General features: G+C 38.8%; 1 protein-coding gene and 1 long non-coding RNA gene across 2 annotated transcripts in view; one reads left to right on the top strand and one right to left on the bottom strand.

Annotated features, from left to right (window-relative positions):
• Nucleotides 1–38,097: 38,097 nt before the first annotated feature.
• LOC131107452 (uncharacterized) lies at nt 38,098–41,745 on the bottom strand. The gene is made up of 3 exons (XR_009120258.1): nt 41,665–41,745; nt 41,421–41,590; nt 38,098–39,099 (listed from the first exon to the last, which is right to left on the bottom strand). It is a non-coding gene; the product is annotated as an uncharacterized LOC131107452 (long non-coding RNA).
• A 28,732-nt stretch (nt 41,746–70,477) lies between these two features.
• The window catches only part of cldn11a (claudin 11a), a 4,110-nt gene continuing 2,498 nt past the window's right edge, over nt 70,478–72,089 (top strand). The window contains exons 1-2 of the mRNA XM_058056571.1: nt 70,478–70,828; nt 72,046–72,089. The exon at nt 72,046–72,089 is cut by the window's right edge and continues 121 nt beyond it. Coding sequence (XP_057912554.1) covers nt 70,603–70,828; nt 72,046–72,089 — 270 coding nt within the window. The 5' untranslated portion in view covers nt 70,478–70,602. The remainder of the gene's footprint in view (nt 70,829–72,045) is intronic.

The following is a 72,089-nucleotide window of genomic DNA, read 5'->3' as shown; positions in this document are numbered from 1 at the left end:
GGCGTGTTTGTTTTCCTCCTCTGTCTCTCCCAAACAGGCCGGATGTGCATTTGTTCCAACACCTTGGCATTAGTCATTCCGTCTTTTTGTTCCAGGGGATGGAGGCGGGGCGGCTAGCTAGTGCGCCATAGACTGCTGCATATGCTTGTTATGTATTTGTGTATTTATGTGGAATATATGTATTATATGTATTCTTGAATCGAGGCATTGCAAGCAAGTAAACAAACGAGTAAGCTTCAGGGAGTACGTTTAGGGAGTTTATCTGGCTTACAGCCACGCCCATACAAGGAAATCCGCTCCTCTGTGACATCACAAATGGGCAGTTTTACCACGCCTTTTGAAATCGAGCGTTTTGAGCCATCACTGACTTCTGTCAGGGCTCGCTTACAAATGCGCAGACCTCACCATCTGAAACTTTGGCATCGCTTTTGATTCGGTGTACTCGCATTATGTCATCGTTTCATAAGGATGAAGCGTTTTTGTATCATTGTTAGAGGTTGTTCCTCTTCATCATTCAGCATGAACAAAGATTTTCATTTACAGCCCTAACCCTAACCCTAACCTTAACCCTAACCCTAACCCTAACCCTAACCCTAAACTTCTGCCTTCATTCAGCATGTACGATTGCTAGCAGCTAGCAATCGTACAACAGGAAACAGGCAGTCCTGCACAAAGGAGATTGACTGACAATGGTCTACAGCCAATCAGCACAGAGAACAAAATGGGACGGTTCTCCCTTAGCCAATCAGAACTGGGCTGGGATGAACTGGACTAATACCACAACTGCTCTAACACACCACAAGGATGTAGAAAACAATGTATGTTCGAAAAAAACATGCTAAATTCTGGAAAGCGCAAATCTTAACGATCAACGTTGATTGTTTACCGACAATCATTTGTAGGACAATTATCATCCAGCAAAATTGCTTCTGTCTTTCATGGTTCAATTCCCGACCAGGGCCCCTACATCCAGTGATTCGAGATGTCCGATTCCAAGCCTGAAAAAAAAAAAAAAATCTATCAACCAGGATTTTGTTGCACCGTTACCACAAACGAACCACTAATTAGCAAGCACACATTCTGTGATTAAAAAGTGGAATTGGCAGGCCTCATTAGGAATCCTCTTCTAAAAATGACGAGACGCCAGCTCTTAACAATCGAGAATCAGTCGTGAACCCGGCGGCACATTAAAACCGTGCGTTATCATTTTTTGTGAAAAAGAGCAGGTGGAGCCTAGAAGTAAATGATGCCATAAAAGAGTATTATAATTTCCTTGATATCCGTTCCCCCCTTTCGGATCAGTCGGTCAGCAAACAGTGGAGTTGAACGAGCGAAGAGCAAAGAAGCAAAGTGCTGACGGAACGAGAAAAAAGCCATCCCTGCAGCATTCCGGAGTCGTCGACTGGATTATTACCTTCACGCACAAGTGATGTGATCAAGACGTCGAGCGTTTATGCCGTGGAAATGAAGACGTCAACAGTCGACGAGGATAATGTCGCTGGCTTTTCAGGAGTATTAACTTAACAATATGTTTTTGTTTACTTACAGTATTTTCATATATTTGCTCAAAGATGAGGGAAATAATTGTAATAATTATCAACAATTTTTTTATTTTTTTAAAAATTTTTTATTGATTTTTAAAGTATTTGTATAGTCATTTTAGATTTTTTTTGCTCAGATTATTTAAAAAAAATTTGAACAATGAAGTAGTAAATGTTTTTTTGACCAAACCAACAGCACCCCTGCTGGTTGCAGCCAGTAATACACTACATTTGATAGTAGTATATTTGTAGTATATGTACTACATGACAATAAAAACAATAGCTGCACTCCTCCAGTCTCTGGCAGGCCATGGAATCCATGCAATCAATCAAAATAATTGTGGTCTTGCTACAAGAGCCATCTGCCAGATGGCTTTGAAGGTAACTTTACCAATTGAAAAAAAAATTTCTGCATTTCAAATCAATATTTGTTCCAGCTTGTGGCGACAAAGTTACCGTGCTTCAATCAAACTACGGTAGGGGCCAAGGGTCAAACAGGAGTAGTGTGCGTTAATCGCACGTCCAAAAATTTGCCATCATTAAAGGGAACTTTGACGGCCCGACTTAATAAATAACATTTTTCTTTCTGCTGTTGAAATATTTTAATTATTTATTTGAATAATATTATTTGATATATTTTGATAATATTATTTATTATATTATTTCAATATTATTTGAATAATAATAATATTTGAATAATATTTTTTTCAGAATATTGTGAGTTTGTTCTTGTAAAATTACTTTTTTAAACTTTTTTCATATTTTGACTTTATTATAATTATTATAATATATTCTGATTTATTCTGAGTCCGATTTTTCTATTTTCTATCTTTTTTTTGTCGATCTTCTTCCAAAACTTGATTGCCATTATATTCGATTACAACTCTACTTATTGTTTTGTTGGTTGTTCATAATTTTGTTTTCATTTTAATTTTTTGTGTTTGTGTTTAACTTTATGCTACTAACATATAATTATAAATTATTTCCTCATAATATTAGGGTGTTATTGTTGCATAATTATGACTTTTTCATTCTTTCTCTTGTTATTATTGTAAAATTACTGCTAAAATTTCCATTTTTTGTTTATATTTTTAAAATATGCCAATAAAAAAACAGCCACCGTCCGCAAATGGGGCCTGCACCGCACTTTGGACAACCCCCCCAGTCTAGGGACTTACCGCTGACTCAGTTGAATCAAACCACAAGATTGAGATTATTCATCTTATGAATCCTATTCATCCTCACTGGGGTCACGGGTATGCTGGAGCCTATCCCAGACGTCATTCCCACTCACATTCCTACCTATGGACCTACTTTATCTTTTTTTCCCAGATTAGCAAACGTCACTTGTTAAACACGGGAATTGCTGAGACATGTTAAAGTGTGTAGACATATGATGTACTTTGTGTACTTCATGTAACTTTGTGAAGCAAAACCATGACCATAATACAACGTATCCAACTGGTCGGTTTTGATGAAAGTAAGCGTCGCTGCGGCGAATCGTAGCATCTATTTCCTGTTAAGGTCAAACGGCGACATATTGTTGCATAACCCACTTGAGGTATTATTGCAAAGTATGACTGGGTCGGAAATTCCCAAAGTTTCCTTTGGCTGACTGCGATTCTCGCCTTTCATTTCTCAAGCCGCTTAATTTCATGTCATCATCTTCTCGTTTCATCATCGCATCCCCGCCTTTGATCAGCAATATTTGCCCTTTTGCATATCATATCATTTTTTTTTTTTTTTTTTTTGCTGCTTAAGATGAAGTTTAAAAAAAAAGTCTTATAGATGTAAATCAATATGATATGTAAAAATGACGAGTGGGGAAACATCTGCTTACGTGTTTTAATTTCATGCCTTGCGGTGCGTGGGCTAATAGCATTTATTGGTAATTTACAAGGGAAAAGATTAGCGCTGTGCACAAATATGTTTTCCCCGATCCTTCAAAAATATTCAGCAGACTGGATAAAAATCCCTGGACTGGTTGGGGGAAAATCCGCACAGGTTGGTGCGTGATAATCGGAATAGGAGCGGCGGCCATTCCCGGGAATTGTCATGTGCTGAGCTTGCACTGCGGATTAACATATATAATATATATATAATATAAGAGTGTATCGGGGGTAAAAGGGAACGAGAGCCTCGAACGGATGAGGAGCCGGCTTGCGAATTGAAGCAAATCTTTGTCTTCTTTGATGTATTCAAATCTAATCAGCCGTGTTTCCCCTTGTCGGCTATTTGTCCTTGCATTAACACGGCAGCCGCTAATAACGCTAATGACAGACAGACAGACTCCACCTCGTTATGCTCGTTAGCATACCTTGACATCAGTCCGCACATCTCGGAGCGTCGTGACCTCATCAAGCTTGCACTGCGGATTAACATATATAATATATATATAATATAAGAGTGTATCGGGGGTAAAAGGGAACGAGAGCCTCGAACGGATGAGGAGCCGGCTTGCGAATTGAAGCAAATCTTTGTCTTCTTTGATGTATTCAAATCTAATCAGCCGTGTTTCCCCTTGTCGGCTATTTGTCCTTGCATTAACACGGCAGCCGCTAATAACGCTAATGACAGACAGACAGACTCCACCTCGTTATGCTCGTTAGCATACCTTGACATCAGTCCGCACATCTCGGAGCGTCGTGACCTCATCAAGCTTGCACTGCGGATTAACATATATAATATATATATAATATAAGAGTGTATCGGGGGTAAAAGGGAACGAGAACCTCGAACGGATGAGGAGCCGGCTTGCGAATTGAAGCAAATCTTTGTCTTCTTTGATGTATTCAAATCTAATCAGCCGTGTTTCCCCTTGTCGGCTATTTGTCCTTGCATTAACACGGCAGCCGCTAATAACGCTAATGACAGACAGACAGACTCCACCTCGTTATGCTCGTTATCATACCTTGACATCAGTCCGCACATCTCGGAGCGTCGTGACCTCATCAAGCTTGCACTGCGGATTAACATATATAATATATATATAATATAAGAGTGTATCGGGGGTAAAAGGGAACGAGAACCTCGAACGGATGAGGAGCCGGCTTGCGAATTGAAGCAAATCTTTGTCTTCTTTGATGTATTCAAATCTAATCAGCCGTGTTTCCCCTTGTCGGCTATTTGTCCTTGCATTAACACGGCAGCCGCTAATAACGCTAATGACAGACAGACAGACTCCACCTTGTTATGCTCGTTAGCATACCTTGACATCAGTCCGCACATCTCGGAGCGTCGTGACCTCATCAAGCTTGCACTGCGGATTAACATATATAATATATATATAATATAAGAGTGTATCGGGGGTAAAAGGGAACGAGAGCCTCGAACGGATGAGGAGCCGGCTTGCGAATTGAAGCAAATCTTTGTCTTCTTTGATGTATTCAAATCTAATCAGCCGTGTTTCCCCTTGTCGGCTATTTGTCCTTGCATTAACACGGCAGCCGCTAATAACGCTAATGACAGACAGACAGACTCCACCTCGTTATGCTCGTTATCATACCTTGACATCAGTCCGCACATCTCGGAGCGTCGTGACCTCATCAAGCTTGCACTGCGGATTAACATATATAATATATATATAATATAAGAGTGTATCGGGGGTAAAAGGGAACGAGAACCTCGAACGGATGAGGAGCCGGCTTGCGAATTGAAGCAAATCTTTGTCTTCTTTGATGTATTCAAATCTAATCAGCCGTGTTTCCCCTTGTCGGCTATTTGTCCTTGCATTAACACGGCAGCCGCTAATAACGCTAATGACAGACAGACAGACTCCACCTTGTTATGCTCGTTAGCATACCTTGACATCAGTCCGCACATCTCGGAGCGTCGTGACCTCATCAAGCTTGCACTGCGGATTAACATATATAATATATATATAATATAAGAGTGTATCGGGGGTAAAAGGGAACGAGAGCCTCGAACGGATGAGGAGCCGGCTTGCGAATTGAAGCAAATCTTTGTCTTCTTTGATGTATTCAAATCTAATCAGCCGTGTTTCCCCTTGTCGGCTATTTGTCCTTGCATTAACACGGCAGCCGCTAATAACGCTAATGACAGACAGACAGACTCCACCTCGTTATGCTCGTTAGCATACCTTGACATCAGTCCGCACATCTCGGAGCGTCGTGACCTCATCACGTACATAGACGCCGACCGCCGTACGGAGCAATTTGCGCTGCCCGTCATCGGATACGCTTAAAAGTCTAATAACCGCTATTAGCCAAGCGTTTGCTGCTTACGGCGCGGCCGTAAATCAACGCAATGACTGTGATCCATGGCGGCCGAGGAAATTGCATTTGAAGGCAGTTTTACAGAAGACGAAGCTGGGATGCTGGACTCTACCGCTTCCGTGCCAAAGAAGCTCCCTGTGGTGTTTTTCCACACAGCGTGACTTTAGAAAGTTCATCATCATGTCATGGTCAGAGTCGACTCCTTTTTGACTGGTTGCCAGGGATGGAAAGGGCGGGTCATACCAAGGAGAGGCTGGAATACCGCTGGTACTGACGTACGGAACTTTACATGGCGTCATTACGGGGGTGCACACTAAAAAAAGATGCCTTAGAAACCCAACTTTCAGCCCAACGTTCCTTGTTTTGACCCAGCGTGCTGAGTTGGTTAACCCAATAGATGCCTTCAAACTATTTACCAATGTATACTCTACCAATGCTATTGTTATATGCTCTACCAATGTTATTGGATATATGATCTACCAATTCTATTGGTTATATACTCTACCAATGCTATTGGTTATGTACTCTACCAATGCTATTGGTTATGTACTCTACCAATGCTATTGGTTATATGCTCTACCAATGCTATTGGTTATATACTCTACCAATGCTATTGGTTATATGCTCTACCAATGCTATTGGTTATGGACTCTACCAATGCTATTGGTTATATACTCTACCAATGCTATTGGTTATATGCTCTACCAATGCTACTGGTTATATACTCTACCAATGCTATTGGTTATATGCTCTACCAATGCTATTGGTTATATACTCTACCAATGCTATTGGTTATGGACTCTACCAATGCTATTGGTTATATGCTCTACCAATGCTATTGGTTATATACGCTACCAATGTTGGCTTGTTTTAACTGCATATATTGGTTATATGCTCTACCAATGCTATTGGTTATATACTCTACCAATGCTATTGGTTATATGCTCTACCAATGCTACTGGTTATATACTCTACCAATGCTATTGGTTATATGCTCTACCAATGCTATTGGTTATATACTCTACCAATGCTATTGGTTATATGCTCTACCAATGCTATTGGTTATATACTCTACCAATGCTATTGGTTATATACTCTACCAATGCTATTGGTTATATACTCTACCAATGCTATTGGTTATATACTCTACCAATGCTATTGGTTATGTACTCTACCAATGCGCTCTACCAATGCTATTGGTTATATGCTCTAACAATGTTATTGGTTATGTACTCTACCAATGCGCTCTACCAATGCTATTGGTTATATACTCTACCAATGCTATTGGTTATATGCTCTACCAATGCTACTGGTTATATACTCTACCAATGCTATTGGTTATATGCTCTACCAATGCTATTGGTTATATACTCTACCAATGCTATTGGTTATATGCTCTACCAATGCTATTGGTTATATACTCTACCAATGCTATTGGTTATATACTCTACCAATGCTATTGGTTATATGCTCTACCAATGTTATTGGATATATGATCTACCAATTCTATTGGTTATATACTCTACCAATGCTATTGGTTATGTACTCTACCAATGCTATTGGTTATATGCTCTACCAATGCTATTGGTTATATACTCTACCAATGCTATTTGTTATATGCTCTACCAATGTTATTGGTTATATGCTCTACCAATGCTATTGGTTATATGATCTACCAATTCTATTGGTTATATACTCTACCAATGCTATTGGTTATATACTCTACCAATGCTATTGGTTATATACTCTACCAATGCTATTGGTTATATGCTCTACCAATGCTATTGGTTATGTACTCTACCAATGCTATTGGTTATATGCTCTACCAATGCTATTGGTTATATGATCTACCAATTCTATTGGTTATATACTCTACCAATGCTATTGGTATATTGGTATATATTTTTTTGGTGTTAAACTACGACTGTTTAACACATCCAGGTGTCGGGTCACATATTAAACGTGTCTTCTTTGCACAAAAAACGGTATTTATGAGGTTGTTGGTTGACCTGAGGAACCCAGATTGGATGGTCCATTCAGTCTCTCGGGTAAACAAAAAAGCGGGAAAGCGAAGAGAAAAAACGTGAATGAGGTGAGCGTGGTTGGACTGTAAATCCTCACCGGCTTCTACATTCCTTGGGTCCCGTCAACAAAGAAGAAAAACATTCAGTTGGCCGTCACCGACGTCTTTGTGCACATTTCCTTCCACGCCGACGTTCCCACCAAGGAAATTGATGCCTCAAATCTATATTGCGGGTTCACGCTTTTGTTTCTCTTTCTTACACTGGAATGACTCCACTTTTTGTGTCTTTTGTCGTGCGTAAATATTTTGCTTTTGCTTATCTTCAATTTCAGAGTCATATCTCAAGTGCCAGCTGTGTGAAAAACTACGTACTTTGGTAATTCACCTCACTACCTGGCTACTTTACAGCCTTGACTGTGTGGTAATTCCAAATCCTGCTGACTACAACGATGTGAAACACTACACTACTGATACTTTTTGCCATTTTGTTTTGTTTTTTCTTCACCAAAGGTTGTAGAAACATTCTTATAAGGAAGTCGTCTGTGTGAAAGGCAACTACGTGAATCACTACATTGGCCATTTTTTCTTTTATGGGATAATATTGAGATACAAGGCCAGCTATGTGGAACATTACACCTCACAATGTTGCGGATATGTTGGCCTTTTTTTTTGGCCCACGCCAACTAGCCAAAAAACTGGCTAACTGGCTATTTTTCCAAAGACAACACCTTCAGTACCGATCCATTTTAGACCATTTGACTGATCTTTAAAGGCACTTAGAATATTGTGTATTATTGTATTGTGTGTATTGTGAATATTGCTATATGCAGTAAACATGGAACTAATTGGAAATAAATATTACACTGCGGTCTTTCATCAGAAAAAAAAAGTTTGTTTCTACCTTTTTGCGTTCTTCAGTAATCAGAACATAGGTAAGTTTCAGGAAAATATCAGTTCCCAACTAAAAAAAAAAAAAACATTTCAAGCATAACTTTCACTTTGACACCAATATTTTTGTTTTTTATGACAGCTCAAACATCTAAACTACTATACCAACACCAAAAAAAACAACACAAAAATGACTTGTTTTACATAAAAATAATGTATTTACAAAAATAACAATAATAAACAATTAATAATAATAATACATTTTATTTGTATAGCGCTTTTGGAGTTGAATAAAAGCAAGTAAACAGAGTAAAAGATACGTAAAAATACAACATTCATTGGTTAATACACAGTTAAAACAATAAACAATACAAACAAACAACAATAAAAAATCTTTGGTATCGAACGAGTTAATCACCACTTTGGCACCACTTTCGTTTGACTGGAATAATCCAGAGAAACCGGGCCAGCTACGGGAAATATTCACGGCAAAATATTTCCAAATGGGAAATAATAGCCTAATAAGCACAACGGGAAGAAACGTTACGCCGTAAAGGAGGAAGTGAAATAAATAATGCACAAATATGGATTCAATGTAGCGATTCAGTCGTTATTGCGGAATAGGAACTTTATAAAAACTAAGAAAAAGCTAAGTGAATCACTACATTCACTACATATTTGACTTTCCCCTTTAAGGTGTAACATTTATTGTCGCTTAAGTCGACGTCCTGCTGGAGAAAGTCGGTGTTCCTGTCAGGAGTAAATGTCGGTCACGTCTTTGTTTGGCACATTTCCTTCCACGCCGACGTTCCCACATTAGTCACATTTTTTTTTTTTTTTTTGGTCTTTTGTCTTCTGGCACCCGAACTCACATTTGAACCTTTTCCCTCAATTTCTACTTTTTCACTTTTAATCCCCTTGTCCCCGTTCCTTTCATCCCGTCTTCCTTACGGAATCCCATTCATTTACTGCACTTAGCATCCCCGTCCTCCTGAAACTCGCTTCCTGGCTTTTCCGGCTTATTTGCTCCCATCGTCTTACTCATCCCTTTTGCTCCTCACCTTGGCCCCATTCCACCATCCATCCGGGTGTCATCCATCCTTGTCTCGTGCGCTCTTCCTTGCTTTTCCTCCTGTGATACTCTTCTTCTACATCAGGGGTGGGCAAACTACGGCCCGGGGGCCACATCCGGCCCGCCAAGTGTTTGAATACGGCCCGCCCAATCTTTCCAAAGTATTTAATTTAAAGTCAACATACAACCTGGCATCAATTTCGTTGTTTGACATGGTCTGTTGTTTACAAAGTGCTCCTGAAAAAAAGGGGCACAAGCACATAATAATAATAATTATTATTATTAGATTATTACAATTATTATTAGAACTATTATGATTATTATAATTATTATATTAATGCTAATTATTATATTAATTATATATATATTATTGTTATATTTGCATATTTTACATAATAATAATATAATAATTATTATTTTAATTTTATTGTAATTATTATAATATTTTATTATTTTTAAAATATTTAAATATAAATATAAAATAATAAATAATAATAGCAGATTGCATGACAATTTTACAGATACAATAACACCAGGTGGACTGTTACGTGTAAAATATATAGTCTGCCCCCCCCCGTAAATTTTGTCATATCAATGCGGCCCGCGAGTCAAAAAGTCTGCCCACCCCTGTTCTACATCTTTGCTTACCTTTTTCCTCAGCTTTCCGGCTTCTCTTTGTTCCTTCCACAGCACATCCATTACCCCCCCCCCCCCCCATCCCGTACATTTGTCAGTGTCTGTGGCCGCCTCTCCATCCATTCTGAGTGATGTCTCTATTGATCCTCTGTGTGATGATATTGCCCAAGGACGAGCGCGGGGCAGAAAGCTCCTCTTTAAAAGTACCACGGCGTCTTAGCGTGTACTCTGTGTTCATACGTGTTGTGTGTGGTGTCCCGTGTTCGTCTCGGTAGCTTCCGCATGCGATGAGTCGACTCCTGTGGGGCGAGCCCGGGAGAAGGTGAGGCTTCCATGCCATCTTTGAGAAGAAGTCTTTATTTGGTTCCTGGGCAAGACTCCCTGAAGAAAATGTTCACTCCTTTTCCAGACCATTTATTACTAAAGCTGGAGTCTATCCCAGATGAGTTAGGTGTACTGGCAGGCATGTCAGTGGCATGACAGAGCGTATCGCTTTGGTTTGGTTTGGTGTTCAAACTCCTGATCAGTTTCATTGCAGGAATTTCAAGCTTTCAGCCCCAAAATCCAACATAGTGGTTGGATCTTAAGGGATCTTAATGGGCCAAATGTGGCCCGCGGGACACTAGTTTGAGGCCCCCGCCTTGATATGAAAGTTTAATGTTAGTTAGATATGGATGCTGTATGGTATCATGTACCCAGAAAAAATATTATTACGTTTGATTCATGTTCATGTTAAAGGTTAAATAACTGTTAATAGTTATCCTCCCTATCCGTGTGGAAGTGGTAAGTTTTTGGCTATTTAAGTTGAAGGGAAATAACTTGAAGGCTACCGTTTAGGTGGCTAGCTCTCTAGTTTGCGAGTTAGCATGTGTCTCAAGACCCTGCGGTTGCGCAATATGTTGTAAATAAATGGAGCGTTCCAGATGATTTTAACCAGGGGTCTCAAACACGCGGCCCGCGGGCCAAATGTGGCCCGCAGGACACTACTTTGAGGCCCCCGCCTTGATATGAAAGTTTAATGTTATTTGATATGGATGCTGTATGGTATCATGTACCCAGAAAAAAAATATTACATTTGATTAATGTTCATGTTAAAGGTTAAATAACTGTTAATAGTTATCCTCCCTATCCATGTGGAAGTGGTAAGTTTTTGGCTATTTAAGTTGAAAGGAAATAACTCGAAGGCTACCGTTTAGGTGGCTAACTCTCTCGTTTGCGAGTTAGCATGTGTCTCGAGACCCTGCGGTTGCGCAATATGTTGTAAATAAACGGAGCGTTCCAGATGATTTTAACCAGGGGTCTCAAACACGCGGCCCGCGGGCCAAATGTGGCCCGCAGGACACTACTTTGAGGCCCCCGCCTTGATATGAAAGTTTAATGTTTAAGTTTGATATGGATGCTGTATGGTATCATGTACCCAGAAAAAAATATTACGTTTGATTCATGTTCATGTTAAAGGTTAAATAACTGTTAATAGTTATCCTCCCTATCTGTGTGGAAGTGGTAAGTTTTTGGCTATTTAAGTTGAAAGGAAATAACTTGAAGGCTACCGTTTAGGTGGCTAGCGCTCTAGTTTGCGAGTTAGCATGTGTCTCAAGACCCTGCGGTTGCGCAATATGTTGTAAATAAACGGAGCGTTCCAGATGATTTTAACCAGGGGTCTCAAACACGCGGCCCGCGGGCCAAATGTGGCCCGCAGGACACTAGTTTGAGGCCCCCGCCTTGATATGAAAGTTTAATGTTAGTTAGATATGGATGCTGTATGGTATCATGTACCCAGAAAAAATATTATTACGTTTGATTCATGTTCATGTTAAAGGTTAAATAACTGTTAATAGTTATCCTCCCTATCCGTGTGGAAGTGGTAAGTTTTTGGCTATTTAAGTTGAAGGGAAATAACTTGAAGGCTACCGTTTAGGTGGCTAGCGCTCTAGTTTGCGAGTTAGCATGTTTTTCAAATTGAGTTTGAGACCCCTGCTCTATGGTTTTCATCACACATTCCAACAACTAGCTTAACTTCAATTGTCCATATTGGTTGTTGGTCTATCTGTTCCCCGTGATTGGCTGGTGACGAGCCCCGGAAGTAGAGGACGGATGCCCCCAGAACCCCAGTGAGGACAAGCGGCCTATAAAATTGATGGATGGATCTTAAGGAGCACTTCAAAATGCAAAAAGGAGAAATGGGAGTGAGACAAAAAAAAATTGGAGTAGGCAATTTATTGCAAACAGCTATTAGGCGATTCATCAGCTGATCAATGATTTACGACTGAAGCTCCCCCACAAAAAAAAAACCCTTAAACAGAAAATAAAATGTTCCAAAAAAGTACTCAGTAATGAGTACTTTTTCCACTTTTCTGAGCTATCAATGTAATTAGAATGTCGTATTCTCGTGTTAAATGATGCCAAAGTTTCCGATAATGAGGTTTGCGCATTTGGAAGTGAGCCCTGGAAGTTTGGAATGACTCGTTTTTTTCTAACACTGGCTCTCTGTGACATCACAGTGAGTCATACTTCCTTATATGGGCATTCCCTGGCACAAGCTGTATAGAAGCTCTTAGCTTTACAAGCTAGCTGAGTAGGACCAATCACAGTGGAGTGACCGTTTTGGAAATTTTGGTGAAAAACAAGTGGCGATTTCTTTGCAGGTTATTGTGTGTCGCTGCTCTATAGGAGTCCACAACTCAATACAAAGGGCCCAAAATGAGCTCTGTTGTTCCATTGAATGATCACAAAGGGACCCCTTCACTGTGGGATCTTGTTGTCATGCCAACCTTCCAATAACTTTCTTCCACCTTTCAATGCCCCCATCAAATTCCAAATGGACAATTTTGTGTTGTTTCCTTCCAAAAAGCCAGGGGTCTCAAACTCAATTTACCTGGGGGCCACTGGAGCTAGGGTCTGGGCAAGGCTGGGCCACATCAGGTTTTCCAAAAAAAAAAAACAATGCAAACTTTTTCAGTGCTTTGGTTCCGATTTTCTACAATAAAAAATGAAAAATAAATAAATAAAATTAATAAAATAACAAAATAAATAAACATATTGCGCAACTGCAGGGTCTCGAGACACATGCTAACTCGCAAACTAGAGAGCTAGCCACCTAAACGGTAGCCTTCAAGTTATTTCCTTTCAACTTAAATAGCCAAAAACTTACCGCTTCCACACGGATAGGGAGGATAACTATTAACAGTTATTTAACCTTTAACATGAACATGAATCAAACGTAATATTTTTTTCTGGGTACATGATACCATACAGCATCCATATCAAATAACATTAAACTTTCATATCAAGGCGGGGGCCTCAAACTAGTGTCCTGCGGACCACATTTGGCCCGCGGGCCGCGTGTTTGAGACCCCTGCTAAAAGCCATCTCTGGCACATTCAATCCACGACCACGTCACCCTTTCCTACTACTTCCTAGTACCTGGATATTTTATTTACCTTCCTGTTGTGTTCCTACAGTATCTATTCACATACATATGCATATATTATTTTGCCGTTTTAATGTTTCATCATCGTAGCTCAAGTGCTCATTGAAGTATTATGAAGCTACTTGAATTGGGTGGCCTGGTTTGCCTGTTAAAGGGAAGCTCCTACCCAAAAACGGCATAAAATGCCAGTGTTTGAATTTGGTGATTTTTGACAAAAAACGTAAGGGGTTAGTATGTCGTTTTTTTTTTTTTTTTTTGCTTAGTTTTTTCAACTTGCTTCTAATGCACTTCTCTGGTCAAAAAAAGAGGGGAAACCTCACACACACTCAATAGGGACCCCAGAAGCACCCAAAAACGGCATAAAATGCCAGTGTTTGAATTTGGTGATTTTTGACAAAAAACGTAAGGGGTTAGTATGTCGTTTTTTTCAGGTATTTTCAACTTGCTTCTAATACACTTTTCTGGTTAAAAAAACAAGAGAAACCTCACACACACTCAATAGGGGCCCCAGAAGCACCCAAAAACGGCATAAAATGCCAATGTTTGAGGGTGGTGATTTTTGACAAAAAACGTAAGGGGTTAGTATGTCGTTTTTTTTTTTGGCTTAGTTTTTTCACCTTGCTTCTAATGCACTTCTCTGGTCAAAAAAAGGGGGGAAACCTCACACACACTCAAAAGGGGCCCAAGAAGCACCCCAAAACGGCATAAAATGCGGGTGTTTGAATTTGGCGATTTTTGACAAAAAACGTAAGGGGTTAGTATGTCGTTTTTTTCAGGTATTTTCAACTTGCTTTGAATGCACTTTTCTGGTTAAAAAAACAAGAGAAACCTCACACACACTCAATAGGGGCCCAAAAAGCACCCAAAAACGGCATAAAATGCCAATGTTTGAGGGTGGTGATTTTTGACAAAAAACGTAAGGGGTTAGTATGTCGTTTTTTTTTTGGCTTAGTTTTTTCAACTTGCTTCTAATGCACTTCTCTGGTCAAAAAAAGGGGGGAAACCTCACACACACTCAAAAGGGGCCCAAGAAGCACCCAAAAACCACATAAAATGCGGGTGTTTGAATTTGGTGATTTTTGACAAAAAACGTAAGGGGTTAGTATGTCGTTTTTTTCAGGTATTTTCAACTTGCTTTTAATGCACTTTTCTGGTTAAAAAAACAAGAGAAACCTCACACACACTCAATAGGGGCCCCAGAAGAACCCAAAAACGGCATAAAATTCCAGTGTTTGATTTTGGTGATTTTTGACAAAAAACGTAAGGGGTTAGTATGTCGTTTTTTTCATTTTTTTTCAACTTGCTTTTAATCCACTTTTTCGGGTGAAAAAACAAGGGAAACCTCACACATACTCAACAGGGGCCCCAGAAGAACCCAAAAACGGCATAAACTGCCAGAATTTGACGGCGGTGATTTTTGACAAAAAAACGTAAGGGGTTAGTATGTCGTTTTTTTTTTGCTTAGTTTTTTCAACTTGCTTCTAATGCACTTTTCTGGTCAAAAAAAGAGGGGAAACCTCACACACACTCAATAGGGGCCCCAGAAGAACCCAAAAACGGCATAAAATGCAGGAGTTTGAATTTGGTGATTTTTGACAAAAAACGTAAGGGGTTAGTATGTCGGGGTTTTTTTGCTTAGTTTTTTCAACTTGCTTCTAATGCACTTTTCTGGTCAAAAAAAGAGGGGAAACGTCTCACACACTCAACAGGGGCCCAAGAAGCACCCCTGCACACTAAATCTCCCAGCGTCCTTGTGGCCGCACATCTGAGGCCATCAGTCTGTTCCGGTGATAATTCCTCCCGTTCTCTCCGAGCTCTTGGAAAGACATGCGTGCTGCTGGCTTCCGCTAGCATATGAACGAATGGCAGCACGGATGCAGATGTCGCCTCGCGGAGCCAGACTTTGCAAGCTCAGCTCTCCTGCATTTGGGCTCACGTGTCATAAATATACACAAATACAAATGCAAACTAGATCTATCCGGGAAACAGGAAGAGGGAAAAAGTGGTTGACATTCAGTGCTGCACAAACTATTTATTCAAACGAGTGGAAGTAAGCCTGTAATGATGCAATGTTCCACGCCGCATGCCTCCATTGGACACGGGATAGCGACCGGGAAGCAATCGCTTTGGTTCCAGTGTGCTCCAACGTCTCCCACGGTTCACATGCGGACTCCATTTCATTCGGTGAAATAACCGAGCGTGGACTCGCTTAAAACGCTAACCAACGAGCTGGCGTGGGTCCAAATGAGCGGCACACTAAAAGCTAATGCTCAATTGTAAACACTGCATCCGATAAACGTGCAGGCGAATTAGGGACGCCCGCACAGTCGGTTAGCTTCACCGCGGAGGCAAAGTAATCAAACATAACCGTCGCAAATGGCAGCCACAATAATAAACATATCAGAAGTAGCGCAGGTGGAGCTAATGTAGCATAGCATCACCACATACATTAGCATGTTTGGAGACACTTGGCCGTTATAGTGAATGAAGGACTGGGTCCTAACTTTTGTTGATGACCTTCAAAATACGGGTTTTTAACCATTATTAGAGCCCTGTAGACACAAAATAGCATCCCTATAGTCACCTTTACCATATTATCCAATATTCAGTCATCATTCATTTTCTACCACTTGTCCTCAAGAGGGTCGGGGGTGCTGGAGCCTATCCCAGCTGTTTTGTGAGGTAACCCGAGTTCAATTCCCCGCCTCTCGCCCCAAGACAGCTGGGATAGGCTCCAGCACCCCCCGCAACCCTCGTGAGGATAAGGGGTAGAAAATGAATTATAGTGAATGACGGACGGGGTCCTAACTTTTGTTGATGACCTTCAAAATACGGGTTTTTAACCATTATTAGAGCCCTGTAGACACAAAATAGCATCCCTATAGTCACCTTTACCATATTATCCAATATTCATTAATTTGTTCATTTTATACTGCTTGTCCTCAAGAGGGTCGCGGGGGTGCTGGAGCCTATCCCAGCTGTTTTGTGAGGTAACCCGAGTTCAATTCCCCGCCTCTCGCCCCAAGACAGCTGGGATAGGCTCCAGCACCCCCGTGACCCTCGTGAGGATAAGCGGTAGAAAATGAATGAATGTTTAGAGACACTTGGCCATTATAATGAATGAGGGACTGGGTCCTAACTTTTGTTGATGACCTTCAAAATACGGGTTTTTAACCATTATTAGAGCCCTGTAGACACAAAATAGCATCCCTATAGTCACTTTTACCATATTATCCAATATTCAGTCATTCGTTCATTTTCTACCGCTTGTCCTCAAGAGGGTCGGGGGTGCTGGAGCCTATCCCAGCTGTTTTGTGAGGTAACCCGAGTTCAATTCCCCGCCTCTCGCCCCAAGACAGCTGGGATAGGCTCCAGCACCCCCCGCGACCCTCGTGAGGATAAGCGGTAGAAAATGAATGAATGTTTAGAGACACTTGGCCATTATAATGAATGAGGGACTGGGTCCTAACTTTTGTTGATGACCTTCAAAATACGGGTTTTTAACCATTATTAGAGCCCTGTAGACACAAAATAGCATCCCTATAGTCACTTTTACCATATTATCCAATATTCAGTCATTCGTTCATTTTCTACCGCTTGTCCTCAAGAGGGTCGTGGGGGTGCTGGAGCCTATCCCAGCTGTCTTTGGGCGAGAGGCGGAGCACACAGACCTCACAGCTAGGAGGACCAGGGTTCAATTCCCCCCTCGGCCATCTCTGTGTGGAGTTTGCATTTTTCTCCGGGTACTCCGGTATTCTGGGTATTCCAAAAACATGCTAGGTTAATTAGCCACTCCAAATTCTCCATAGGTATGAATGTGAGTGTGAATGGTTGTTTGTCTATAGGGTGGACCCTGCCTCTCGCCCCAAGACAGCTGGGATAGGCTCCAGCACCCCCCGCAACCCTCGTGAGGATAAGCGGTAGAAAATGAATGAATGTTTAGAGACACTTGGTCGTTATAGCGAATAAGGGACTGGGTCCTAACTTTTGTTGATGACCTTCAAAATACGGGTTTTTAACCATTATTAGAGCCCTGTAGACACAAAATAGCATCCCTATAGTCACCTTTACCATATTATCCAATATTCAGTCATCATTCATTTTCTACCGCTTGTCCTCAAGAGGGTTGCGGGGGTGCTGGAGCCTATCCCAGCTCTCTTGTGAGGCGCACAGGCCTCACAACTAGGAGACCCGAGTTCAATTCCCCCCTCATTTTTGCATTTTTCTCCGGGTACTCCGGTTTCCTCCCCTATTCCAAAAACATGCTAGGTTAATTAGCCGCTCCAAATTGTCCATAGGTATGAATGTGAGTGTGAATGGTTGTTTGTCTATATGTGCCCTGTGATTGGCTGGCCACCAGCCAATCCCCACCTCTTGCCACAAGACAGCTGGGATAGGCTCCAGCACCCCCGTGACCATAAGCGGTAGAAAATGAATGAATGAATATTGGATAATAATGTAAAAGTGACTATGGGGGTGTTATTTTGTGTCTACAGGGCTCTAATAACGGTAAAAACACGTATTTCGAAGGTCATCAACAGGTATTAATATTTAATCCAGACGGTGCAGGGGTGTAGAATGGCACCCATCGCATGTGCCCAAAAAGAGGTCCGGTTTTCCAATCAGCACTCGGCTTGAACGCGACGCTATTACACGGCATTTATCATCAACATGTGTTGGCTGTTGCTTCAATCCGCTTGACCCCCCCCCCCAACACGCTCCACTGATAAGACCGCCTGGGGGTCCGGTGCGTGGCGTAATTGCTCTGAACCGCAGGTGATGCCGTTCTATTTCTCCGATAAGATAAAGCGTGCATGTTGTAATGCAGGCGGCTGATAATAGACGAGGGAGAGCCGCATTGCCTTCTCCTTCGTCGGAAACATGCGAGCGCTGCCTGCTACTCAGAGACACGAACACAAACAGGAAGTACTAAAGCAATAATCCAAAGTGAGAGTGTGCATAAATTCTTGTCAGTGGTCGTCGCTCACCCTGTGAAGGTCAGCAGGCTGCTTTTTTAGCACGGCTGAAGCTTCGCCATCCACCTGCATGTGCACGTAGCGTCCTAATTGATTTTTGACAAAAAACGTAAGGGGTTAGTATGTCGTTTTTTTCAGGTATTTTCAACTTGCTTCTAATACACTTTTCTGGTTAAAAAAACAAGAGAAACCTCACACACACTCAACAGGGCCCAAAAAGCACCCAAAAACGGCATAAAATGCCAGTGTTTGATTTTGGTGATTTTTGACAAAAAACGTAAGGGGTTAGTATGGCGGTTTTTTTTTTTGCTTAGTTTTTTCAACTTGCTTCTAATACACTTTTTTGGTCAAAAAAGGGGGGAAACCTCACACACACTCAATAGGGGCCCAAGAAGCACCCCAAAACGGCATAAAATGCGGGTGTTTGAATTTGGTGATTTTTTACAAAAAACGTAAGGGGTTATTATGTCGTTTTTTTCAGGTATTTTCAACTTGCTTCTAATGCACTTTTCTGGTCAAAAAAAAGAGGGGAAACCTCACACACACTCAATAGGGGCCCCAGAACAACCCAAAAACAGCATAAAATGCCAGAATTTGACGGCGGTGATTTTTGACAAAAAACGTAAGGGGTTAGTATGTCGGTTTTTTTTTGTTTAGTTTTTTCAACTTGCTTCTAATGCACCTTTCTGGTCAAAAAAAGAGGGGAAACCTCTCACACACTCAATAGGGGCCCCAGAAGCACCCAAAAACGGCACAAAATGCCAGAATTTGACGGCGGTGATTTTTGACAAAAAACGTAAGGGGTTAGTATGTCGTTTTTTTTTTTGCTTAGTTTTTTCAACTTGCTTCTAATACACTTTTTTGGTCAAAAAAAGGGGGGAAACCTCTCACACACTCAATAGGGGCCCAAGAAGAACCCAAAAACGGCATAAAATGCGGGTGTTTGAATTTGGTGATTTTTGACAAAAAACGTAAGGGGTTAGTAGGTCGTTTTTTTCAGGTATTTTCAACTTGCTTTGAATGCACTTTTCTGGTTAAAAAAAACAAGAGAAACCTCACACACACTCAACAGGGCCCAAAAAGCACCCAAAAACGGCATAAAATGCCAGTGTTTGATTTTGGTGATTTTTGACAAAAAACGTAAGGGGTTAGTATGGCGTTTTTTTTTTTTTGCTTAGTTTTTTCAACTTGCTTCTAATACACTTTTTTGGTCAAAAAAAGGGGGGAAACCTCTCACACACTCAATAGGGGCCCAAGAAGCACCCCAAAACGGCATAAAATGCGGGTGTTTGAATTTGGTGATTTTTGACAAAAAACGTAAGGGGTTAGTATGTCGTTTTTTTCAGGTATTTTCAACTTGCTTTGAATGCACTTTTCTGGTTAAAAAAAACAAGAGAAACCTCACACACACTCAATAGGGGCCCAAGAAGAACCCAAAAACGGCATAAGATGTGGGTGTTTGTATTTGGTGATTTTTGACAAAAAACGAAAGGGGTTAGTATGTCGTTTTTTTCAGGTATTTTCAACTTGCTTTGAATGCACTTTTCTGGTTAAAAAAAGAGGGGAAACCTCACACACACTCAATAGGGGCCCCAGAAGAACCCAAAAACGGCATAAAATGCCAGTGTTTGAGGGCGGTGATTTTTGACAAAAAACGTAAGGGTAAGGTAAGGTATGTCGTTTTTTTTTTTTGGCTTAGTTTTTTCAACTTGCTTCTAATGCACTTCTCTGGTCAAAAAAAGGGGGGAAACCTCACACACACTTAAAAGGGGCCCAAGAAGCACCCAAAAACCGCATAAAATGCGGGTGTTTGAATTTGGTGATTTTTGACAAAAAACGTAAGGGGTTAGTATGTCGTTTTTTTTTTTTGCTTAGTTTTTTCAACTTGCTTCTAATGCACTTCTCTGGTCAAAAAAAGACGGGAAACCTCACACACACTCAACAGGGGCCCCAGAAGCACCCAAAAACGGCATAAATTGTAAGTGTTTGAATTTGGTGATTTTTGACAAAAAACGTAAGGGGTTAGTATGTCGTTTTTTTTTTTTTTTTGCTTACTTTTCTCAACGTGCTTCTAATGCACTTTTCTGGTGAAAAAAGGGGGGAAACCTCACCTACACTCAAAAGGGGCCCAAGAAGCACCCAAAAACCACATAAAATGCGGGTGTTTGAATTTGGTGATTTTTGACAAAAAACGTAAGGGGTTAGTATGTCGTTTTTTTCAGGTATTTTCAACTTGCTTCTAATGCACTTTTCTGGTTAAAAAAACAAGAGAAACCTCACACACACTCAATAGGGGCCCCAGAAGAACCCAAAAACGGCATAAAATTCCAGTGTTTGATTTTGGTGATTTTTGACAAAAAACGTAAGGGGTTAGTATGTCGTTTTTTCATTTTTTTTCAACTTGCTTCTAATGCACTTTTCTGGTCAAACAAACAAGAGAAACCTCACACACACTCAACGGGGGCCTCAGAAGCACCCAAAAACGGCATAAACTGCCAGAATTTGACGGCGGTGATTTTTGACAAAAAACGTAAGGGGTTAGGATGTCGTTTTTTTTGCTTAGTTTTTTCAACTTGCTTCTAATGCACTTTTCTGGTCAAAAAAAGAGGGGAAACCTCACACACACTCAATAGGGGCCCCAGAAGCACCCAAAAACGGCATAAAATGCCAGTGTTTGAATTTGGTGATTTTTGACAAAAAACGTAAGGGGTTAGTATGTCGTTTTTTAAATTTTTTTTCAACTTGCTTCTAATCCCCTTTTTCGGGTGAAAAAACAAGGGAAACCTCACACATACTCAACAGGGGCCCCAGAAGAACCCAAAAACGGCATAAAATGCCAGTGTTTGAATTTGGTGATTTTTGACAAAAAACGTAAGGGGTTAGTATGTCGTTTTTTCATTTTTTTTCAACTTGCTTCTAATGCACTTTTCTGGTCAAACAAACAAGAGAAACCTCACACACACTCAACAGGGGCCCCAGAAGCACCCAAAAACGGCATAAAATGTGGGTGTTTGTATTTGGTGATTTTTGACAAAAAACGTAAGGGGTTAGTATGTCGTTTTTTTCAGGTATTTTCAACTTGCTTTGAATGCACTTTTCTGGTTAAAAAAACAAGAGAAACCTCACACACACTCAATAGGGGCCCAAAAAGCACCCAAAAACGGCATAAAATGCCAATGTTTGAGGGTGGTGATTTTTGACAAAAAACGTAAGGGGTTAGTATGTCGGGTTTTTTTTTTTGGCTTAGTTTTTTCACCTTGCTTCTAATGCACTTCTCTGGTCAAAAAGAGGGGGGAAACCTCACACACACTCAAAAGGGGCCCAAGAAGCACCCCAAAACGGCATAAAATGCGGGTGTTTGAATTTGGCGATTTTTGACAAAAAACGTAAGGGGTTAGTATGTCGTTTTTTTCAGGTATTTTCAACTTGCTTTGAATGCACTTTTGTGGTTAAAAAAACAAGAGAAACCTCACACACACTCAATAGGGGCCCCAGAAGCACCCAAAAATGGCATAAAATGCCAGAGTTTGAGGGCGGTGATTTTTGACAAAAAACGTAAGGGGTTAGTATGTCGTTTTTTTTTTTTTGGCTTAGTTTTTTCAACTTGCTTCTAATGCACTTCTCTGGTCAAAAAAAAGGGGGGAAACCTCCCACACACTCAAAAGGGGCCCAAGAAGCACCCAAAAACCACATAAAATGCGGGTGTTTGAATTTGGTGATTTTTGACAAAAAACGTAAGGGGTTAGTATGTCGTTTTTTTCAGGTATTTTCAACTTGCTTCTAATGCACTTTTCTGGTTAAAAAAACAAGAGAAACCTCACACACACTCAATAGGGGCCCCAGAAGAACCCAAAAACGGCATAAAATTCCAGTGTTTGATTTTGGTGATTTTTGACAAAAAACGTAAGGGGTTAGTATGTCGTTTTTTAAATTTTTTTTCAACTTGCTTCTAATCCCCTTTTTCGGGTGAAAAAACAAGGGAAACCTCACACATACTCAACAGGGGCCCCAGAAGAACCCAAAAACGGCATAAAATGCCAGTGTTTGAATTTGGTGATTTTTGACAAAAAACGTAAGGGGTTAGTATGTCGTTTTTTCATTTTTTTTCAACTTGCTTCTAATGCACTTTTCTGGTCAAACAAACAAGAGAAACCTCACACACACTCAACGGGGGCCCCAGAAGCACCCAAAAACGGCATAAACTGCCAGAATTTGACGGCGGTGATTTTTGACAAAAAACGTAAGGGGTTAGGATGTCGTTTTTTTTGCTTAGTTTTTTCAACTTGCTTCTAATGCACTTTTCTGGTCAAAAAAAGAGGGGAAACCTCACACACACTCAATAGGGGCCCCAGAAGCACCCAAAAACGGCATAAAATTCCAGTGTTTGAATTTGGTGATTTTTGACAAAAAACGTAAGGGGTTAGTATGTCGTTTTTTAAATTTTTTTTCAACTTGCTTCTAATGCACTTTTCTGGTCAAACAAACAAGAGAAACCTCACACACACTCAACGGGGGCCCCAGAAGCACCCAAAAACGGCATAAACTGCCAGAATTTGACGGCGGTGATTTTTGACAAAAAACGTAAGGGGTTAGGATGTCGTTTTTTTTGCTTTGTTTTTTCAACTTGCTTCTAATGCACTTTTCTGGTCAAAAAAAGAGGGGAAACCTCACACACACTCAATAGGGGCCCCAGAAGCACCCAAAAACGGCATAAAATGCCAGTGTTTGAATTTGGTGATTTTTGACAAAAAACGTAAGGGGTTAGTATGTCGTTTTTTAAATTTTTTTTCAACTTACTTCTAATCCCCTTTTTCGGGTGAAAAAACAAGGGAAACCTCACACACACTCAACAGGGGCCCCAGAAGTACCCAAAAACGGCATAAAATGCAGGTGTTTGAATTTGGTGATTTTTGACAAAAAACGTAAGGGGTTAGTATGTCGTTTTTTTCAGGTATTTTCAACTTGCTTCTAATGCACTTTTCTGGTTAAAAGAACAAGAGAAACCTCACACACACTCAACAGGGGCCCCAGAAGCACCCAAAAATGGCATAAACTGCCAGAATTTGACGGCGGTGATTTTTGACAAAAAACGTAAGGGGTTAGTATGTCGTTTTTTTTTGCTTAGTTTTTTCAACTTGCTTCTAATACACTTTTCTGGTCAAAAAAAGGGGGGAAACCTCACACACACTCAATAGGGGCCCAAGAAGAACCCAAAAACGGCATAAAATGCCAGTTTTTGAATTTGGTGATTTTTGACAAAAAACGTAAGGGGTTAGTATGTTGTTTTTTTCATTTTTTTTCAACTTGCTTCTAATCCCCTTTTTCGGGTGAAAAAACAAGAGAAACCTCACACACACTCAACAGGGGCCCCAGAAGCACCCAAAAACGGCATAAACTGCCAGAATTTGACGGCGGTGATTTTTGACAAAAAAACGTAAGGGGTTAGTATGTCGTTTTTTTTTTGCTTAGTTTTTTCAACTTGCTTCTAATGCACTTTTCTGGTCAAAAAAAGAGGGGAAACCTCACACACACTCAATAGGGGCCCAAGAAGCACCCAAAAACGGCATAAAATGCAGGAGTTTGAATTTGGTGATTTTTGACAAAAAACGTAAGGGGTTAGTCTGTCGGGGTTTTTTTGCTTAGTTTTTTCAACTTGCTTCTAATGCACTTTTCTGGTCAAAAAAAGAGGGGAAACGTCTCACACACTCAACAGGGGCCCAAGAAGCACCCCTGCACACTAAATCTCCCAGCGTCCTTGTGGCCGCACATCTGAGGCCATCAGTCTGTTCCGGTGATAATTCCTCCCGTTCTCTCCGAGCTCTTGGAAAGACATGCGTGCTGCTGGCTTCCGCTAGCATATGAACGAATGGCAGCACGGATGCAGATGTCGCCTCGCGGAGCCAGACTTTGCAAGCTCAGCTCTCCTGCATTTGGGCTCACGTGTCATAAATATACACAAATACAAATGCAAACTAGATCTATCCGGGAAACAGGAAGAGGGAAAAAGTGGTTGACATTCAGTGCTGCACAAACTATTTATTCAAACGAGTGGAAGTAAGCCTGTAATGATGCAATGTTCCACGCCGCATGCCTCCATTGGACACGGGATAGCGACCGGGAAGCAATCGCTTTGGTTCCAGTGTGCTCCAACGTCTCCCACGGTTCACATGCGGACTCCATTTCATTCGGTGAAATAACCGAGCGTGGACTCGCTTAAAACGCTAACCAACGAGCTGGCGTGGGTCCAAATGAGCGGCACACTAAAAGCTAATGCTCAATTGTAAACACTGCATCCGATAAACGTGCAGGCGAATTAGGGACGCCCGCACAGTCGGTTAGCTTCACCGCGGAGGCAAAGTAATCAAACATAACCGTCGCAAATGGCAGCCACAATAATAAACATATCAGAAGTAGCGCAGGTGGAGCTAATGTAGCATAGCATCACCACATACATTAGCATGTTTGGAGACACTTGGCCATTATAATGAATGAGGGACTGGGTCCTAACTTTTGTTGATGACCTTCAAAATACGGGTTTTTAACCATTATTAGAGCCCTGTAGACACAAAATAGCATCCCTATAGTCACCTTTACCATATTATCCAATATTCATTCATTTGTTCATTTTATACTGCTTGTCCTCAAGAGGGTCGTGGGGGTGGTGGAGCCTATCCCAGCTGTCTTGTTAGGTAACCCGAGTTCAATTCCCCGCCTCTCCCCCCAAGACAGCTGGGATAGGCTCCAGCACCCCCGTGACCCTCGTGAGGATAAGCGGTAGAAAATGAATGAATGTTTAGAGACACTTGGCCATTATAATGAATGAGGGACTGGGTCCTAACTTTTGTTGATGACCTTCAAAATACGGGTTTTTACCCATTATTAGAGCCCTGTAGACACAAAATAGCATCCCTATAGTCACCTTTACCATATTATCCAATATTCAGTCATTCGTTCATTTTCTACCGCTTGTCCTCAAGAGGGTCGGGGGTGCTGGAGCCTATCCCAGCTGTTTTGTGAGGTAACCCGAGTTCAATTCCCCGCCTCTCGCCCCAAGACAGCTGGGATAGGCTCCAGCACCCCCCGCAACCCTCGTGAGGATAAGGGGTAGAAAATGAATTATAGTGAATGACGGACTGGGTCCTAACTTTTGTTGATGACCTTCAAAATACGGGTTTTTAACCATTATTAGAGCCCTGTAGACACAAAATAGCATCCCTATAGTCACCTTTACCATATTATCCAATATTCATTAATTTGTTCATTTTATACCGCTTGTCCTCAAGAGGGTCGTGGGGGTGCTGGAGCCTATCCCAGCTGTCTTTGGGTGAGAGGCGGAGCACACAGACCTCACAGCTAGGAGGACCAGGGTTCAATTCCCCCCTCGGCCATCTCTGTGTGGAGTTTGCATTTTTCTCCGGGTACTCCGGTATTCTGGGTATTCCAAAAACATGCTAGGTTAATTAGCCACTCCAAATTCTCCATAGGTATGAATGTGAGTGTGAATGGTTGTTTGTCTATAGGGTGGACCCTGCCTCTCGCCCCAAGACAGCTGGGATAGGCTCCAGCACCCCCGCGACCCTCGTGAGGATAAGCGGTAGAAAATGAATGAATGTTTAGAGACACTTGGCCATTATAATGAATGAGGGACTGGCTCCTAACTTTTGTTGATGACCTTCAAAATATGTGTTTTTACCCATTATTAGAGCCCTGTAGACACAAAATAGCATCCCTATAGTCACCTTTACCATATTATCCAATATTCAGTCATTCGTTCATTTTTTACCGCTTGTCCTCAAGAGGGTCGGGGGTGCTGGAGCCTATCCCAGCTGTCTTGTTAGGTAACCCGAGTTCAATTCCCCGCCTCTCGCCCCAAGACAGCTGGGATAGGCTCCAGCACCCCTGTGACCCTTGTGAGGATAAGCGGTAGAAAATGAATAAATGTTTGGAGACACTTGGCCGTTATAGTGAATGAGGGACTGGGTCCTAACTTTTGTTGATGACCTTCAAAATGCGGGTTTTTAACCATTATTAGAGCCCTGTAGACACAAAATAGCATCCCTATAGTCACCTTTACCATTCATTCATTCATTCATTTTCTACCGCTTTTCCTCACGAGGGTCGTGCGGGTGCTGGAGCCTATCCCAGCTGTCTTTGGGCGAGAGGCGGAGCACACAGACCTCACAGCTAGGAGGACCAGGGTTCAATTCCCCCCTCGGCCATCTCTGTGTGGAGTTTGCATTTTTCTCCGGGTACTCCGGTATTCTGGGTATTCCAAAAACATGCTAGGTTAATTAGCCACTCCAAATTCTCCATAGGTATGAATGAGAGTGTGAATGGTTGTTTGTCTATAGGGTGGACCCTGCCTCTCGCCCCAAGACAGCTGGGATAGGCTCCAGCACCCCCCGCAACCCTCGTGAGGATAAGCGGTAGAAAATGAATGAATGTTTAGAGACACTTGGTCGTTATAGCGAATAAGGGACTGGGTCCTAACTTTTGTTGATGACCTTCAAAATACGGGTTTTTAACCATTATTAGAGCCCTGTAGACACAAAATAGCATCCCTATAGTCACCTTTACCATATTATCCAATATTCAGTCATCATTCATTTTCTACCGCTTGTCCTCAAGAGGGTTGCGGGGGTGCTGGAGCCTATCCCAGCTCTCTTGTGAGGCGCACAGGCCTCACAACTAGGAGACCCGAGTTCAATTCCCCCCTCATTTTTGCATTTTTCTCCGGGTACTCCGGTTTCCTCCCCTATTCCAAAAACATGCTAGGTTAATTAGCCGCTCCAAATTGTCCATAGGTATGAATGTGAGTGTGAATGGTTGTTTGTCTATATGTGCCCTGTGATTGGCTGGCCACCAGCCAATCCCCACCTCTTGCCACAAGACAGCTGGGATAGGCTCCAGCACCCCCGTGACCATAAGCGGTAGAAAATGAATGAATGAATATTGGATAATAATGTAAAAGTGACTATGGGGGTGTTATTTTGTGTCTACAGGGCTCTAATAACGGTAAAAACACGTATTTCGAAGGTCATCAACAGGTATTAATATTTAATCCAGACGGTGCAGGGGTGTAGAATGGCACCCATCGCATGTGCCCAAAAAGAGGTCCGGTTTTCCAATCAGCACTCGGCTTGAACGCGACGCTATTACACGGCATTTATCATCAACATGTGTTGGCTGTTGCTTCAATCCGCTTGACCCCCCCCCCCCAACACGCTCCACTGATAAGACCGCCTGGGGGTCCGGTGCGTGGCGTAATTGCTCTGAACCGCAGGTGATGCCGTTCTATTTCTCCGATAAGATAAAGCGTGCATGTTGTAATGCAGGCGGCTGATAATAGACGAGGGAGAGCCGCATTGCCTTCTCCTTCGTCGGAAACATGCGAGCGCTGCCTGCTACTCAGAGACACGAACACAAACAGGAAGTACTAAAGCAATAATCCAAAGTGAGAGTGTGCATAAATTCTTGTCAGTGGTCGTCGCTCACCCTGTGAAGGTCAGCAGGCTGCTTTTTTAGCACGGCTGAAGCTTCGCCATCCACCTGCATGTGCACGTAGCGTCCTAATTGATTTTTGACAAAAAACGTAAGGGGTTAGTATGTCGTTTTTTTCAGGTATTTTCAACTTGCTTCTAATGCACTTTTCTGGTTAAAAAAACAAGAGAAACCTCACACACACTCAACAGGGCCCAAAAAGCACCCAAAAACGGCATAAAATGCCAGTGTTTGATTTTGGTGATTTTTGACAAAAAACGTAAGGGGTTAGTATGGCGGTTTTTTTTTTTGCTTAGTTTTTTCAACTTGCTTCTAATACACTTTTTTGGTCAAAAAAAGGGGGGAAACCTCACACACACTCAATAGGGGCCCAAGAAGCACCCCAAAACGGCATAAAATGCGGGTGTTTGAATTTGGTGATTTTTGACAAAAAACGTAAGGGGTTAGTATGTCGTTTTTTTCAGGTATTTTCAACTTGCTTTGAATGCACTTTTCTGGTTAAAAAAAACAAGAGAAACCTCACACACACTCAATAGGGGCCCAAGAAGAACCCAAAAACGGCATAAGATGTGGGTGTTTGTATTTGGTGATTTTTGACAAAAAACGTAAGGGGTTAGTATGTCGTTTTTTTCAGGTATTTTCAACTTGCTTTGAATGCACTTTTCTGGTTAAAAAAAGAGGGGAAACCTCACACACACTCAATAGGGGCCCCAGAAGAACCCAAAAACGGCATAAAATGCCAGTGTTTGAGGGCGGTGATTTTTGACAAAAAACGTAAGGGGTTAGTATGTCGTTTTTTTTTTTTGGCTTAGTTTTTTCAACTTGCTTCTAATGCACTTCTCTGGTCAAAAAAAAGGGGGGAAACCTCACACACACTCAATAGGGGCCCAAGAAGAACCCAAAAACGGCATAAAATGCGGGTGTTTGAATTTGGTGATTTTTGACAAAAAACGTAAGGGGTTAGTAGGTCGTTTTTTTCAGGTATTTTCAACTTGCTTTGAATGCACTTTTCTGGTTAAAAAAAACAAGAGAAACCTCACACACACTCAACAGGGCCCAAAAAGCACCCAAAAACGGCATAAAATGCCAGTGTTTGATTTTGGTGATTTTTGACAAAAAACGTAAGGGGTTAGTATGGCGTTTTTTTTTTTTTGCTTAGTTTTTTCAACTTGCTTCTAATACACTTTTTTGGTCAAAAAAAGGGGGGAAACCTCTCACACACTCAATAGGGGCCCAAGAAGCACCCCAAAACGGCATAAAATGCGGGTGTTTGAATTTGGTGATTTTTGACAAAAAACGTAAGGGGTTAGTATGTCGTTTTTTTCAGGTATTTTCAACTTGCTTTGAATGCACTTTTCTGGTTAAAAAAAACAAGAGAAACCTCACACACACTCAATAGGGGCCCAAGAAGAACCCAAAAACGGCATAAGATGTGGGTGTTTGTATTTGGTGATTTTTGACAAAAAACGAAAGGGGTTAGTATGTCGTTTTTTTCAGGTATTTTCAACTTGCTTTGAATGCACTTTTCTGGTTAAAAAAAGAGGGGAAACCTCACACACACTCAATAGGGGCCCCAGAAGAACCCAAAAACGGCATAAAATGCCAGTGTTTGAGGGCGGTGATTTTTGACAAAAAACGTAAGGGGTTAGTATGTCGTTTTTTTTTTTTGGCTTAGTTTTTTCAACTTGCTTCTAATGCACTTCTCTGGTCAAAAAAAGGGGGGAAACCTCACACACACTTAAAAGGGGCCCAAGAAGCACCCAAAAACCGCATAAAATGCGGGTGTTTGAATTTGGTGATTTTTGACAAAAAACGTAAGGGGTTAGTATGTCGTTTTTTTTTTTTGCTTAGTTTTTTCAACTTGCTTCTAATACACTTTTTTGGTGACAAAAAGGGGGGAAACCTCTCACACACTCAATAGGGGCCCAAGAAGCACCCCAAAACGGCATAAAATGCGGGTGTTTGAATTTGGTGATTTTTGACAAAAAACGTAAGGGGTTAGTATGTCGTTTTTTTCAGGTATTTTCAACTTGCTTCTAATGCACTTTTCTGGTCAAAAATACGTAAGAAACCTCACACACACTATTTTGTATATGACTTCCTGTTTTGCCTCGTCTGCCTCCGTTGTCATGGTCACCCACACCTGGCCCTAATTTCAGTGTCTATTTAGTTCAGGTGTGTGCTTCTCCCTGTGTGGGATCATTATAGTTTGTCCTTCTGCTATCTGAGTTGCCTTTTTCCTGCTGCTGCAATTATTGCAAAAATAAATATTTTTACCTGCATTTGTCCTGCTCTCTGCATCCTGGGGTCCAACCTTAAAGCTCTCGAGACCGACCGTGACAGAAACCTCACACACACTCAATAGGGGCCCCAGAAGAACCCAAAAACGGCATAAAATGCAGGAGTTTGAATTTGGTGATTTTTGACAAAAAACGTAAGGGGTTAGTATGTCGTTTTTTTTTTTTTTTGCTTAGTTTTTTCAACTTGCTTCTAATACACTTCTCTGGTCAAAAAAAGAGGGGAAACCTCACACACACTCAACAGGGGCCCCAGAAGAACCCAAAAACGGCATAAAATATCAGTGTTTGAATTTGGTCATTTTTGACAAAAAACATAAGGGGTTAGTATGTCGTTTTTTTCAGGTATTTTCCACTTGCTTCTAATGCACTTTTATGGTGACAAAAAGGGGAGAAACCTCACACACACTCAATAGGGACCCCAGAAGAACCCAAAAATGGCATAAAATGCAGGAGTTTGAATTTGGTGATTTTTGAAAAAAAACGTAAGGGGTTAGTATGGCGTTTTTTTTTTTTTTGCTTAGTTTTTTCAACTTGCTTCTAATGCACTTTTCTGGTCAAAAAAAGAGGGGAAACCTCTCACACACTCAATAGGGGCCCCAGAAGAACCCAAAAACGGCATAAAATGCAGGAGTTTGAATTTGGTGATTTTTGACAAAAAACGTAAGGGGTTAGTATGTCGTTTTTTTCAGGTATTTTCAACTTGCTTCTAATACACTTTTCTGGTTAAAAGAACAAGAGAAACCTCACACACACTCAATGGGGCCCCAGAAGAACCCAAAAACAGCATAAAATATCAGTGTTTGAATTTGGTCATTTTTGACAAAAAACGTAAGGGGTTAGTATGTCGTTTTTTTCAGGTATTTTCAACTTGCTTCTAATGCACTTTTATGGTGACAAAAAGGGGGGAAACCTCACACACACTCAACAGGGGCCCCAGAAGCACCCAAAAACGGCATAAAATGCCAGTGTTTGAATTTGGTGATTTTTGACAAAAAACGTAAGGGGTTAGTATGTCGTTTTTTTTTTTTGCTTAGTTTTTTGCTTAGTTTTTTCAAGGCCCCAGAACAACCCAAAAACAGCATAAAATGCCAGAATTTGACGGCGGTGATTTTTGACAAAAAACGTAATGGGTTAGTATGTCGTTTTTTTCAGGTATTTTCAACTTGCTTCTAATGCACTTTTCTGGTCAAAAAAACAAGAGAAACCTCACACACACTCAACAGGGGCCCCAGAAGCACCCAAAAATGGCATAAAATGCCAGTGTTTGAATTTGGTGATTTTTGACAAAAAACGTAAGGGGTTAGTATGGCGTTTTTTTTTTTTTGCTTAGTTTTTTCAACTTGCTTCTAATGCACTTTTCTGGTCAAAAAAAGAGGGGAAACCTCTCACACACTCAATAGGGGCCCAAGAAGCACCCAAAAACGGCATAAAATGCCAGTGTATGAATTTGGTGATTTTTGACAAAAAACATAAGGGGTTAGTATGTCGTTTTTTTTTTTTTTGCTTAGTTTTTTCAACTTGCTTCTAATGCACTTTTCTGGTCAAAAAAAGAGGGGAAACCTCTCACACACTCAATAGGGGCCCCAGAAGAACCCAAAAACGGCATAAAATGCAGGAGTTTGAATTTGGTGATTTTTGACAAAAAACGTAAGGGGTTAGTATGTCGTTTTTTTCAGGTATTTTCAACTTGCTTCTAATACACTTTTCTGGTTAAAAGAACAAGAGAAACCTCACACACACTCAACAGGGGCTCCAGAAGAACCCAAAAACGGCATAAAATATCAGTGTTTGAATTTGGTCATTTTTGACAAAAAACGTAAGGGGTTAGTATGTCGTTTTTTTCAGGTATTTTCCACTTGCTTCTAATGCACTTTTATGGTCACAAAAAGGGGAGAAACCTCACACACACTCAATAGGGGCCCCAGAGGAACCCAAAAACGGCATAAAATGCAGGAGTTTGAATTTGGTGATTTTTGACAAAAAACGTAAGGGGTTAGTATGTCGTTTTTTTCAGGTATTTTCAACTTGCTTCTAATGCACTTTTCTGGTTAAAAAAAACAAGAGAAACCTCACACACACTCAACAGGGGCCTCAGAAGCACCCAAAAACGGCATAAACTGCCAGAATTTGACGGCGGTGATTTTTGACAAAAAACGTAAGGGGTTAGTATGTCGGTTTTTTTTTGCTTAGTTTTTTCAACTTGCTTCTAATGCACTTTTCTGGTCAAAAAAAGAGGGGAAACCTCTCACACACTCAATAGGGGCCCCAGAAGCACCCAAAAACGGCACAAAATGCCAGAATTTGACGGCGGTGATTTTTGACAAAAAACGTAAGGGGTTAGTATGTCGTTTTTTTCAGGTATTTTCCACTTGCTTCTAATACACTTTTCTGGTTAAAAGAACAAGAGAAACCTCACACACACTCAACAGGGGCTCCAGAAGCACCCAAAAACGGCATAAAATGCCAATGTTTGAATTTGGTCATTTTTGACAAAAAACGTAAGGGTTAGTATGTCGTTTTTTTTTTTGCTTAGTTTTTTTAACTTGCTTCTAATACACTTTTCTGGTCAAAAAAAGAGGGGAAACCTCACACACACTCAATAGGGGCCCCAGAAGAACCCAAAAACGGCATAAAATGCAGGAATTTGAAATTGGTGATTTTTGACAAAAAACGTAAGGGGTTAGTATGTCGTTTTTTTCAGGTATTTTCCACTTGCTTCTAATGCACTTTTATGGTGACAAAAAGGGGAGAAACCTCACACACACTCAATAGGGGCCCCAGAAGCACCCAAAAACGGCATAAAATGCCAGTGTATGAATTTGGTGATTTTTGACAAAAAACATAAGGGGTTAGTATGTCGTTTTTTTCAGGTATTTTCAACTTGCTTCTAATGCACTTTTCTGGTTAAAAGAACAAGAGAAACCTCACACACACTCAATAGGGGCCCAAGAAGAACCCAAAAACGGCATAAAATATCAGTGTTTGAATTTGGTGATTTTTGACAAAAAACATAAGGGGTTAGTATGTCGTTTTTTTTTTTTTTGCTTAGTTTTTTCAACTTGCTTCTAATGCACTTTTCTGGTCAAAAAAAGAGGGGAAACCTCACACACACTCAATAGGGGCCCCAGAATTACCCAAAAACGGCATAAAATGCCAGTGTATGAATTTGGTGATTTTTGACAAAAAACGTAAGGGGTTAGTATGTCGTTTTTTTCAGGTATTTTCAACTTGCTTCTAATGCACTTTTCTGGTCAAAAAAAGAGGGGAAACCTCTCACACACTCAATAGGGGCCCAAGAAGCACCAAAAAACGGCACAAAATGCAGGAGTTTGAATTTGGTGATTTTTGACAAAAAACGTAAGGGGTTAGTATGTCGTTTTTTTTTTTGCTTAGTTTTTTCAACTTGCTTCTAATGCACTTTTCTGGTCAAAAAAAGAGGGGAAACCTCTCACACACTCAATAGGGGCCCCAGAAGAACCCAAAAACGGCATAAAATATCAGTGTTTGAATTTGGTGATTTTTGACAAAAAACGTAAGGGGTTAGTATGTCGTTTTTTGTTTTTTTTTTGCTTAGTTTTTTCAACTTGATTCTAATGCACTTTTCTGGTCAAAAAAAGAGGGGAAACCTCTCACACACTCAATAGGGGCCCCAGAAGAACCCAAAAACGGCATAAAATGCAGGAGTTTGAATTTGGTGATTTTTGACAAAAAACGTAAGGGGTTAGTATGTCGTTTTTTTCAGGTATTTTCCACTTGCTTCTAATGCACTTTTCTGGTTAAAAGAACAAGAGAAACCTCACACACACTCAATAGGGGCCCCAGAAGCACCCAAAAACGGCATAAAATGCCAATGTTTGAATTTGGTCATTTTTGACAAAAAACGTAAGGGGTTAGTATGTCGTTTTTTTTTTTTGCTTAGTTTTTTCAACTTGCTTCTAATGCACTTTTCTGGTCAAAAAAAGAGGGGAAACCTCTCACACACTCAATAGGGGCCCCAGAAGAACCCAAAAACGGCATAAAATGCTAGTGTTTGTGTCAGCTTCAAACTCCTGTGACACTTCTAAAAAGACTGAATTACAGAAGAGACAGACCATTTGTTTTCTTTAGGAGGTCCCTAATACATTGTCGTGCAACTCTAAGGGGGGGGTGGGGGGGGCAGCAGTTGCACGAGCTGTACTTGTTGTCTATGTGTGTGTGTGTATGTGAGAGTAATTACTTTTAGTGCATGTGTTCTTATTTTGGCACTTTTTTGCATGATGAACAGGAACATCTTCAAGGTCACTGCTGGGTCAAGGTCAGTGGCGCTGGGAGGAGCTGGTCAGGGTCACGGAATGTTCCTGCTTCAAAACACTCAAAACTTTATTTCTATTGTCTAAGCAAACGGATATCAGGGTGATTATTAACATTATCATAATTGTATTTACATTTTATTCTAACAAATTGACAGCTGTGATTTTTGCCAAAAATCATTAGAGGTTTTTTTTTTTTAATTTTTCAACTTGCTTCTCAGGGACTTTTCTGGTCATAAAAACCAAGGTAAACCACACACACTCCACAGGGGCCCCAGAAGCACCCAAAAACGGCATCAAATGCCAGTTGACTCCCTTCTCCTCCTGCGCCTCCTTTCTAGCCTGCAGGCAAGGAGGTCAGGGCGGCTCAGTTCACCTCCACTGATGGTTCCGATAAAAGACACGAGTCCAAGACTCTTGCTAGCTCCTGCAGTGCTAAGGCTACTGTTGTCCACATTTGGCCATATATACTTATATATACTTACTATATACGTATATATTTATATATAAGTGTACACCAAACCTCAAATACACACATACTTTGATTGATGAAGTAAAACTTTACTGACATTCAATAGAAAGATAAAAATACACCATAAATATAACATATATATGTGGTATAAAATAGGTGGTACACAATAGGTCGTAACCAATAGGTGGTATATAATAGGTGGTATACAATAAGTGGTAACCAATAGGTGGTACACAATAGGTGGTACACACAACGTGGTATACAATAGGTGGTATACAATAAGTGGTAACCAATAGGTGGTACACAATAGGTGGTACACACAAGGTGGTATACAATCGGTGGTATACAATAGGCGGTATACAATAGGCAGTAACCAATAGGTGGTATACAATAGGTGGTATACAATAGGCGGTATACAATAAGTGGTATACAATAGGCGGTATACAATAGTTGGTATAACAGATGGTATACAATAGGCGATATACAATAAGTGGTATTCAATAGGTGGTATACAATAGGTGGTTTACAATAAGCGGTGTACAATAGGCGGTATACAATAGGCGGTATACAATAGGTGGTATACAATAGGTGGTATAAGATAGATGGTATACAATAGATGGTATACAATAGATGGTATACAATAGGTGGTATACAATAGGTGGTATAAGATAGATGGTATACAATAGATGGTATACAATAGGTGGTATAAGATAGATGGTATACAATAGGTGGTATACAATAGATGGTATACAATAGATGGTATACAATAGGTGGTATACAATAGGTGGTATACAATCGGTGGTATACAATAGATGGTATACAATAGGTGGTATAAGATAGATGGTATATAATAGGTGGTATACAATCGGTGGTATACAATAGGTGGTATACAATAGGTGGTATACAATAGGTGGTATAAGATAGATGGTATATAATAGGTGGTATACAATCGGTGGTATACAATAGGTGGTATACAATAGGTGGTATACAATAGATGGTATACAATAGGTGGTATACAATAGATGGTATACAATAGGTGGTATAAGATAGATGGTATATAATAGGTGGTATACAATCGGTGGTATACAATAGGTGGTATACAATAGGTGGTATAAGATAGATGGTATATAATAGGTGGTATACAATCGGTGGTATACAATCGGTGGTATACAATAGATGGTATACAATAGATGGTATACAATAGGTGGTATAAGATAGATGGTATATAATAGGTGGTATACAATAGGTGGTATACAATAGGTGGTATACAATAGGTGGTATAAGATAGATGGTATATAATAGGTGGTATACAATCGGTGGTATACAATAGGTGGTATACAATAGGTGGTATACAATAGGTGGTATAAGATAGATGGTATATAATAGGTGGTATACAATAGGTGGTATACAATAGGTGGTATACAATAGATGGTATACAATAGATGGTATACAATAGATGGTATACAATAGATGGTATACAATAGGTGGTATACAATAGGTGGTATACAATCGGTGGTATACAATAGATGGTATACAATAGGTGGTATAAGATAGATGGTATATAATAGGTGGTATACAATCGGTGGTATACAATAGGTGGTATACAATAGGTGGTATACAATAGGTGGTATAAGATAGATGGTATATAATAGGTGGTATACAATAGGTGGTATACAATAGGTGGTATAAGATAGATGGTATATAATAGGTGGTATACAATCGGTGGTATACAATAGGTGGTATACAATAGGTGGTATACAATAGGTGGTATACAATAGGTGGTATAAGATAGATGGTATATAATAGGTGGTATACAATCGGTGGTATACAATAGGTGGTATAAGATAGATGGTATACAATAGATGGTATACAATAGGTGGTATACAATAGGTGGTATACAATAGGTGGTATACAATCGGTGGTATACAATAGATGGTATACAATAGGTGGTATAAGATAGATGGTATATAATAGGTGGTATACAATAGGTGGTATACAATCGGTGGTATACAATAGATGGTATACAATAGGTGGTATAAGATAGATGGTATATAATAGGTGGTATACAATCGGTGGTATACAATAGGTGGTATAAGATAGATGGTATACAATAGATGGTATACAATAGGTGGTATACAATAGATGGTATACAATAGATGGTATAAGATAGATGGTATATAATAGGTGGTATACAATCGGTGGTATACAATAGGTGGTATACAATAGGTGGTATACAATAGGTGGTATAAGATAGATGGTATATAATAGGTGGTATACAATCGGTGGTATACAATAGGTGGTATACAATAGGTGGTATACAATAGATGGTATACAATAGGTGGTATAAGATAGATGGTATATAATAGGTGGTATACAATCGGTGGTATACAATAGGTGGTATAAGATAGATGGTATACAATAGATGGTATACAATCGGTGGTATACAATAGGTGGTATAAGATAGATGGTATACAATAGGTGGTATACAATAGGTGGTATACAATAGGTGGTATAAGATAGATGGTATATAATAGGTGGTATACAATCGGTGGTATACAATAGGTGGTATACAATAGGTGGTATACAATAGGTGGTATAAGATAGATGGTATATAATAGGTGGTATACAATCAGTGGTATACAATAGGTGGTATACAATAGGTGGTATAAGATAGATGGTATACAATAGATGGTATACAATAGGTGGTATACAATAGAAGCTGAGCTAGTAGCTAGTGTGTGCTTGGCCTTGGTGATAATGTTGTCCCTAGTTAGCATCTCCTCCATCCATCCACTAATAGACCTCATCCTTACATTACAGTTACCATCAATGAGAACATCTTCATCCTTGGATTTCACTGAACATGTCTTTGCACACAGTTTGTGTGTGTGTGTATACATGTGTATGCGTGTGTGTGTATGCGTGTGTGTGTGTGTGTGAGAGCGAGAGGGAGGCTGTCACTGCGTCTTAGCGGTGCTGCCATATTCCTGAGAGCTCCGGTCCAAGAAATGAAAATGTTCCATCCTCTTTTAACCTCGGGCTGGTTCTGTCCTCCTGCTAGTGTCCATAACCTCAAACACACACACACACACATGCACAAACACACACAGGTACACACACACACATATCCAATAAGACCCTCCTTACAGCAGCCCCCACCCCCAGCCCCCGTGGGGCCCCTGATAGTGACTGATGACGGGGGTGCAGGAATAAACCAAACTGTCAGGGTTCATTTGAAAAGTGTCTCCATTCAATGAGAACATGGATGGAGTGTGAATGAATGAAGTGCATGCTGGGAAATGCTCACTAAAGCTAAAGCATCCCCGGTGCCTTTGGTTGGGTCACCCTTAGCAGCAACAACTGCAATCAAGCAATAACTTGCAATGAGTCTCTGAGGAATTGTTGTCGGCTTTCCCAGCATGAAGCCTTTTGAAGGTCATGCCGCAGCATCTCCATAGGATCCAGGTCAGGACTTGGACTAGACCGCTCCCAAGTCTTCAGCCATTCAGAGGTGGACTTGTTGCTGTGTTTTGGATCATGGTCCCGCTGAAGAACCCAAGTAGCTTTCAGCTGGAGGTCACCAACAGACGGACGGACGTTCTCCTTCAGGAGAATTCCTGCTTCCATTTATCCCAGCAGTCTTCCGGGTCCTTTCGTTCATTTTCTACCACTTATCCTCACCAGGGTCGAACCCCGGCGTCACTTCCTGTCGTCCTCCAAGTCGACTCCCCAAGCACTGAAACACAAAGCTAGCATGTTTATATCTTAAATGGCCTATTTTGGCTTATTATGTTTACAATATTGGTAAATATGAGTGTAAAGATGACTATAGGGATGCTATATTTGGTCTCTAAATTTTGGGGTTCAAAATGGTCTAAACCTGGGATACACATTTTTAATTGGTTATTAAGTTGCAACTCACTTTTTTAAAGTCATTTAAATTTGGATTCATGACTAAAATATTGCTGTTTTTTACTTTACTATAAAAATATTCATTTTATAAATGTAATATTTGACTTGCTGACCCACGCTTGGATCCACGACCCACCAGTTGAGAACCACTAGGGGCTCGAATCATGTTTTAAAAAACATATTGAGAATCTTGTAAACAGGTTTACATGCGCTAAATACAAAAATATGACATTTATCAATAAGCAATACTAAATTTGCGGAAATGACTACTACTTCGGAAGTGTAGGTGGCAGTAATACATATTCCAAAGTCAACTATTGAAGTACTACTAACAACACAGACATAAGGAGTGTTTTATTTGTGATGAACACTATGAATTTATAACTTTAAAGTTGAATTTAAAAAAAAATAGAATATGAAAAATTCCTCCCCCAAAGGCCTCGCTGAATCTCGTGTTTAAGACAATTGAGATGATTGATCGGCTGTCAGTCAAAAGCGTACTTAAATGCTCTGCGGACAAAAAAAGATACCGTGAACTGACAACCATCCATCATACGTGGCAGAGAATTCATCGTAAACATTCATAATTTATATCTTAAACTCCCGAGTAATTAATATCGATCGCTGCATTTTCCACACATTAAACGCATTCTTCCCGGGATCGATATCGTTTTAACCAGCCCGTGTTCCGGCGTCAAAGTCAAGGTCAGCCTGTCTATTAGAAACCGAGCCGAGTCGCCGCCGAAAAGGCTCGGCCACGCTCGGTTGGCCTCCCGGCACCGTGAAGCGCAACCGCGTCTATCAATAAAGTTCTAATCAGGCCCCCGGCCAGATGGATGATGTTTATGGAGCGTTCTAACAGTCGCACCGAGACGCGCTAATGCTCTTCCGAGTCCGTTTGGTCCGCCGAGCACACGGGAGGGACGGCGGTCCCGGACACAGTCGTCATGGAAATATTCCACTGGATAAAAGAGGCCGGGTCAACCCCGAGTAGGATGGAGACACAACTTTACAGGCATCTGGTTGGCCTCCTAAAGGGGCTTTTAAATGGTCTCGCCTCTAGTGAAGTCATTGCTGTTATTTTTAATACTTATATTTTAGCCATTTTTATTTGTATTCACACTTTTTTTATTATTATGACTTTTTTTACAAATTTTTTTACTTGTTTTATTTTAGCCATTTTTATTTTTATTATTTTTCATAATTATTTGAGTCTATATTATTTTTCTTTTTTGCATTTTATTTATGTAATTTTTTTTTTATTCACACTTTTATGTATTGTTAGGATTTTTTACACTTTTATGAAAGTTATTTTTCTCTTATTTTTATTATTTTAATACTTTTATTTTAGCGATGTTTTTCATTATGTTTCATACTTTTCCACATTATTGTTATGATTTTTTTTATTTTAAGTCACTTTTATTTTTATATTTATTCCTTCATGTTATATTTTATAGTTTTATTTTGTTTATATTTTTAAACCGTTTTATTTTAAACCAAGCAAATAAATTATTTTAAAATCACCTTAACACTTCTTACTAGTTAACAATTTTTTTATCTTTAATTTTTACACTTTTATTGAAGTAATTTTCATTGTTTTTTATTGTTTTTATTTATTACCTACAATTTCATTTAAGTCATTTTTATTTGTAATATTTGTTATACTTTTATGTAAGTCATTTCTATTGTATTTATGTTATTCTGTCTTCCAAATGTATTATTTATTATTAAGTTATTTTGATTTTTTTTATTTCTTTATGTGTTTATTTATTTTATTTTATTTTTAAAAAAAAATGTAATACTTTCATTTTTAACTTCATTAAATTTTATTAAATTAATTTGTATGTAACTTTTATTGACACTTTTAATTAGGTCAGTTTTTTATTTTATTTTTTACACTTTTATCCATATAATTTTTTTAATTATATATAAATTATTTATAAATTATATTTAACATTCCTTCATGTGGTTATTAATTTTATTTCAAAAGGATTATTTTTTTATGTTTTTTCCTCTGTTATATTTGAAACCCAAATACCCAGAATGACATGTCTAAAGTGCATTTTAGAGGTCCCGACCCAGCAGTTGAGGATCCCCGGTCTGAAACAACGGCCAGAAGGAGTTAGGCCAAAACTCCTAGCGTACCTCCATATCTTTTCCTCGTGGCCGATTCGCCGCTGGAGTTAAAGGGAATCAATAATCTCGCGTTGGAGAACGTTGGCATCAAAGAGGGGTATTTCTGCCACTGTAAAGAATATCAAGTAGATATTCCACGGCCTGACGTGCACTTTTACCTCCGCACGCTAGTTCATTTGCTGCGGAGACAGAAAAACAGCAGACGGGTAAATTCCCAAATATTTAAACTTGATGATGCTCATCACTCGCTAACCTCGTTTGTTGTTGTTGTTGTTGTTGTTGTTGTTGTTGGGTTCCCCCGAGTCACCAAAGTAGAAGTGGCAGCTATGCAAACACAAACCCTCGTTTAGTCGTCATTAAACATGAATTACCCCCCCCCCCTCCTCCTCCTCCTCCTCCTCCCCGCCAGGATGAGCAGAATGGAAAATAAACGTTGAGGATTTACTTCTCTCGGCAATCATCCCATTGTCCTTAAAGTGGCATCAGAAATCATCTAAAAGCAATATAATGTGCTTACCGTCATTTCCACGAACGCACCTCCGATGACCTCTCGCCCCCCCCCCACACTTCTTATTGTTGCTCTTATTCATCTTGTATTGCAGGCTACTTTCTACAATGACAGATAAATTTATTCGTTTTTTTGTTGTCCAAGCAACCACTTCCATTTCCCTTTTTGTTTATTTCCACGTATACTTACGTAAACATGGTGGACATTGACATGAGATTATTGGGGAAACATCTTCATAAACAACAGCGTTAGCGTACTTTCTTGCCATAACATGCATAAGAACTTCACCGATATGAGTTCAAAGATGCAAAAAATATAACAAAATATCAGAATACCTACAGTAGCTTTGAATAATATTTAAAAAACTGAATAAAAAACCAGGCTAGTGATTTACAGTATGTACTGAAAGACAATATCGGGGGAAAAAAAGCTGACTGGACAAAATCAAACACCAAAGATTTACATAATTTATGTCTTAAATATGTCCTTAAGTTATAAAATAGCACATTGTGTCGAGTCTGTGAGGACCAGGCAGCTCTTACTATACCAGAGGAGCTCAGAGGGAGGCTGACATCATCGCAGCACGCCAGCAGTCACCAATGGATGCCTTGCCCAGACTCAATGTATTATGGGAAAAAATATATATTTCTATCTTGTATTGTGGCTGCACGGTAGTCGAGTGGTTAGCACGCAGGCCTCGCAGCTAAGAGACCACGGTTCAATTCCACCCTCGGCCATCTCTGTGTGGAGTTTGCCTGTCCTCCCCCATTTCCAAAACATGCAATATAATTGGCAATATAATTGGCGCAAACCTTGTGACGATAAGCGGTACAAAAAGAATGAATCTCGTATTGGTACTTGTTAGTATATTTCTTAGGTACAGTGATCCCTCAGTTATCGCGGGAGATATACCACTCTATATGGGTAAATATAGAGTAGTATGCAGTAGTAAATACAATTACAGACACATTCACAAATGCACTGTTGGATCGCTATAATACACCACAATGACGCACAACACAATGTGCATTACTACGCATTAAAAAAAACATAATTGCCCTTGCAACAGTGAAACCGTAACAATGTGCTGTAGCAAGGGAACGCTGCATACATTTTGAGTGTTGAGTTGCTGTGTGGTGAATTTAGTTTTCTTTGTAAAATGATATTATTATTAAGATATATATTATGTGGTATGGTATTTAAACGATTAGTAGTAGTATCTGAAATATAGGCACTGTTATGAAAATAGAACTTAGCCGTAACCTAGACGCACTGTTACAGGGTTCAAAGTTAGCCTAGTGGTTAGCATGTCGGCCACACGGTCAGGAGATCTGGAAGAAACGCCGTTGGGCATTTTCCTAAGTATTTAAAACTTCCAAAGTGTACATTTGGAATGCAGGAAGTGAACAAATGTATTATTATTATTATTGTTGTTATTATTATTATTATTATTATTATTATTATTATTGTTGTTGTTGTTGTTGTTGTTGTTAGTATTATTATTATTATTATTGTTATTGTTATTGTTATTATTATTATTATTATTATTATTATTATTATTATTATTATTATTATTATTATTGTTATTGTTATTGTTATTGTTATTGTTATTGTTATTGTTATTGTTATTGTTATTGTTATTGTTATTGTTATTATTGTTATTGTTATTGTTGTTATTGTTGTTGTTGTTGTTGTTGTTGTTGTTGTTAGTATTATTATTATTGTTATTGTTATTGTTATTGTTATTGTTATTGTTATTGTTATTATTATTATTATTATTATTATTATTATTATTATTATTATTATTATTATTATTATTATTATTATTATTATTATTATTATTATTATTATTATTATTATTATTATTGTTGTTGTTAGTATTATTATTATTATTATTATTATTATTATTATTATTATTATTATTATTATTACTATTATTATTATTATTATTATTGTTGTTGTTGTTAGTATTATTATTATTATTATTATTATTATTATTATTATTATTATTATTATTATTATTATTATTATTATTATTATTATTATTATAAACATCACTGCTGGCCTAATGCATATTTGTTTGTGCTTATGCAGGAACATATTGCAAATGTCAAACATGCGCATACAGTAGCGTGTAATATTGCAATATAGCGCGTGCACACATGGCGGCTAAGCGGCGGATGACCCTTAGCTTCCCGTCTTATCAGCCTAAGCCGGTGCTGACTTAAGGAATGGCTGGAGAGGAGAAAACCACTAAAAGTGACACTTTTGGAGAAGTATCCGTATACATGGTATACAAGTATGCATACGGAAGTGTGCTCGTCGTAAATGATTGACATTCTACGACGTTAAACATCACGTTTTGCATCGGCTCCGAGTGCTCCGATGTTCCCAAAGAGGGCTTTTAAATAAGGACTCTCAAAGACGGGTGCTGCAGAGTTCCTCCCCCCCCCCAGGTCTTAAAAAGCCGATTGCATTTGTGTATTAAATTTGCCATTCGGCCACCGGATTGAATTAGAGGAGTAAAAAAAAAAAAAAAAAAAGGGTCCTGGAATCTGGCAGCCATTTTAATCCTACATGAGCAGAAGCGGCAAAAGCAGCACTGCAGTCATCCCGGCAGTATTCCGCTCTTAATTCCCTTTTTCTTTTGCCTCCCGCCGCTTCGGGCTGCGGAGGAACGGTCGGGCTGCGGTGTGATTCTTTGAGGTACTCCGGCGTATATCGTATATATATATATATATATTATACAGTACAGTACATGAATAGACTCATTTCTTTCCAAGGGTTGTCTAAGTCCAGGTACACCTACTCGTGTCTCCGCCTTTTTGCGTCCGCGTTCAAGGACTCCAGCGCTTCCCGGCGGCTGTTTTGCCGCTGATAAGGACGCCGCCCTCTCCAGACTTAAATATCCTCCAAGGCTCACCGGGAGACAATTACAGCTTGGTTATGTGAGGTTATTGATTGTTGTTATTGGATGAGGACAATAACAGGTCGCTTGTTCCCAAGCCATGAAGATGTCAGTGTTCTTTATGTGGCACGGGCCAGCACTCCTGATTCTGAAGGCCCTAGGCAGATGACATTTATATGGGAACATATAGAAGCTGGAATCTAATTGGTCGCAATAAAGCTAACCTATGCTTATGCTACTAGAAGCACTGGAGTCAAGAAACAACATGGAACTCCAATTTAAGTTTGAAATGAAGGTCAGTGCTTGGGGCCGTGGTTAAGCCAGCAGAGAAGGCCTTGCTGGCCTTGATTGCACAACACTGCTCAAAATTCAATTTAGTCTAATTGGGAACTTTTAATTATTCAGATGATTGGCTTACTTGGTTGATTCATTAATCACTGGTTGGACTTGACCAGAAATTGGCCTCCAAAACCTAATTCTATTTTTTAATTTAATTTAATTTAATTTAATTTAATTTAATTTAATTTAATTTAATTTAATTTAATTTAATTTTATTTTATTTTATTTTATTTTATTTTATTTTATTTTATTTTATTTTATTTTATTTTATTTTATTTTATTTTATTTTATTTTATTTTATTTTATTTTAGTCTGACTATAGTTTATTATAGTAGCCATAATATTTTTGACACTGGACTAAATGCTGGATTATGATCATTCATTCCCTTCCAGGTCCCCCTGCTAGCTTAATGCTAACAATCTCCAATTCCCACATCACATTTGCAATAAAAGTGACTTGTTGTACATTCTCTTCATTTCTCGTTAATTGCCATTGTTCTCTCATGACAAAGGAAGCTGACAAGCTGAATGCACAGAAGCATCATCTGTAAACAAAGCAAAGTAGGGCCTCCACAGCCACGCAGGGTGTTGGTACTGTATCATCAGAAAGCGTGAAATAACCCACCATGGGGCCAAAAACATTTGGAGCGATTTGATAAAGAAGCAAATAAACGCTGAGAAACGACAAAGAACTCAAATTCGACGTCTCTTCACTCTCTCCACCGACAAGAGTCTTCAACAAAGTTTAAAATGATGTTAAATGTTCTTGGGTCCATTTTGTTCTCCAATTAAAATCACAAAAATCCCTTAAAAAAAGTCCCTAAAAAAATCCCCCCCAAAAATTCTCATTGGTTCTCATTGGGAGTGACCAGGATGGATAGGATCAGGAAGGAGCACATTAGAGGGACATTACATGTTAAAAGCCCAAAAAGCAAAGAATATTTTCTTCCATTTTCACTGAAGCAGAACTGGAGGTAGCAGAGATGAGGATGCTGAGGTTCTCATTGGGAGTGACCAGGATGGATAGGATCAGGAAGGAGCACATCAGAGGGACATTACATGTTAAAAGCCCAAAAAGCAAAGAATATTTTCTTCCATTTTCACTGAAGCAGAACTGGAGGTAGCAGAGATGAGGATGCTGAGGTTCTCATTGGGAGTGACCAGGATGGATAGGATCAGGAAGGAGCACATTAGAGGGACATTCCATGTTAAAAGCCCAAAAAGCAAAGAATATTTTCTTCCATTTTCACTCCCTAAAGGGGGTAGCAGAGATGAGGATGCTGAGGTTCTCAGTGGGAGTGACCAGGATGGATAGGATCAGGAAGGAGCACATTAGAGGGACATTTCATGTTAAAAGCCCAAAAAGCAAAGAATATTTTCTTCCATTTTCACTTCCTAAAGGGGATGAGGATGCTGAGGTTCTCATTGGGAGTGACCAGGATGGATAGGATCAGGAAGGAGCACATTAGAGGGACATTCCATGTTAAAAGCCCAAAAAGCAAAGAATATTTTCTTCCATTTTCACTGAAGCAGAACTGGAGGTAGCAGAGATGAGGATGCTGAGGTTCTCATTGGGAGTGACCAGGATGGATAGGATCAGGAAGGAGCACATTAGAGGGACATTCCATGTTAAAAGCCCAAAAAGCAAAGAATATTTTCTTCCATTTTCACTCCCTAAAGGGGGTAGCAGAGATGAGGATGCTGAGGTTCTCAGTGGGAGTGACCAGGATGGATAGGATCAGGAAGGAGCACATTAGAGGGACATTTCATGTTAAAAGCCCAAAAAGCAAAGAATATTTTCTTCCATTTTCACTTCCTAAAGGGGATGAGGATGCTGAGGTTCTCATTGGGAGTGACCAGGATGGATAGGATCAGGAAGGAGCACATTAGAGGGACATTCCATGTTAAAAGCCCAAAAAGCAAAGAATATTTTCTTCCATTTTCACTGAAGCAGAACTGGAGGTAGCAGAGATGAGGATGCTGAGGTTCTCATTGGGAGTGACCAGGATGGATAGGATCAGGAAGGAGCACATTAGAGGGACATTCCATGTTAAAAGCCCAAAAAGCAAAGAATATTTTCTTCCATTTTCACTCCCTAAAGGGGGTAGCAGAGATGAGGATGCTGAGGTTCTCAGTGGGAGTGACCAGGATGGATAGGATCAGGAAGGAGCACATTAGAGGAACATTCCATGTTAAAAGCCCAAAAAGCAAAGAATATTTTCTTCCATTTTCACTCCCTAAAGGGGGTAGCAGAGATGAGGATGCTGAGGTTCTCAGTGGGAGTGACCAGGATGGATAGGATCAGGAAGGAGCACATTAGAGGGACATTCCATGTTAAAAGCCCAAAAAGCAAAGAATATTTTCTTCCATTTTCACTCCCTAAAGGGGGTAGCAGAGATGAGGATGCTGAGGTTCTCATTGGGAGTGACCAGGATGGATAGGATCAGGAAGGAGCACATTAGAGGGACATTTCATGTTAAAAGCCCAAAAAGCAAAGAATATTTTCTTCCATTTTCACTTCCTAAAGGGGATGAGGATGCTGAGGTTCTCATTGGGAGTGACCAGGATGGATAGGATCAGGAAGGAGCACATTAGAGGGACATTCCATGTTAAAAGCCCAAAAAGCAAAGAATATTTTCTTCCATTTTCACTGAAGCAGAACTGGAGGTAGCAGAGATGAGGATGCTGAGGTTCTCATTGGGAGTGACCAGGATGGATAGGATCAGGAAGGAGCACATTAGAGGGACATTCCATGTTAAAAGCCCAAAAAGCAAAGAATATTTTCTTCCATTTTCACTCCCTAAAGGGGGTAGCAGAGATGAGGATGCTGAGGTTCTCAGTGGGAGTGACCAGGATGGATAGGATCAGGAAGGAGCACATTAGAGGGACATTTCATGTTAAAAGCCCAAAAAGCAAAGAATATTTTCTTCCATTTTCACTCCCTAAAGGGGGTAGCAGAGATGAGGATGCTGAGGTTCTCAGTGGGAGTGACCAGGATGGATAGGATCAGGAAGGAGCACATTAGAGGGACATTTCATGTTAAAAGCCCAAAAAGCAAAGAATATTTTCTTCCATTTTCACTTCCTAAAGGGGATGAGGATGCTGAGGTTCTCATTGGGAGTGACCAGGATGGATAGGATCAGGAAGGAGCACATTAGAGGGACATTCCATGTTAAAAGCCCAAAAAGCAAAGAATATTTTCTTCCATTTTCACTGAAGCAGAACTGGAGGTAGCAGAGATGAGGATGCTGAGGTTCTCATTGGGAGTGACCAGGATGGATAGGATCAGGAAGGAGCACATTAGAGGGACATTTCATGTTAAAAGTCCAAAAAGCAAAGAATATTTTCTTCCATTTTCACTCCCTAAAGGGGGTAGCAGAGATGAGGATGCTGAGGTTCTCAGTGGGAGTGACCAGGATGGATAGGATCAGGAAGGAGCACATTAGAGGGACATTTCATGTTAAAAGCCCAAAAAGCAAAGAATATTTTCTTCCATTTTCACTTCCTAAAGGGGATGAGAATGCTGAGGTTCTCATTGGGAGTGACCAGGATGGATAGGATCAGGAAGGAGCACATTAGAGGGACATTCCATGTTAAAAGCCCAAAAAGCAAAGAATATTTTCTTCCATTTTCACTGAAGCAGAACTGGAGGTAGCAGAGATGAGGATGCTGAGGTTCTCATTGGGAGTGACCAGGATGGATAGGATCAGGAAGGAGCACATTAGAGGGACATTCCATGTTAAAAGCCCAAAAAGCAAAGAATATTTTCTTCCATTTTCACTCCCTAAAGGGGGTAGCAGAGATGAGGATGCTGAGGTTCTCAGTGGGAGTGACCAGGATGGATAGGATCAGGAAGGAGCACATTAGAGGGACATTTCATGTTAAAAGTCCAAAAAGCAAAGAATATTTTCTTCCATTTTCACTCCCTAAAGGGGGTAGCAGAGATGAGGATGCTGAGGTTCTCAGTGGGAGTGACCAGGATGGATAGGATCAGGAAGGAGCACATTAGAGGGACATTTCATGTTAAAAGCCCAAAAAGCAAAGAATATTTTCTTCCATTTTCACTTCCTAAAGGGGATGAGGATGCTGAGGTTCTCATTGGGAGTGACCAGGATGGATAGGATCAGGAAGGAGCACATTAGAGGGACATTCCATGTTAAAAGCCCAAAAAGCAAAGAATATTTTCTTCCATTTTCACTGAAGCAGAACTGGAGGTAGCAGAGATGAGGATGCTGAGGTTCTCATTGGGAGTGACCAGGATGGATAGGATCAGGAAGGAGCACATTAGAGGGACATTCCATGTTAAAAGCCCAAAAAGCAAAGAATATTTTCTTCCATTTTCACTCCCTAAAGGGGGTAGCAGAGATGAGGATGCTGAGGTTCTCAGTGGGAGTGACCAGGATGGATAGGATCAGGAAGGAGCACATTAGAGGAACATTCCATGTTAAAAGCCCAAAAAGCAAAGAATATTTTCTTCCATTTTCACTCCCTAAAAGGGGTAGCAGAGATGAGGATGCTGAGGTTCTCATTGGGAGTGACCAGGATGGATAGGATCAGGAAGGAGCACATTAGAGGGACATTTCATGTTAAAAGCCCAAAAAGAAAACAATATTTTCTTCCATTTTCACTCCCTAAAGGGGGTAGCAGAGATGAGGATGCTGAGGTTCTCATTGGGAGTGACCAGGATGGATAGGATCAGGAAGGAGCACATTAGAGGGACATTCCATGTTAAAAGCCCAAAAAGCAAAGAATATTTTCTTCCATTTTCACTCCCTAAAGGGGGTAGCAGAGATGAGGATGCTGAGGTTCTCAGTGGGAGTGACCAGGATGGATAGGATCAGGAAGGAGCACATTAGAGGAACATTCCATGTTAAAAGCCCAAAAAGCAAAGAATATTTTCTTCCATTTTCACTCCCTAAAGGGGGTAGCAGAGATGAGGATGCTGAGGTTCTCATTGGGAGTGACCAGGATGGATAGGATCAGGAAGGAGCACATTAGAGGGACATTTCATGTTAAAAGCCCAAAAAGAAAACAATATTTTCTTCCATTTTCACTCCCTAAAGGGGGTAGCAGAGATGAGGATGCTGAGGTTCTCATTGGGAGTGACCAGGATGGATAGGATCAGGAAGGAGCACATTAGAGGGACATTTCATGTTAAAAGCCCAAAAAGCAAAGAATATTTTCTTCCATTTTCACTCCCTAAAGGGGGTAGCAGAGATGAGGATGCTGAGGTTCTCATTGGGAGTGACCAGGATGGATAGGATCAGGAGGGAGCACATCAGAGGGACATTCCATGTTAAAAGCCCAAAAAGCAAAGAATATTTTCTTCCATTTTCACTCCCTAAAGGGGATGAGGATGCTGAGGTTCTCATTGGGAGTGACCAGGATGGATAGGATCAGGAAGGAGCACATCAGAGGGACATTCCATGTTAAAAGCCCAAAAAGCAAAGAATATTTTCTTCCATTTTCACTCCCCAAAGGGGGTAGCAGCCATTACTTTTTGCAATCCAAGAAAGCTGGGATATAAACGAGAGTGGTTCTTCTGCAGATAAGTAAAAAAATTCCCAATCCACACTAATCCATCTCCCCCACCACCCAAAAAAATCCAGATATATCTGTTTTATCGATAGTTCATCTCAGGCCAGCAGCCCCACCAGCCTGTGCCCACGTCCGCCCCCCCCCAAAAGTCCCCCAGGCCCAGATCAAGCGCCCAATGACAAAAGTCCTTGAGAAAGAGCCCCCACTCGGGCGCTTCCTCGCGTGTCAGCTCTGCGGCGTCGGTCCATCTCGTACACTTCCAAAGTCTACCTCGGGATGCCAGAGGGGACAGGAATAAAAACATGCTTCCATGCACACGCCGCAAACAGGAAGTTACACCATCAACGGTTGGATGTGAGGAAATGGAACCAGGCGCCATCACTATCATACAATGAAAACTCCATTAGCATTTACATAAGATAGCATAATCCTATTATCTCCTATGGGGGGAAATTGACATGTTATGGTTCTATACGATGAATACAAGAGCAATCTACTCTCATATGCAGGAAGCATGAATATAGTGTGGGGGGGGGGGTGATTAAGTTGTGATGTGTGGGATATTCCATATTCATACTGTAACATGTTAAACGTTGCGGTTTTAGCATTAAGCGCTAACAGTGTACACATGCATACATGAGGATGAGATGAAAACGACACATCCAAAGTGAAGAACAGATCTAGGAGGATCTAGGTCTTTCCTTCCTACTGAAGGACTGAAGGACTCTACAATGAGTCAGACTCGAAAAATGAAAAAAAGTACAAAACTACGAAAAAAAACATCTGCAAGATCTCGAAAAAATATTACAGAACCAAACGTTGATTGCGATTCGTGACATGAACAGTTATGGACATGGACCTTCTGCGGTTCCTAAGGTCACTACCAGATCCTTAAAGGTGAATCGGTCCTAAGTACGGCAGTTAGTTCCCAATGAACTCAACGATGGCCACCAGGTCGGAATAACTTTCATGACGTAACAATTCCATTTGCGGTTTTAGCATTAAACGCTAACAGCGTACACATGCATACATGAGGATGAGTAGAAAACGACACGTCCAAAGTGTGTGAAGAACAGATCTAGAAGGTCTTTCCTTCCAACTGCTGTCAGACTCGACAATAAAAACTGAAAAAAATACAAAACTACGAAAAAATTATCTGCAAGATCTCAAAAAAATATTACAGAACCAAACGTTGATTGCGATTCGTTACATGAACAGTTATGGACGTGGACCTTCTGCGGTTCCTAAGGTCACTACAGATCCTTAAAGCAGTACCTGTGAATCGGTCCTGAGTACGGCAGTTAGTTCCCAATGAACTCAACGATGGCCACCAGGTCGGAATAACTTTCATGACGTAACAATTCCATTTGCGGTTTTAGCATTAAACGCTAACAGCGTACACATGCATACATGAGGATGAGTAGAAAACGACACGTCCAAAGTGTGTGAAGAACAGATCTAGAAGGTCTTTCCTTCCAACTGCTGTCAGACTCGACAATAAAAACTGAAAAAAATACAAAACTACGAAAAAATTATCTGCAAGATCTCAAAAAAATATTACAGAACCAAACGTTGATTGCGATTCGTTACATGAACAGTTATGGACGTGGACCTTCTGCGGTTCCTAAGGTCACTACAGATCCTTAAAGCAGTACCTGTGAATCGGTCCTGAGTACGGCAGATAGTTCCCAATGAACTCAACGATGGCCACCAGGTCGGAATAACTTTCATGACGTAACAATTCCATTTGCGTTTTAGCATTAAACGCTAACAGTGTGAACATTCATACATGAGGATGAGTAGAAAACGACACGTCCAAAGTGTGTGAAGAACAGATCTAGAAGGTCTTTCCTTCCAACTGCTGTCAGACTCGAAAACTGAAAAAAAAGTACAAAACTACGAAAAAAACATCTGCAAGATCTCAAAAAAATATTAGCGATCCAAATGTTGATTGCGATTCGTTACATGAACAGTTATGGACGGGGACCTTCTGCAGTTCCTAAGGTCACTACAGATCCTTAAGGGTGAATCGGTCCTGAGTACGGCAGTTAGTTCCCAATGAACTCAGCGACAAGAATAATAATAACTTTCACGACGTAACAATTCCTTTGCGTGCAAAAATCCTCAGGATGTTGCAACAGTTAATCAGGATCTTGGAATACCTTCTCGGGTTCTTGCAGTAGTTTCTTAGGATTTCTTGGGATAGCTTTATCTTGCAAAACCTTTTTAATATCTTGCAAAACTCATGACTTCTCTTGATGTTGAAATAGTTTCTCGAGATCTTGGGATAGTTTCTCTGGAACTTGCAATAGTTTCTCAAGAGTTCTTGACAGTTTCTCAGGCTCCTCCTTGATCAGCATCTCAGAAACGTTTACCAGGATTTTGTAAAACTTTATCAGGATCTGTCAGAAGTTTATCAGGATCTTGTAAAACTTTCTCAAGATCCTACAAAACTTGTGACTTCTTGTGATCTTGATCTTGCAAAACTTTCTTAGATCTTGTCATAGTTTCTTGAGAGTTCCCAATAGTTTCTCAGGCTCCTACTTTATCGGGATCTGAGTTTATCAGAATTTATTAGGATCTTGCAAAACTTTCTCAAGATCATGCAAAACTCGTGACTTCTCGAGATCTTGAAATAGTTTCATGAGATCTTGCAAAACTTTCTTAGGATCTTGTAATAGTTTCTCGAGAGTTCCCAATAGTTTCTCAGGCTCCTGCAGGCTCCTACTTTATCGGGATCTGAGTTCATCAGAATTTATCTAGGATTTTGCAAAACTTTCTCAAGATCTTGCAAACCTTGTGTCTTTTTGTGATCTTGCAAAACTTTCTTAGGATCTTGTAATAGTTTCTCTGGATCGTAGAATAGTTTCTTGAGAGGTCCTTCTAGTTTCTCGGGCTCCTGCAAAACTTTATCAGGATCTGAGTTTATCAGAGTTTATTAGGATCTTGCAAAACCTTGTGACTTTTTGTGATCTTGCAAAACTTTCTTAGGATCTTGTAATAGTTCTTTGGGATCTTAGAACAGTTTCTTGAGATCTCTTTCTAGTTTCTCGGGCTCCTGCAAAACTTTATTGGGATCTGAGTTTATCAGAGTTTATTAGGATCTTGCAAAACCTTCTCAAGATCTTGCAAACCTTGTGACTTTTCGTGATCTTGCAAAACATTCTTAGGATCTTGCAATAGTTTCTCTGGATCTCAGAATGGTTTCTTGAGAGCTCCTTCTAGTTTCTCAGGCTCCTGCAAAACTTTATCGGGATCTGAGTTCATCAGAATTTATCTAAGATTTTGTAAAACTTTCTCAAGATCTTGCAAACCTTGTGACTTTTTATGATCTTGCAAAACTTTCTTAAGATCTTGCAATAGTTTCTCTGGATCATAGAATAGTTTGAGAGCTCCTTCTAGTTTCTCGGACTCCTGCAAAACTTTATCCAGATCTGAGTTTATCAGAGTTTATTAGGATCTTGCAAAACTTTCTCAAGATCTTGCAAACCTTGTGACTTTTCGTGATCTTACAAAACTTTCTTAGGATCTTGTCATAGTTTTTCGGGAGTTCCCAATAGTTTCTCAGGCACCTGCAAAACTTTATCGGGATCTGAGTTTATCAGAGTTCATTAGGATCTTGCAAAACTTTCTCAAGATCTTGCAAACCTTGTGACTTTTTATGATCTTGCAAAACTTTCTTAGGATCTTGCAATAGTTTCTCTGGATCTTAGAATAGTTTCTTGAGAGCTCCTTCTAATTTCTCAGGCTCCTGCAAAACTTTATCGGGATCTGAGTTCATCAGAATTTATCTAAGATTTTGTAAAACTTTCTCAAGATCTTGCAAACCTTGTGACTTTTTATGATCTTGCAAAACTTTCTTAAGATCTTGCAATAGTTTCTCTGGATCATAGAATAGTTTGAGAGCTCCTTCTAGTTTCTCGGACTCCTGCAAAACTTTATCCAGATCTGAGTTTATCAGAGTTTATTAGGATCTTGCAAAACTTTCTCAAGATCTTGCAAACCTTGTGACTTTTCGTAATCTTACAAAACTTTCTTAGGATCTTGTCATAGTTTTTCGGGAGTTCCCAATAGTTTCTCAGGCACCTGCAAAACTTTATCGGGATCTGAGTTTATCAGAGTTCATTAGGATCTTGCAAAACTTTCTCAAGATCTTGCAAACCTTGTGACTTTTTATGATCTTGCAAAACTTTCTTAGGATCTTGCAATAGTTTCTCTGGATCTTAGAATAGTTTCTTGAGAGCTCCTTCTAATTTCTCAGGCTCCTGCAAAACTTTATCGGGATCTGACTTTATCAGAACTTATCTAGGATTTTGCTAAACTTTCTCAAGATCTTGCAAACCTTGTGTCTTTTTGTGATCTTGCAAAACTTTCTGAGGATCTTGCAATAGTTTATCTGGATCATAGAATAGTTTGAGAGCTCCTTCTAGTTTCTCGGGCTCCTGCAAAACTTTATCGGGATATGAGTTCATCAGAATTTATCTAGGATTTTGCTAAACTTTCTCAAGATCTTGAAAACCTTGTGACTTTTTATGATCTTAGAAAGAAAGTTTTCTTTCTTAGGATCTTGCAATAGTTTCTCTGGACCTTAGAATAGTTTCTTCAGAGCTCTTTCTAGTTTCTCAGGCTCCTGTAAAACTTTATCGGGATCTGAGTTTATCAGAATTTATCTAGGATTTTGCAAAACTTTCTCAAGATCTTGCAAACCTTGTGATTTCTTTTGATCTTGTAAAAGATCAAGGTTGAAGGTTTGCAAGTTTTTCTGCATTTTTAGTTTTAGTTTTGGCCACCATGTCCCCTTCAGGGTTTTGTAGATTTGTGTTCCACATGGTCTAAAATTGGAATGTTCTTCATTGCGGTACAAGTGTAAAAAGAAGCTAACCCCGATCTGTCTTTCATGCTAACATGCTGTGGAAGGAAGACACTGAGGTGAAAAGGTGAAAAGTCCAAGTTGAGTTATCGCCAGAAACGGAAGCTTGTGGATTTTGGATGATTTCGGTTTTTGTATTCCTTGCTAGCAACACGACACCAGGATCTCCTCCAGGGACCAACAAAGTCTGCCAAAAAAACAAGACGCTTGCAGATGTGAAGATATCGCCAAAGAATCACGTAAAATGAACGATGAGATGCAAGAGCGGCACTTCCTGTCCCAGGTGTACCGGGTGAGGGGGGGGCGAGTGGGGGGGGCTGAAGTGACAGAAAATGAAAAGCGACTCCGGGCTGGATTGTTTGGCATTTGCCTGCAGCTCGGGAACGCGTGTCTAATCTTTATCCCGGGATTGTTTGCTCAGCACTAAACATTCTCCGGGGGGACGAGCACTTCAACGTTCAAATCTCACGCTTTCTTTTTCCTAACAATCAAAGTGTCACCTGTCTAATTGCTAGAGATGGAACCGCGCAGACAACTTGCTGGAGGACATCTTAAAATGGGGGGGGGGGCGATTATTGTCCTTTTAAGTTGTTCCACTTGGGAACTAAAAGCTCACTTTAGGATTAAAAACTCTTGATTTCATCAAAGATGTGAAGAAAGTAAGTCACCTCATGCAATCAACAGATTTTGTATTAGCTCAGCTTTGTGGGGTGGGGGGGGGTCTGTGTGTGGGGCGGGTGTTTGTGCAAACTCATTTGTACTAAAACCTCAATCAAATGCTCATCATGTGATCTCCAGAGGATTAAATGTTTGCAGTGGAAGCGACAGTACATAAAAGACGGAGGAGAGGAAATAATATTGTCGACATATTGCATTCAAATACACACACACACACACACACATACAATACGCACACAACACGTACACACAAAAGCTGTGTCACAACACCGCCCTGCCGTGGCTGACTGCCTTGCTGACTGGCAAGGTCACACGGATTTTCGATGCCAACTAGCGCTGAAAGGCGTAAAAGGAGAATACACTCTTTGCACACACACACACACACACACACACACACATCGGCCTGTGGGAATATTGTCGACACACACACACACACACACACATTGTCACAGTAGCAAAGTACAGCGCCAATGCAGATGAGCGGTACATTTACATTGAGTGATAAGGTTACGTGTGCTGCAGGGTCAAACTGTGGCCAATACAATATATACATTATATACATAATATACACTATATACACTATAAAGCGTAAAAAGAAATGAAGGCTGAGTGATTCACATTATGAAAGCATCTCATGCAACTCAGTGTAAAAAAAAAAAGCACATTTTTAAATGTAAAAAAAAAAAGTATAAAAATTCCATGGAACCTCCACCCTACCAATCTGATTTTTGGATCAACATTTGCAATAAAAGTGACCAAAACCCTTTCCTTCTCTCTTAAAATAATTCACTACGTTTTTTCCAACCCAATGCTCGCTCCTAAAGATGTATTTGTTGCCTTTTCCCAAGCAAAAAGAGTTAATGACACAACTGCACAATAGAAGAGATCATGTTGGGTGTAGTTTTAAGCCGTAAAAGCGGCCACAAGGTGGCAGGAGGGCTTTTTATAAGAGCTCACCCTGCACTTTTAGGTAAGGTAAAAGGTAAAAGAGAACGCCACAGCAAGCAGGATGTCAAACAGGATGGAGAAGTGTAGCGTGTACAAGGTTACACATGAAAGGGAAATATGAACGCATGCACACGTGTGCACAAAACACACACAGTTCAGTTCTAGTTCAGTTTGATTTTTGTAGCTAAATTTTTTGAATGCTATTTTGTGTTGTTTATGATGCGGCATAGTTTGTGTATGAATATATACCTGTATATTTGTGTCAAAGTGTTCTTCTTGTAAATATTATTCTTGTATATTATGACTTTCATTCCATAAATTTTTAAATTTTTAAATTTTTAAATTTTTAAATTTTTAAAATTTTTAAATTTTTAAATTTTTAAATTTTTAAATTTTTAAATTTTTAAATTTTTAAATTTTAAAGTTTTAATTTTTTAAATTTTTAAATTTTTAAATTTTTAAATTTTTAAATTTTAAATTTTTAAATTTTTAAATTTTTAAATTTTAAATTTTTAAATTTTTAAATTTTTAAATTTTTAAATTTTTAAATTTTTAAATTTTTAAATTTTTAAATTTTTAAATTTTTAAATTTTTAAAATTTTTAAATGTTTACATTTTTAAATTTTTTAAATGTTTAAATTTTAAATTTTTTAAATGTTTAATTTTTAAATTTTTAAATTTTTAAATTTTTAAATTTTTAAATTTTTAAATTTTTAAATTTTTAAATTTTTAAATTTTTAAATTTTTAAATTTTTAAATTTTTTTAAATTTTTATTTATTTATTTATTACAATTATTTAAATTATTTGTACAAATTTGTACAAATCTATCATATTTTGACTTTATTTCCCCTGCCTAATTTTCCAAAATGACCCCTTCAATGACCTTCTTCATTTTTTTTTTTTTCAACTAGTACCAAAACAAATTTTCCTCATAATATTGTGACTATTTTCACATTAGATTCAACAATTTCTTGTAATATTTGGACTTTATTCTTAGCACTCCAACCCTAGTGAGGATTAGCGGCCTGGAAAATGGATGGATGGAAAATTTATTCTTCTAAATTTAGTGCAGATTTTTCCCATTTTTGCTGCTCATGTTGTTGTTTGCTTGTTACTATATTTTTAGAATGTGCCGCCGGCCATTAAAAAAAACAACGGGGGCCGCAAATGGCCCCCAGGCTGCACTTTGGACACCCCTGGTGTACAAGCATCGGGCCGCACATGTACTAAAGTACGTCCGGGCCCGGCGGTGGGACCTGAAGGCTTATTGCCGGGCAGCTGAAACGACATTAGCAGAAACAACGGGGCACTCAATCTCCTCCTCGCTCCCTGGAGACGCCCGGGGGATGTCTGGGAAGGGGGCGAGGAGGGGGTGGTGACTCGGGGCGGGATGTACAAGGCAGCCGCCGAGGCTCGGTCTTGACCCCGTTCCACACGCGTGTCTGTCAGAGTCATAATTGAGAAAGAGTAAGGCGAGGGCCACCGTTTGAGTCGGCGGATGAGCGATGATGGTCTTGGGTCATTGACTAACCCGGCACCCCGCCCCACCCCGCACCCACGACCCACCGCCCATCACCGGTCCATTAGAACTAGCTCGGGGAAAAAAATCACCGATTGCACGAGGAGATCCTGCTACGGATCAGCACTCTCTCAGCCCGGACGTCGGGATGCACGGGTATTAAAAGAAAAGTCGATTTCCTTCCTTAAAAAGCATCAACGTGTTGTTTATTCCACCAATGGAGGGAGCGTAAAGATCCATACGTTTTTGTGCGACTGGAAACAATATTGATATTGTATCATCTCACCGATCGATACCAGGGGAGCTAACAAATGCTTGCTAACGCACACGTACGAAGCCTCAAGCGTTCACGAGTTCAAACATTCAAGTTTCCATTTCCAGGATTTAGACCGATCCCTTTTTGTTTAAAAAAAAAACTATGTTTTATCCTACATTGATTTTAATAACAAAGCAAGGACGTCGAAACGATTTCCAGTCAGGACCAAGGAGTGAAAAATGAGCATTTACCACTTTGATATTTTGGAATATGAATAAGATGTTATATCATTTATATTTATTTCAATACTTCCATAGAAAAATGACATTGTTTTTCCTCACAATATCACAAGTTTATTATTTTGGAATACGCTAAGATGTTATATCATTTATATTTATTTGAATTTTTCTATAGAAAAATGACATTATTTTTCCTCAAAATATCACAAGTTTATTATTTTGGAATATGCTAAGATGTTATATCATTTATATTTATTTCAATTTTTCTACGGAAAAATGACATTGTTTTTCCTCAAAATATCCCAAGTTATTATTTTGGAATATGCTAAGATGTTATATCATTTATATTTATTTCAATTCTTTGATAGAAAAATGACATTATTTTCCCTCAAAATATCACAAGTTTATTATTTTTGGAATACGCTAAGATGTTATATAATATATATTTATTTAAATTCTTCGATAGAAAAATGATATTATTTTTCCTCAAAATATCACAAGTTTATTATTTTGGAATACGCTAAGATGTTATATAGTTCATATTTATTTCAAATTTTCTATAGGAAAATGACATTATTTTTCCTCAAAATATCACAAGTTTATTAAATATGCTAAGATGTTATATAATTTATATTTATTTCAATTTTTCGATAGAAAAATGACATAATTTTTCCTCAAAATATCACAAGTTTATTATTTTGGAATAGGCTAAGATGTTATATAGTTTATATTTATTTCAATTTTTCTATAGAAAAATGACATTTTTCCTCAAAATATCACAAGTTTATTAAATATACTAAGATGTTATATAATTTATATTTATTTCAATTCTTTGATAGAAAAATGACATTATTTTTCCTCAAAATATCACAAGTTTATTATTATGGAATACGCTAAGATGTTATATCATTTATATTTATTTTAATTCTTCTGTAGAAAAATGACATTATTTTTCCTCAAAATGTCACAAGTTTATTATTTTGGAATACGCTAAGATGTTATATCATTTATATTTATTTGAATTCTTCCATAGAAAAATGACATTGTTTTTCCTCAAAATATAACAAGTTTATTATTTTGGAATATGCTAAGATGTTATATCATTTATATTTATTTCAATTCTTTGATAGAAAAATGACATTATTTTTCCTCAAAATATCACAACTTTATTCTTGTAAAATTGTGAGTCCCAAAGAAGTGATGATGCAACTCCACAATAGGAGAGATCATATTTAATGCAGTTTTAAGCCCAAAAAAATGACCACAAGGTGGCAGTAGTGTGTTTTATAAGACCTCGGCCTGCAGTGAAAAGACCTTTCGCCGTGTTACGCCAAGGATCTTAGACATTGACGGGAAATTTTAACACATTTGAGTTGAAAATGTGAAAATTGTAAATAATTCATGGTGTTATATTTGTGGGGAAAAAAATGTATTTATATGTTTATGTTGTAGGCTGTTGTTTAAACGTTTTATATATCTATATATAAACAAATATATATGGCTAAATTAGGGTCTCCCTTTTTTAGTTGGGAACTGATATTTCCCTGAAACTTACTGATGTTCTTCTGCTGATTACTCCAGCCATCCATTTTCTATGCTGGAGTCTATCCCAGCATGTGTGTATAGCTCAAGAACACAATAATCTGTGTGCCTTGAAAAATCAGTCAGTCAGAGTTAAATAATTCATGTAAAATTAATTATTATTATAATGAATAAAAAGTAAATATTTCATTATACATACACATAAGTCAGTATTGATAAATAGGCCCTAATTACAGTAACGATACTAAGCTAGCTAAGCGTTTGTGTCGGCATGACAATGCTACAAGAAGCAAAGGAGGTCGACCTCGATGGTCCCCAGCTAATCGCTAACTTCTCGGAGAAGGTTCCGTGCTATCTTTTAGACATCTGTTACCATGGTGACGACCCCCCCCCACACACACACACACACACGTGTCATTGATTGCCATGCTAATTTTTTAAAAACAAGTCAAAGTGTGCGATTAATAAAGCTTTAATGAGTTGACTTGACGAAGTGCATAATGCATGACAAATGCAATTAAAAGCACACTTTGCCTTCATTTTGCAATCATGAAATTGCATGAATCCGGCGCATATTTACCAAACATATTGCAGCGTCCCGCGCACGCTTGTTGGGGCAATTTGGGGGCTCGGAAACAAAGAGTGAAAACATCTGTTTGCTATTTTTTTCTCCGCTTGTCATTAGCCGTTGGCTTCCAAATAACGTCTACTTATGTTCTATATTTTGCAAATGAGGTCTTTAGAAAGACGTTTGGAATAATTATAGAGCTGTGGAATTACGCAGGAAATGGGGCCTCCGAGCCACGCGTTTCTTGTCCCGTTGGAAACCATTTCAAGACACCCCAACGTTTATCGTTTATGAATTAATCCCATTATTTATGTTATGAATTTCACTTACGCTGCTGGCTTTCATTTTTTTATTTTTGCATTTGTCATGCAAAATTGTAAGAGTCATCTTACAAACACTGAACTCATCACACAGCAGCTTAACACTTAAGGTATGTATACCTAATGAATATACAAACATGTACCAATATGAAATTAAATAAATTAAAAAAAAATTGCATTTGTCCACTAGATGGTGCCACTTTTGGGGAGGGTGGGGACGTTGGAGGATTGAAAGGTTTAAAAGACTGACTTTTGTTTTTTTTTTTTCGAGTGGAGAAAAATAATAATAAATCATATTTTTTATGAGCTATGATAAAACTCAAGCTTGTCAACCCGTTGGCCCTCGCAGGAGCTCACGACTCACAGAGTCATCTTACAAACACTGAACTCATCACACAGCAGCTTAACACTTAAGGTATGTATACCTAATGAATATACAAACATGTACCAATATGAAATTAAATAAATTAAAAAAAATTGCATTTGTCCACTAGATGGTGCCACTTTTGGGGAGGGTGGGGACGTTGGAGGATTGAAAGGTTTAAAAGACTGACTTTTGTTTTTTTTTTTTCGAGTGGAGAAAAATAATAATAAATCATATTTTTTATGAACTATGATAAAACTCAAGCTTGTCAACCCGTTGGCCCTCGCAGGAGCTCACGACTCACAGAGTCATCTTACAAACACTGAACTCATCACACAGCAGCTTAACACTTAAGATATGTATACCTAATGAATATACAAACATGTACCAATATGAAATTAAATAAATTAAATTTTTTTGCATTTGTCCACTACATGGTGCCACTTTTGGGGAGGGTGGGGACGTTGGAGGATTGAAAGGTTTAAAAGACTGACTTTTGTTTTGGTTTTTTTTGAGTGGAGAAAAATAATAATAAATCATATTTTTTATGAGCTATGATAAAACTCAAGCTTGTCAACCCGTTGGCCCTCGCAGGAGCTCACGACTCACAGAGTCATCTTACAAACACTGAACTCATCACACAGCAGCTTAACACTAAAGATATGTATACCTAATGAATATACAAACATGTACCAATATGAAATTAAATAAATTTAAAAATTTTGCATTTGTCCACTACATGGTGCCACTTTGGGGGAGGGTGGGGACGTTGGAGGATTGAAAGGTTTAAAAGACTGACTTTTTTTTTTTTTTTTTGAGTGGAGAAAAATAATAATAAATCATATTTTTTATGAGCTATGATAAAACTCAAGCTTGTCAACCCGTTGGCCCTCGCAGGAGCTCACGACTCACAGAGTCATCTTACAAACACTGAACTCATCACACAGCAACTTAACACTTAAGATATGTATACCTAATGAATATACAAACATACCAATATGAAATTAAATAAATTAAAAACAGCATTTTAAACTGTTCCCCATAATGTATTTCATTTGAGAAAAATATTTATTCGGCAGACAAGCAGCATATAGCAGAGGGAGGCTGATGTCATCGCAGTGCCCCTCACTCACACATAATGCATTACAGGAAAACATGAGTTGTTTTTTTCCATTCAAAACTCGTATTGGTACATTTTTGTATATTTGTCACATATTTTTTATGAGCTATAATAAAACTCAAGCTTGTCAACCCTTTTGGGCATCGCAGGAGGTCACTACTCCATTTAACAGTCTGACTCACGGTGTCATCTTACAAACACTGAACTCATCACACAGCAACTTAACACTTAAGATATGTATACCTAATGAATATACAAACATGTACCAATATGAAATTAAATAAATAAAAAAACAGCATTTTAAACTGTTCCCCATAATGCATTTCATTTGAGAAAAATATTTTATATAGCAGAGGGAGGCTGATGTCATCGCAGTGACCCTCATTCAGACATAATGCATTATAGGAAAACATGAGTTGTTTTTTTCATTCAAAACTCGTATTGGTACATTTTTGTATATTTGTCAGGTATATTTACCGTTCTTAGTAAGATGACACAATGAGTCAGCTGTTATTTTGTTATTTCTGTTATTGATTTCCAATGTGTTGCCAAGCTTGGTGTGGGTGCACTGATACTGTGTGTACTGTGTGTACTGTGTGTACTGTGTGTACTGTGTGTGAGCTGCAGTAACATACAGGCGGCTAGCATGTTTTTGGAATGGGGGAGGAAAACGGAGTAACCAGAAAAAACTCGCATGTATGGGGAGAACATGCAAACTCCAAACTGGAATTGAACGCGGGTCTCCTAGCTGCGGGGCCTACGTGCTAACCACTCCTCCACTGTGCAGAACAAAATTTAAGCTAATGAATTTTGCATTCTCTAATTAAGATACATTTGTATGCTTTTAGCTCTAAGTGGGTCAGGACTTAACGACCTTGAAAAAAATGAGGGTCACATGATTCGAACCCGAATTAAAGGATCTCTAAATGAGTATTTCTTTAATTAGCATTGAATCGCTTCTATTCTTAACGAAATCTAACGACAAATGGTGCTAACATCACCGCTTTTTACTTCCTTGTTGTGTTCTAGAACGTTCTCCAGCAAGGATGCGGTGATGTATGGACCCCAACGGGCGGCCACGTTTGATGCCATGAATTGATACTAATTGCCAACACACTTAGAGGTGAGTGATGGCCGCACAAACGAGCCACGACCGTCCACCAATCACGAGGCGGCTCGGCACGCCGGATGGGACAAAAAGTGTGTAAAGTCCCGCATTCCGAAATGCTCGTTACTGCGTTCTCTTCCAGTGGAACCTTTTCTCCAAGCGTCAGCAAGAAGACACGGCAAATAACGATAAAATAAGTTGTGTTTTTTCCGCTTCCAGACATCTGCTCATCCAAATGTCTCGGAAAGGAGCGTGTCTAATCGCTGGACGCCCAGACTGGCTGGAAGCGGCGGCGGCGGCCAGCATTTGCAATAAGGCGACGGGGCGCTTACGGCGGCGCCCCGAACGGGAGCTCATTCAATCTCGGGGTCGTAAATAATTTGTGCCAACCGTCGCTGTCACATGACACATATTTTATAGGCAGATTTCAGGCTGTCCAGGCGTTGATGGAGAAGTTGGAGTGGAAAAACCCATTTGGGAATTTACACAGTACTACCTTTTTTTTCACTACACTGTACATTGTACTTATACTCACTTGGGCTCTGCTGTACTTGCCTCGGTTTGGAAAGGGTCGGGTTTCCAAATCAAAACCGGACCGGGTTTATCCTGCAGCAGAGTGGAGACTGTGGAGCACAGCAACAGGCTAAGCTAACGTTAGCATTGTGTTTATTTTTGTCATTCCTATTATTATTATAGTCAAATGTGACAAAAAACAACAACAAATGCAAATGTCTGACCAAAGGCTTCAAATAGTACCTGCTCTTCTCAAAAATAGAATTTAAAAATAATTAACAAAAAAGCAGTAATTTTACAGCAATAAAGTCAAAATATTCACATATTAAAAAAAACAAGTTCTAACAAAAAAGTAATTTTACAAGAATAATGTGGTAAAAAATAATGTTATTTTAGTAGCATAAAGTTGAAATATTAAAGATTATTAAAGACAGAACAAACAAAGTCATTTTAAAATTGCATAAATAATCATAGAGTGAAAATATTGCGAGAATATTAATTACAAGAAGAAATATTTGATATACTTGTAAAACAGCTGACATTTTTTATGTAAATAAAGCCAAAATATTAAGCAAAAAATTGTATTCCAAGAAAAAAAATATATATATAATAATATATATATAATAATTTTACACAAGAAAAAGGAAAAATAATGTCATTTTAGTAGCATAAAGTTGAAATATTAAAGATTATTAAAGACATTTTTTAAATCGTGATATCAGAAACAAACAAAACAAGTGAAGTCATTTTAAAATTGCGTAAATAATCATAAAGTGAAAATATTTTGAGAATATTAATTACGAGAAAAAAATAGTTGATATAGTTGTAAAACAGCTAACATTTTTTTACATGAATAAAGCCAAAATATTAAGGAAAAAAAATTATTCCAACAAGAAAAAGTAATAATTTTACACAAGAACAACGCTGTGATATTAAAAGGAAAAATAATGTCATTTTAGTAGCATAAAGTTGAAATATTAAAGATTATTAAAGACATTTTTAAATTGTGATATCAGAAACAAGCAAATCAAGTAAAGTCATTTTAAAATTACGTAAATAATCATAAAGTGAAAATATTATGATAATACAAATTACGAGAAGAAAATAGTTAATATAGTTGTAAAACAGCTGACATTTTTTTACGTGAATAAAGACAAAATATTAAGGAAAAAAATTCAATAAAGTAATAATTTTACACAAGAACAACGTTGTGTTATTAAAAAAAATAAAGCATAAAGTTAACATATTGAAAAAAATTGCTTTCTTTTTAACTTGTGATATTTTGCGAAACAAAACAACAAATAATATAATAATAATAATAACAAAATAATAATAATAATAATAATAATAATAATAATAATAAAACTGCAGAAAAATGTTACAAAAAAAATTACAAAAATTTACGAGAAGAAAGTTGAAATATTTGAAAAAAAAAAAGTAATTTTACGAGAAGCCAAAAAATATGAATAGGCTTTTTCACCTATTTATTATTATTATTATTATTTGTCATATAGGTGATATAGGTGCTAATCATGCTAACACAACGCCACAGGTGTCCTGGCTGGTCCACCAGGTTTTAAGGGCAAATGACTGCATGCTGTTCACTCAATTGCTCCAATTTCCTTATCTTATCTTATCTTATCTTAGGTGACCGAGGGGAGACGTCGGTTTGAATCTGAACCAGACAGCAATAAAGGAGAATTGATTTCATATTCCGGCGCTAATTGACAAATGTGTTGTTTTTCTTCCCGCACGAGATCCGCACATCCTCTCCTTCTTTGTTAATCGGCGGGTGTGACTGAACGACTACTTGAAAAAGTAGCTATCGCCATCATCATCATCTCCCGGCTACGCGTACGTACACACACACACACACACACACACACACGGGTGAGTCATCCAATATGGCTGCCAATCAATCACAGTAGGACGCTCCATAAAAAAAACAGCTTCTTCTTCCCGTCGCTCCATCATGGCTCCTCTGCTCCTCTTCACCTCGCTGCTTGGAGATAAGTCATCCTCGGCGACAAGTACGAGCCTGGCAGCCGACCCAAACGTCTGAGTGACGGGCCTCAAGGTTCACAGACCAATTGTAGTACTTTTATATCAAACTTTCATGTCAGTACCTTTAAAAACACTTCCTTTCTGGTCTGGGGTCTTCTGGGTTTATTTTTAACAAGCATTTTGTTATTTTACCTGCTGCTACTTGTTACTAGGCAGACTTTGTTGGGCACAATTGGAGCTGCCCTACAGGCCAATGAGGCTAGCAAGCTAGGTTAGCAAGCTGGCACATAAACACATCAACAACATACTGTAACTTGGATGAGTTCCCGTGGTTTATCACAGGTCTCTGCAGCAATCTGTTGCTAGGCAAAGCTTGCGGGGCACAATTCTCGCTGCCCCATTCGCTAACGACAACAATAAACATGACATGCTTACCAGAAGAAGCATGAACACACCAACAGCTGCTCCAATGTTTTTCCTGGTTACTATGTCAACCACTTGATGCTATACAATGCTAACGGGGCACAATCATAGCTGCCCATTTGGCCAAAGAAGCTAGCTAGCTGGCACATAAACATATCAACAACATACTGTAACTTGGATGAGTTCCTGTGGTTTACCACACGTCTCTGCAGCTACCTGTTGCTAGGCGGAGCTTGCGGGGCACAATTCTCGCTGCCCCATTTGCTAACGACAACAATAAACATGACATATGTATATGTATATAACATTAGCTTGCCAGAAGAAGCATGAACACACCAATAGCTGCTTAATTGTTTTTCATGGTTATGTCAACCACTTGGTGCTATACAATGCTAACGGGGCACAATCATAGCTGCCCATTTGGCCAAAGAAGCTAGCTAGCTAGCTGGCACATAAACACATCAACAACATACTGTAACTTGGATGAGTTCGCATGGTTTATCACAGGTCTCTGCGGCTATCTGTTGCTAGGCGGGGAGCTATCGGGGCACAATTCTCGCTGCCCCATTCGCTAACGACAACAATAAACATGACATATGTATATGTATATAATGTTAGCTTGCCAGAAGAAGCATGAACACACCAACAGCTGCTCGATTGTTTTTCATGGTTACTATGTCAACCACTTGGTGCTATACAATGCTCGTGGGGCACAATTATAGCTGCCCCATTCGCTAACGACAACAATAGACATGACATATGTATATAATGTTAGCTTACCAGAAGAAGCATGAACACACCAACAGCAGCTCGATTGTTTTTCATGGTTATGTCAACCACTTGGTGCTATACAATGCTACCGGGGCACAATCATAGCTGCCCATTTGGCCAAAGAAGCTAGCTAGCAGGCATATAAACAGATCAAAAACATAACGTGGATTGGTTTCGCAGATTATGACATGACCGTGTAGCCACTTGCGGCTAGGGACAATTTGCAGGGCACAATCGTAGTTGCCCCATGACAACAATAGGCATATGCTAGTTATTGTTTGCCTACTAATTTTTGAAGTTGCCAATTTCATGTTCGGACTTGATTGACAAGTCGTGTCCGAATCTGTATGGTTAGTGTTCTATGGAAAACTAGTGTGTGGTTGGTACGCTATATTGTTAGCATGCTAGCCGTCCCGTATGGTAAAAGCTAAAGCTAAGCTTTTCGTATTCTATATTCATATTCAAAAAAATATTCATATGCTCTCCACACTCCGTCAACCATATTTGAAAACCCAGCATAACCTGCATTATTTGTTCCTGGTTTATGCGGCCGCTTGTTGCTAGGCAGACTTTGTGGGGCACAATCACCGTTGCCCCATAGCAACATTCAAATATTTTTTTTTTTAAAAAGTACATGGTAAAAAATGTCCACAACCCCCCTCATGTTCGGACATTTCCTGGACTTCTTTGCGCCTGCGGGGGGGGGGGCTTTAAATCCCATCATTTCCTTTGATGTCATCACCGCGGTTACAATCCGCGCCTCATTTGCATAATATTCCCATTCCCTTGCCGTCTTATCCCTGCTGTATCAGACAAACTGCAGTGGGAATCATAGCGGGATACGACCTAACATATTTCTGGTGTGTGTGTGTGTGTGTGTGTGTGTGTGTGTGTGTGTGTGTGTGTGTGTGTGTGTGTGTAAAGATGTATGTAACGTGCGCTACAAGCCGATGAGGTCGAGTCTAAGATGGTGTGTGTTTACACGGCCCGCCGCCCTCGCCGATCAATAACATCTATATCGTCTTTTAGTCCTGCCGGGACGCGTGTTCGGCCATGATACGCTAGCTAAAAGTCGTCAATGAACACAACACGCGTGTTATGGTAAACACGGAAGAACGGCCAATTTTGAAAACTTTGTATTTAGTAAAGCTAATTATTTTCATAAACATCAAAAACTATTTTGTGTCCGGTTAGCGTAACTTACTTTTTTCCAAAATATCGGCCAACTGAGTGTTCAATAAATCGATCTTTGTAAATCTTCAGTAAACCCAGTTTGAATTAATTTTACGTTTTTTCAGATTTTTTTAATCCATCCATTTTCAGTATTTTCAGTGTTTAAGCTTTCTTTTTATGTTATATTTTTTGTTATATATTTTTTATATTTTTTTATTTTATATTTCATTTCATCCTTTTGACAAAAATTTTAATTTTTTCCCTATTTTAGTAACAATATTTGAGACTTTTTTAAGTTATATTTATTATATTATTCAATTTTTATCAATACAATTTATTGTCTTAATTGTAGATTTTTTCTAATTATTTTTCCTTTTTTCTATTTTATTTTATCCTTTTCTCAAGATTTTGAAATTTCCCATTTTTGTCAGTGAATTGAAGTGTTTTTGTAAAAAAAAAACAATTTTCAGATTTCAATCAAGTTTAAAGTTTGTGCTTCCTTTAATATTTCAACCCTATTTTAGTAATAATATTTGAGACTTTTAAAGTTATATTTATTATATTATTCCATTTTTATCAATACAATTTATTGAATTAATTGTAGATTTTTTTCTAATTATTTTTACTTTTTTTCTATTTAATTTTATCCCTTTAACAAGATTTTGAAATTTCCCATTTTTGTCAGTGATTTGAAGTGTTTTTGTAAAAAAAAAAAAACATTTTCAGATTTGAATCCAGCTTAAAGTTTGTGCTTCCTTTAATATTTCAGGCTGGTCAGTCTCAGAGAAATGTAACTTTGATCTTGCTGCAAACATTGAAAAATAAAAATAATGTCTTCAATGATTCGATCGAATCATTCATAAACTTTGCGTGCAGTACCACCATGACCCACCAGAGGGCAGCGGCTCACACTTTGGGAATCACTGATGTAGGGTATGCTGGAGCTTTGTATAATATCCGCTGGCCTGCACCGCCCTCTGCTGGTGTTGTTGAGTACTACATTGCAATTATTAGGGAGATGAAAATAGTCTGCATGATTGTGCAAACCCGTCAATAAGTCATATTTCATAACCGTCAACCAGGCGGAATCCCAAAAGAAGCCGATTGAATTCAACTAGCTGTCATTCAATGATATTACCGTCATAAAAAAATATATTTAATGACCACCAGGTGGCGGCAGATCTTTGGAAAAAAAAAAGATGTTTTGGAGTTGATGCTTAAAAAAAGTGGGCAGTGCTTAAGGACACGGAAGTTGCCAGATTCACGCGGATGGGCTTCTGATTGGTTGAAAAGTTTGTAGTATTTTTTTTCCTGATGACTTTTTCCCGCTATAAAAACCGATGGCGCCATGAGAGGTTCCATTCTCTGGAAGGGAACACCGGAGTTGAACTCTTCCTGAGCTCAAAGTCCTGCACCGGAATAATAAGTGGAATTTTTCAGTGGATTATCTCTGCTGGATTTCTTGATTATTTTTTTTAGTCATGGCAAACTCGTGTCTGCAGCTCTTCGGCTTCCTGTGCAGCTGCCTGGGCTGGTTGGGCATGGTTGTAGCTACCGCCACCAACGACTGGGTGGTCCTCTGCAAGTACGGCCTGAACACCTGCAAGAAGATGGACAACCTGGGGGCCAAGGGGCCGTGGGCCGAGTGCATCATCTCCACTGGACTCTACCACTGCTCCACCTTCACGCAGATACTGGAGCTGCCTGGTAAAGAGAACACGCCACAGTTTTATTCCATTTGATTGGCTTCAGTTTTATTGTATTTTTATTTCTTTTTTTATATATTTTTATTTTTTATATATTTATTTCTTTTTTATATTTTGTTAGAGATATATTCTGATTTAGTAACCATATTTAAAATTTTGTAAATAATAATTTTGTTTATTTTTTCTATTTATTTTTATATTATCTCATTTATAAATTTAATTTAATTTTACATTTTATTTCATCTTTCACAAAATGTGTAATTTTGCCTCCATATATAATAACCTAATTTTGGATTTTTTAAATTATATTTAATTTTGTAGACTTTTATTTTTTAATATTATCTAACCTGTATATTTTTGTCTATTTTTGTATCATTTCAGTTTTATATTTTTATAGATTAGATTTTTTTTTCTTCTTATAAATTTCTTATTTTAACAATTATATTTTGGGATTTGAAATTATATTTTAAGTTACATATTTTTTTATATTTTATTTAATCCCTTTGACAAGATGTATAGTTTCTGTAATTTAATAACCAGAACCATTTTATATTTATGATTACTATTTTATTGTGTTTACCTTTATTTTTTATATATATGTTGTTTTTGTAATATTAAAATTTCATATTTTCATAGACTTGTTTAGTCTCTCTAGTATTCTTATTTTACTAACTAGGAAAAATCTCAAAGAAACAAACAAAAAAATTCTTTGGAATTTAATGTTATATTTTTTTCCAGTTAATTATTTTGTGTTTTATATTATCTTAATTGATTTTTTATATTAATAATTTTAGTAAATATATTTAGAATATTGAAATTATATTTCATTTGTATTTTTAATATTTTCTTAATTGTATTTTTTCAAATGATTTTTATGTTAATAATTTTAATAAATATATTTAGAATATTAAAATTCTATTTTATTTGTATTTTTAATATTTTCTTAATTGTATTTCTTCAAATTATTTTTATATTAATAATTTTAATAAATATATTTAGAATAATAAAATTATATTTCATTTGTATTTTTAATATTTTCTTAATTGTATTTTTTTCAATTTGTGTTAATATTATCTTAAGTACAGAATTTTATAGATCTTTCTTATGTGTAATTTTCTTATTTTTATGAATGAATACATTTTTGTTCCCGTGTATTTTTCAATGGAATCCATACATCCAGCATGATTTTAAAATGTGTCTAATTTTGTGTTTTTGCAGCCTACATCCAGACGACACGTGCACTAATGATCACGGGTTCGATC

This window comes from Doryrhamphus excisus, chromosome 19 (genome assembly GCF_030265055.1).
Source record: "Doryrhamphus excisus isolate RoL2022-K1 chromosome 19, RoL_Dexc_1.0, whole genome shotgun sequence".
Classification (NCBI taxonomy): domain Eukaryota; kingdom Metazoa; phylum Chordata; class Actinopteri; order Syngnathiformes; family Syngnathidae; genus Doryrhamphus; species Doryrhamphus excisus.
The sequence above is the reverse complement of the archived record's forward strand: the minus strand, read 5'-3'. Positions and strand labels throughout refer to the sequence as shown.